This window comes from Oncorhynchus kisutch, linkage group LG22 (genome assembly GCF_002021735.2).
Source record: "Oncorhynchus kisutch isolate 150728-3 linkage group LG22, Okis_V2, whole genome shotgun sequence".
NCBI classification, from domain to species: domain Eukaryota; kingdom Metazoa; phylum Chordata; class Actinopteri; order Salmoniformes; family Salmonidae; genus Oncorhynchus; species Oncorhynchus kisutch.
The window spans coordinates 43,029,705-43,101,793 of NC_034195.2; the positions used below are offsets into that span (position 1 = coordinate 43,029,705).

Consider the following 72,089-nt stretch of genomic DNA (forward strand, 5'->3'; position numbering starts at 1 on the left):
TAATTTGTGTGAAAATACACACGTTTTTGTGCAACTTCATTCCTAGGAAAATACATTTTTGGAGGGCAAACTTCAGAACAATATTTTGAAAGTCATTGGAGCAATGCATTTTGGGCCTTCTTTGCATGTCCCACATTTATTTATATATATAAAATATATATATTGTTATCAACCAGGTTGTTACTGAAATACGTATGATAGTAGCCTTGTGTTTTGTATTGTTATTAATGCCAATGCTGTTTTCTATGCTTGTTTTCACTTAATACTTTGGGATATTAATTTGTCAGATTTGGAGAAACAGAAGTCTGTTTGGTTTAAATTCCCTAGGTGCAACTGCATGGTATTTGCAACTATAACGAGTCTGGGCTATGATCAATTAAGCCATATCAATGCAGTTAAACAGGTTAATGTAAAATAATGAATTGTGTTGGCTTACACTTATGGCACTTCCAAGGCTGTTTCATGATGATTATTACAGTCCTGTCAATCATGTTATTTGTAGTATTTAGGCACAAGGCATATGCCAGCAGTGTAGACATACTGCCTCTGCCCAGAGGCCTACTAGGCTTTCATGACATCAGCCGTTAGAGTTCACTTTGCAACGTGTGAACCCTGGTTAGAGTCCCTGTTGCAGCTTTCACTTTCTTCCGCTACATTGGTGGCAGCGGTGGGATCACATCCAGTCTAGTTATGTGATCTCGTGGTTTTTCCACACTGTGCTGTGTGTTTCTACATTGATATATCTACTGAACAATGGATAAGCAGCAATGGGCATGACTGATAGAAGTAGTCACTACAGGTGCGATCAAGCCTTACATCAAAGTTGCCTAAAGCTGAAAGGAAAGTGCTATGCCCTGACCAGTTATTCAGAAGAAAATACTGTGTGTCTGTCTAATTTACATCAGTTCATTTACCAATGTGGACTGATAACAAACACATTCTACCCATTTACAAACTACCTGTTTAAATTGTTATGACAACCATGGTATTCTGTTGTTACTAAAACTTATATATCTAATAACCTGACAATGATCCACATCATATGGGTAGAGAAATAATGTGTGCTATGCAGCAAAACACAACTATCATTTTTTTAGGATGCAAACCAGTAATATGAATCAGTGTTGATTCATCCTGTTCTGATCTAATGAGATGGATGGAGGATTTTTTACAGCCTTGAATCAAGGCCTTTCCCAGTCATGAAGGACGAAGCTAGTCCCCTCTTGGTTCTCATTGGCGACGACTGAACTCAAGTTAGGGGATACATATACCATAGACTCTCCTATACCATTTTGCCCAACATGTTATATCTCAGAGGTTGTAAATAAACCTTTTTTAAGGTGATATAACTTGTATCATTATTATAGGGCTGTGAAACCCTGAACATTTCTCACTGGAAATTGCTGCTGACATTGAACATAGCTTAGGGTTAGGGTATTTCATTCATTTCAGACAGTATGTATTATAATTTCCCATCGTAAAAATTTATCCCCAATCAAATTCCATCAATACCATAAAAAGAAAAGAAGAATCAATGTTTTTTCTTCAATCTGGCAACCCTCATAGAATTTGACATAGCCTTGTATAAAATGCACGATGAAAGAAATGGTGTAATGTAATGAAAAAGTGGAGTCTTGTATTAAATGCATTATGAAGAAAATGGTGTCATGTATGCTCCACAAAATATGAAATTCATTATGATGAAAATTGTTTAGGCCTACTGTTTGCCTACATGAAAAAACTGCACCAGTATCCCAATGTATTATGTGAAAACAAGCATAGAAACAGTATAGGCATTAATACAAAAATAATTTCATTAACAATATTGGGTTGTTAACACGTTTGTTTTTTTGTATAAATAAATGTGGGACACAAAAAAAGGCAGTGTAGAACACCATTGCCCACCATGCATTGCTCTAATAACTTACAAAAAAATGTTTACAAAGTTTGCCCCCAAAACACTGTCTTGTCCTACGAATTAAGTCGCACAAAAATGTGTAAACATTAAAGCCACACAAAAATGAACAAAATCGTCTGAAATACTTTTTGTCGATATTTGCACGAATTGAGTGTGAGACTGTGTTGCTGTAAAAATCAATTACCTGATGATGCATGAGTGGAGAAGGAGAGTCTCAATTCATACAAGTGCATTTTTGTCCACTTTCCCTCTCCTCGCCGCCTCTCCTCGATTTTCAAAAGGAAAGGAGAGGACGGAGGAGAGAGGACGCAGGAGTTGAACAGTTCCAATTAAGAAAAGGCCCGTTTGGAGGTTTAGGGCTGGTAATTGGAGGATTAGAGTGTTGAGAGAGAACAGAAGTGGACTGTTTACCCCAGCTTTACTCTGGGCTTAGATGATATTAGATGATATTTATCAAACAATCTCAGATAATTGGGAGTGTTCTTCAAAGTAATTCCTCACATTCTGATTCAGATGCTGTCTCTCTATTTAATTACTTGTAAATCTCAAAGATTAAATGTTCTTTTCATGGTTTGGATTTATTAAATACTGGTTAAATGAGAGTTTAGATTGAGATCATAACGTGCTGATATTGCAGACACATGCTATTTATTTTCAGCTGTTGTACAGTATGATGTAATAGAAGGCGTTTTAGTTGGACGTTACGATGACCATTGAGTCCAGTTGTGTACACTTTGCACCTCTATGTCACCTACCACCAGTACTGACTGTTCCAACCCTACAGTTGATATTGTTACTCCTGATTTCCTGAGGTGAACATTTCACTTGGATTTGTGCTGTAATCACTTGGAGACCATTAGTTTAGGTAGGCCTGGCCACCCCTCAGAGCCTGCTTCCTCTCTAGGTTTCTGATTAAGTTTCTGCCTTCTATGGAGTTGTTTCTAGCCAAAATGTCCTGCATCTGGAATGCTTGTTCTTTGGGGTTTTAGGCTGGGGATCTGTAACTGCTGATCTAAAAAGGGCTTTCTAAAAAACATTTGATTTCGTAGAGCAGGTGCAGGCACGATGACCTTGGTGCCATTGGCCAGGTTTGGATTAATGCTAGCTCTACTTAATCACAGTCAGGACAACAGTTGCATAATCTGGAAGAATTTGTATTTATTTATTTAACCCTTATTTTACCAGGTAAATTGACAGAGAACACGTTCTCATTTACAGCAACGACCTGGAGAATAGTTACAGGGAAGAGGAAAAAGCCAATTGTAAACGGGATGATTAGGTGACCATGATGGTATGAGAGACAGATTTGGGGTTAACACCTCTACTCTTACAATAAGTGTTAACTGTGTTAACAAACCTCCAGATGAGCTTCAATGCCATACAACACTCCTTCCGTGGCCTCCAACTGCTCTTAAATGCAAGTAAAAGTAAATGCATGCTCTTCAACTGATCGCTGCCCGCACCCGCCAGCTCATTTAGCATCACTACTCTGGACGGTTCTGACCTAGAATATGTGGACAACTACAAATACCTAGGTGTCTGGTTAGACTGTAAACTCTCCTTCCAGACTCACATTAAGCATCTCCAATCCAAAATTGAATCTAGAATCGGCTTCCTATTCCGCAACAAAGCATCCTTCACTCATGCTGCCAAACACACCCTCGTAAAACTGATTATCCTACCGATCCTTGACTTCGGCGATGTCATTTACAAAATAGCCTTCAACACTCTACTCAGCAAATTTGATGTAGTCACAGTGCCATACGTTTTGTAACCAAAGCCCCATATACTACCCACCACTGCAACCTGTATGCTCTCGTTGGCTGGCCCTCAATACATATTCATCGCCAAACCCACTGGCTCCAGGTCATCTATAAGTCTTTGCTAGGTAAAGCCCTGACTTATTTCACTGGTCATCCCCAAAGCCAACACTTCCTTTGGCTTCCTTTCCTTCCAGTTCTCTGCTGCCAATGACTGGAACGAATTGCAAAAATTACTGAAGCTAGAGTCTTATATCTCCCTCACTAACTTTAAGCATTAGCTGTCAGAGCAGCTTACCGATCATTGCATCTGTAAATAGCCCATCCAACTACCTCATCCCCATATTGTTATTTATTTTTTGCTCCTTTGCACCCAGGTATCTCTACTTGCACATTCATCTCCTGCACATCTATTACTCCAGTGTTAAATTGCTAAATTGTCATTATTTCGCCACTATTGCCTACTTATTGCCTTGCCTCCCTCATCTTACTAGATCTGCACACACTGTATATAGATTTTTCTATTGTGTTATTGACTGTACATTTGTTTATCCCATGTGTAACTCTGTGTTGTTGTTTTTGTCACACTGCTTTGCTTTATCTTGGCCAGGTGGCAGTTGTAAATGAGAACTTGTTCTCAACTGGCCTACCAGGTTAAATAAAGGTGACATTTAAAAATTAATTTAAAAAGTGTAATGGGATCTTTAGTGACCACAGAGAGTCAGACAACGTCCCCCTACACAGGGCAATCATTGCCCTGGAGGCATTGAGATATTTTTTTAGACCAGAGGAAAAGGTGCCTCCTACTGGCCATCTAACACCACTTCCAGTAACATCTGGTCTCCCATCCAGGGACTGACCAGGACCAACCCTGCTTAGCTTCAAAAGCAAGCCAGTAGTGGGATACAGGGGTGGTGTGCTGCTGTCCAAACCTTTAATCCCACCAACCAATGAACGCACAGAGGGTACTGTACATACACTGTCAAGTCAGTTGATCCCCTCCAAACTGGCATACTTCAGACTTGCAAGCAGGTGAATGGTAGCCTGGTCTCAGATCTGTTGGTGCTGGCTTGCCAACTCACTACAATCAAGAATAAGATCACTTTATTGGTCAATTGCACACAAGGTCCAACCGAAATTTGAATTGTGCTTTTAACCCAACCACTCCAAAAGGCATATATATAGATTTTGGGGGGCTGCCACTCTGGGAGCCATAAGGCTTACCAAAACAGTACAAAAATATCTGGGACCTGGCTAGGTGAAAACACAGAGAAGACTTTCCTCCTTGTCCTGGTTCTTCCCTGGGGAAATGCTTTACATCTACAATACACCTGTGTGACGTTAAGGAAAGGATCCCCACCTAATTAGCCCCTATGTTAATGTGATCAATTCTAATGAAGCTGAATGTAGATGGAGAAGTTCAGCCAGGAGAGGCCTAAGGAGAGCTGGCTGCTCCATAGTGAGATAGCCTGGTTATGCTGCATAACTACCTGCCTTGCTGCACCTTAGACTGACTCTACACAGCCTAATTAATATAGACAGGACATTAGGCCTTTACCACTCTGGTGGCCTGCCTTCCATGACTTTTAAGGACTATATTGGCTTGTTTTCACCACTTTCCTTTCTATTGCCTCTGGGCTCTGTTGTGGGCTATCGGCTTTGAGGTCCTGGCCATGGACATTGACTGGCTTACCACGTGTCCATGTGACAATTTATCACAGTGTTGGGACAGAAACTGCCTGTGGTGGAAAAAGTACCCAATTGTCATACTTGAGTAAAAGTAAAGATACCTTAATAGAAAATGACTCAAGTAAAAGTGAAAGTCACCCAGTAAAATATGAGTAAAGGATACTTTAAGTATGAAAAGTAAATGTAATTGCTAAAATATACTTAAGTATCAATAGTATAAATAATTTAAAACTCCTTATTAAGCAAACCAGAGAGCGAATGTTTGTGCCTTTTTTTTTTTTACGGTGAGCCAGGGGCACAATCCAACACTCAAGACATAATTTACAAACTAAGCATATGTGTTTAGTGAGTCTGCCACATCAGAGGCAAAAGGGATGACCAGAGATGTTCTTGTAATGGTTGTCGTTGGTTGAATAAGGAGAGGACCAGGGTGCAGCGTGGTACGTGTTCATGATCTTTTAATTACACTAGAACAAAACGGAACAGTCCTGTCTAAGACAGAGACAAAAAAAAAAAAAAAAAAACTACCCACAACTCAAGGGCGAAAACAGGCTGCCTAAGTATGGTTCTCAATCAGAGACAACGATCGACAGCTGCCTCTGACTGGGAACCATATCAGGCCAAACACAGAAATACAAAACATAGAAATACAAAACATAGAATGCCCACCCCAACTCACACCCTGACCAAACTAAAACAGAGACATAAACAAGGAACTAAGGTCAGGACGTGACAGTTCTCTTGATAAGTGTGTGAATTGGACCATTTTCCTGTCCTTTTAAGCATTCTAAATGTAACGAGTACTTTTGGGTGTCAGGGAAAATGTACGGAGTAAAAAGTACATAATTTTCTTTAAGAATGTAGTGAAGTAAAAGTTGTCAAAAATATAAATAGTAAGGTACATATACCCCAAAAAACTTCTTAAGTAGTACTTTTTACTTAAGTAATTTACACCACTGGAAACTTCATGATCAATAGAAATGTTGGAATCAATTGGAGATCAATAAAATGTAGGATGTCTCTAGAATCTAGTTTCTCTCTTTTTCCTTGTGTCACTATTTCTATATTTCATCTTAAACTCTATTGTTGGAAAATAACCCGTAAGTAAGCATTTCACTGTTAGTATACACCTGTTGTCTATGAAGCATGTGACAAAATGTGATTTTATTTTATTTTAATTGCTTAGTTGGAGAGAAATGACCATGGTGTTAATGCAAAAGTATTTCAAATGCATACCAGCAAAAGAGCTTCATGTGTCTGCACTTTCTTACAATAGCCTTGACGGGTAAAAATTAGAGGTCGACCGATCAATCGGCATGGCCGATGAATTAGGGCCGATTTCAAGTTTTCATAACAATCGGTAATCAGCCTTTTTGGACGCTGATTATGGACGATTACATTGAATCCATGAGGAAACAGGTTGACCACCTGTTATGCGAGTGCAGCGTCAGAAGGACCTTGTGGCTGCAATGAGCCAAGTAAGTTGCTAGCTAGCATTAAACTTATCTTACAAAAAAAATATCAATCTTCACATAATCACTAGTTAACTACACATGGTTGACGATATTACTAGGTTAACTAGCTTGTTCTGCGTTGCATATAATCAATGTGGTGCCTGTTAATTTATCATCCAATCACAGCCTACTTCAACTTTTCTAAACGGGTGATGATTTAACAAAAGGCATTCGCAAAAAAAGCACATTCGATGCACAAATGTACCTAACCATGAACATCAATGCCTTTCTTAAAATCAATACACAGAAGTATATTTTGCCTATTTAGTTCAAATAAATGCATGTTAGCAGGCAATATTAACTAGGGAAATTGTGTCACTTCTCTTGCGTTCAGTGCAAGCAGAGTCAGGGTATATGCAACAGTTTGGGCCGTCTGGCTCGTTGCGACCTGTGTTTCTTCCTAACAAAGACCTTAAATAATTTGCTAGAATTTTATATAATTATGACATAACATTGAAGGTTGTGCAATTATTAGACTTAGGGTTGCAACCCGTTCTAAAAAATACGGAATGGTTCCGTATTTCACTGAAAGAATAAACGTTTTGTTTTTGAAATGATAGTTTCCGGATTTCACCATATTAATGAACAAAGGCTCGTATTTCTGTGTGTTTATTATAATTAAGTCTATGATTTGATGTTTGATAAAGCAGTCTGACAGAGGTGGTAGGCAGCAGCAGGCTCATAAACATTCATTCAAACAGCACTTTACTGTGTTTGCGAGCAGCTCTTAGCAATGCTTTAAGCACAGCGCTGTTTATGACTTCAAACCTATCAACTCCCGAGATTAGGCTGGCAATACTAAAGTGCTTATAAGAACATTCAATAGTCAAAGGTCTATGAAATACAAATGGTATAGAGAGAAATTCCACGCAATAACTACAACCTAAAATATCTTAACTGGGAATATTAAATATTAAACCACCAGCTTTCATATGTTCTCATGTTCTGAGCAAGGAACTTAAATGTTAGCTTTTTTACATGACACATATTGCACTTTTACTTTCTTCTCAAACACTGTGTTTTTGCATTATTTAAACCAAATTGAACATGTTTCATTACTTATTTGAGACTAAATAGATTTTATTTAGGTACTATATTAAGTTAAAATAAAATAGTTCATTGTTCATTCAGTATTGTTGTAATTGTCATTATTACAAATATATATATATTTTAAATCAGCCGATTAATCGGTATTGGCTTTTTTGGTCCACCAATAATTGGTATCTTACCAAAACCGTGCCAATATATCCTCCAAACATCCGTTTCGAGGACATTATCCCTTTTATACAACGGCTTACCAATATATTCAAATAGTGATTAACATATTTTCATTAAAAACCTTATTTTGATGAATTTATTCATACCATTTCATCCTTCCGCAAGATATAGTCCCGACCAAAATCTAGGGTTGCTAACCAACCCGGCTGGTTGTTCATTCTATCGGTTTGGTTGCTAGAGATGCAGCCCAAGTCGTTCAGTCTTTTTGCTCTGTATCTATGCTTGCTAGCTAGCCAACTACAGCCAATTTACAGTCACGTCAAGAAGTGCATGCAGAATAACAGCAAAGTAGCTACATTTGCTGTTTTCTAGAGACATTTATTTGGACACATCCATAACAATGAGCTAATGAGGCGCGATTTCGCCTGGCATAGAAAATGTGCTCACTAATCAGGACACTGTTGTTCAGAGCTGCTAGCCAACACTGCAAACTAGCTGCACTTAATTTCGTTTGACCTTTTTTCAATTGACATTTCTTTGAAAATATCCATAAAAAAATATGCTTGCTGATTCATGATTTCGACTGGTTGAGAAAAGCTGCCTGCCTGCCTGTCTCTCGTCCCGACTCCCGACACGTTCGTTACTGTAGGACAGCTGGAGTTTGAATTGTAATATTGAAACAATGTTGCAAATGTCAGAGACAAACAGTAAGGTTTATACAAATCTCTGCTGTTGAAAACAAAATGTTAGGCTAAAAGAAATGTGAGATCATGTCTAGATACTTTTATAGTTGAGATAAAGTTTATAAAATCCTTTTGGGGAGTTGTGTGTCAATAAGCATTCCTCTCAGTTAATGTAGTTTATTTATTTATTTTGGCCCACCAGACCTAATGTACAACAAACAACACCCCCCTCTTCACTACAGGACTCATTCTACGCTCTGCCAATGCAATATTGTAATAGTTGTAACAGTTGTCAGCCCTGCATGATAATTTACAGTCTCAGGCCTCCGTCTTTGTTACAAAAGATGGATATCCCTGCAGTAAGTGCCCCCAGCTATATGGGATGCATCTTGGAAGTACATTAGAAAACAAAAATCCTTGAGTGAGAGCTGGGATTAATTCATGCATTGTGTCCTGGAGTGGTATATTTACATGCTTCAGTGTTTATAAAGCATCCGGGTGTGAGTTGAGACACAGAGAGGTAACACATAATGAGGATTTAACTAGGAGACCTGCCCACTGGGCACAGATGTCAATTCAACATCTATTCCATGTTGGTTCAATGCAATGTCATTTAAATTAGTAGGAAACTAGTGTGTGACCAGTGTGTGCTGTGCTACTTTCACTAGACCCAACAGACTATATCCTCAGAAGCACTCAGATCCCACTGCAAGCTACACTGTGTGCTCTCTAGAGAGCTTTTGTGTATACTGTACCAGTCAAAAGTTTGGATACACCTACTCATTCAAGGGTTTTTCTTTATTTTTACTATTTTCTACATTGTAGAATAGTAGTGAAAACATCAAAACTATGACATAGCACATATGGAATCATACATTTGAGACAATCAGTTATATTGTGACAAGGTAGGGTAGGGGTGGTATACAGAAGATAGCCCTATTTGGTAAAAGCCCAAGTCCATATTATGGCAAGAACAGCTCAAATAAGCAAAGATAAATGACAGTCCATCATTACTTTACGACATGAAGGTCAGTCAAGATTTCAATAACTTTGAAAGTTTCTTCAAGTGCAGTCGCAAAAACCATCAAGCACTATGATGAAACTGGCTCTCATGAGGACTGCCACAGGAAAGGAAGACCCAGAGTTACCTATGCTGCAGAGGATAAGTTCATTAGAGTTACCAGCCTTAGAAATTGGCAATTACCTGCACCTCAGATTGTAGCCCAAATAAATGCTTCACAGAGTTCAAGTAACAGACACATCTCAACATCAACTGTTCAGAGGAGACTGTGTGAATCAGACCTTCATGGTCGAAATACTGCAAAGAAACCACTACTAAAGGACACCTGGGGCACCAGGTAGCCTAGTGTTTAGAGCATTGGACTAGTAACCAGAAGGTTGCAACTCGGGGATCCCGAGCTGACAAGGTCAAAATCCCACTGTTCCTAGGCCATCATTGAAAATAAGAATTTGTTCTTAAATGATCTCCGCATGTGTGGTTCCCACCGCAAAGCATGGAGGAGGAGGTGTGATGGTGTGGGGGTGCTTTTCTACTGTCTGTGATTTATTTAGGACTCAAGGCACACAACCAGCATGGCTACCACAGCATTCTGCAGCGCAACGCCATTCCATCTGGTTTGTGCTTAGTGGGACTATCATTTGTTTTTCAACAGGACAATCACCCAACACACCTCCAGGCTATGTAAGGGCTATTTGACTAAGAAGGAGAGTGAAGAAATGCTGCATCAGATGACCTGGCCTCCACAGTCACCAGACCTCAACCCAATTAAGATGGTTTGGGATGAGTTGGACTGCAGAGTGAAGGAAAAGCAGCCAACAAGTGCTCAGCATATGGGGGAACTCCTTCAAGACTGTTTGAAAAGCATTCCAGGTGACTACCTCATGAAGCTGGTTGAGAGAATGCCAAGAGTGTAGAAAGCTGTCATCAAGGCAAAGGGTGGCTACTTTGAAAAATCTAAAATATATATATTGTTTCACACTATTTGGCTTACTACATGATTCCATATGTGTTATTTAATAGTTTGATGTCTTCACTATTATTCTACAATGTAGAAAACATTATTTCTTTAAAAACTTGAATGAGTAGGTGTCCAAACTTTTAACCAGTACTGTATGTAAATACTTTCAGCTTAATCCGTTAAAAAACATCCCTTTCTCAGTTCCCATCATCTGGCCATTTAGTCGTATACATATTCCATGGATTTAATAATTTCCTTAAAAAATACATTTGACTTATTTTAGCTTGCTTTGGATGTGTAGCACACTCTAATTAGAATATAATTACATCAGATTAAAATGATTAACGTCCAGTCAGCATCTGTTCTTTGATACAGGTATGTACAACGTAAATCATGCTGGGACCAAGTTAATTGTTTATTATTCCCAAAGTAAATATTTAATTAATGCTCTTTCCAGAGAGGAGCATGTGTATTTACACTACGCCAGTGAGTGGGCTATCTGGAAATAATGTGCATTCACTCACAGTGACACATACTGCATCCACAAAACTTTGTTCAACCATCGACCATCCTTTGTGACCTTCACCACAATTGGTACATGTAGGCTCACACTGTACAACAAACTGCCAATTCCACTGTCTATGACAGAACCTTCCGCTTTAACCTACCTAAACTGACAGCAATATACATCATAAAGACAAATCATTACCAAATCTCTCATGATATACCTTTTTCTCCTTTCCTTCCATGGGTAAATTGAGACCATGCGTAGCCCTTCTAACCTTCTACCTTTGATAAACATCCCCTGACAACACTAATGGTAAATGGAAGGAGAAATAATTGAACCAGGATTGAGAGAGACATGGGGAAAATGAGGACAGGCGTTGGACGTTGAATCCTACATGACATCTTCAAGAAGATATATTACCTGGCCTCCTTTTATCTTCACAAAGATATATTACCTGGCTTCCTTTTATCTTCACGAAGATATATTACCTGGCATAATTTTATCTTCACAGAGATATATTACCTGGCCTCCTTTTATCTTCACAGAGATATATTACCTGGCCTCCTTTTATCTTCACAGAGATATATTACCTGGCCTCCTTTTATCTTCACAGAGATATATTACCTGGCCTCCTTTTATTTTCACAGGGATATATTACCTGGCCTCCTTTTATCTTCACAGAGATATATTACCTGGCCTCCTTCTATCTTCACAGAGATATATTACCTGGCCTCCTTTTATCTTCACAGAGATATATTACCTGGCCTCCTTTTATCTTCACAGAGATATATTACCTGGCCTCCTTTTATCTTCACAGAGATATATTACCTGGCCTCCTTTTATTTTCACAGAGATATATTACATGGCCTCCTTTTATCTTCACAGAGATATATTACCTGGCCTCCTTTTATCTTCACAGAGATATATTACCTGGCCTCCTTACCTGGCCTCCGGATACAGATAGCTCAAGAGGTATGCTTAGATACGCATTTTAAAAAAAGTTAACCTTTAATTAAGCATAATGAGTATGTTTCTTGATTGAAGGAAAAAGCTGTTTCGGGTGTTTGAAAAATTCTTCAACTTTGCGATGGGGGGAGCACAGACCCCCTCCAGACCACCCGCCCAGCAATCCTAATGTACTTTGTGACCCCTCCGATTTTTGGGGTTCATGACGTCCCTGTTCGTAACAATTACCACTAGTACTAACATGCAACAATTGTGAGAGTCCCTAGCAAGAGTAAATGTGTAGCATTGCAGTGAAAAGTAATAGGAATACTGTTTTATGGACTATGATTTGGTGTGGGGAATGTGTCAGCATCCCTTGATGTCTATTTCGAATCAAAAGCCCTATTTACCCAGACTGGATAGAAACAAAGCTGACATGGGAAACAAGGCTGGTGCCACTAAATATCAAGTGACACCCCCTTAGAAAGGCTATGTCTTTGAACAAATATAAAATGACAGAGTGTGCCACAGGGTGATTACTAATTCCACCTGCGCTAAATTGGTAACAGCATATATAATGTATATACTGTTTATATTGGTGAGGTTCCTTGATCAGATAAGAAAATATATAGTCTGGGTTTGAAATGACAAACTCTGCTCAGGCAAAGTCTCTAGAGACCCACGACATTGGACTCAATTGTTTAATTTGGTGTATTGTTTTGACTTTTCAAAACAATGCAATTTTTTCAAAGTGATGCTAGCTAGTCTTTTCCTGCATCCTCCTCTGAAGGTGGGGTTGTACAGTATATGATGCCACTGTATTGGACTGTCCTCTTTAATTATTGAACAAGTCAAAATTGACAAAAATGTTTTCTACTTAGGGGTCAAAAGGTGATGATGAGGTCACAAAGGCCAAGGAAAAAGCACTGCTGCCTCACTCCTAAGATGTGACATCATTCCCAAAGTAGAAGTAATTTCCGCAAAGAAACTAGAATGTCTGACCATTTGCCAATAGTAAACCAATATCCACAGGCTGTTTTTAGCCAAGAAACCAGAGTACATATACTGCCATCTATTTGAACCTTGGGATTTTCACAACTGAGGTGGGGTAGACAATGAAGGAGAGCATATGGGGCTGGCAGAGAAATGGGGAGTTGGTTGGTGTGTGCTTGTATGTGTGGTAGGAGTAGGTGGGGAGATATTTGTATCTCCTTCCACTGATTACCTCAGTTGCTGAATCAGTCAATATGGCTCCAGAGGGTGGGCTCAACCCAAGCTGCTGCATTCACTGGGATCCACCAGGGCTTTCCTTTACCCATAGACCACTGCTGCTTGAAAGAGCCACACTGCATTGTGTGAGCAGCCAGCAACCCTATTGATTTCTCTACCTAGCACTATGGATAAGTCCACTTAATTATTATTTTTGAGGTCAACTGAGGGTCATCTTTTCCCATACAGGAGACTGTACTGTCACTGATGTAGATAGCTTTGAATAAATATAATGTGGAGTAGAATGGTAAGCAGCATGGTCTCAAGGCTAAGATTGGCTTTTCTGCTAAACTGTTTTATCGCAGGTTTTGTTCCTAATTTTCTAGATTTATTTTTATTTTACCAGGCAAGTCAGTTAAGAACAAATTCTTATTTTCTATGGCAGCCTAGGAACAGTGGGTTAACTGCCTGGTTCAGGGGCAGAACGACAGATTTTTACCTTGTCGGCTCGGGGATTCGATCTTGCAACCTTTCGGTTACTAGTCCAACACTCTAACCACTAGGATACCTGCCACCCAAATTACTGTACTGTCCATTTTCAGGAGCATTTTTGCCATCAACAGATTCAACTGAACCATGCAACCCGTCGGTGAAACCACAAATGACTCAAAAGAGCATTGACGGTGGCATACCATCACTTGACATGGACAGACGTCATGAAATACTCACCAGTCTGGTTGCCATAGAACTGAAGCCCTTCAGCCTATCCTCACACATTAAGACAACAGTTAAAGAGGGAGAAAAGAAAGAGAGGATATGAAGGCTTAGAGAAATACCCATCCTTGTACATACTGCATGACTCCCACAAACGCACACTGTCACACACAAACCGTCACATACACACACCTACATCGAAAAGCACCAGATATTGTTATCTAGGAAGTGCTGAAGTGTGAATCAACACTAAGGAAAGGTCATTTTTTCCTCTATAATACGTTACAACTAAATGAAAATATCCTAAGTATGAGGTAATTGCATGGAGTCAGGTTATGCACCCGTGTCAGTAGAAAAGCAAAATAATGCATATTTTGTTTGCTGAAGGGGCCTTACATTAAGGAACAGGGCCACATAACAGCACTTAGACCTAATCACTTCCTCTGGGAGATTAGACCACCTCAACTGTTACTGCATAGGATCGCAAGACTCTGCATACAGCACACCAACATACTGTATGTTATGCACTGTTGTTCATGTATACATATAAACTAGTTGAAGAATAGTGTTACTTTTTCTTTTCTCCTTTGCTGCTATTGAGATTGAGGATACTGCATGCATTAAGAAGGCAACATGCAGTACAACGGGTCATAACAGTTGATTCACAAATGTATAGTCTGTTTTCTTATCATTTCCAAGTGCACATCATTATTTTAATTTACCCTGATATGTAGGACCTTACATTTAACAGTTCAAATGTGTATTTTATTCTGTATAATGTTAATTATTGTCGTATTTTGTATAATACGTGTTAACAATTAAAATATAGTGCAATACAACACCGACTATTTCTTTAAACAGACGTGGAAGAATACCCTAAAACTTCTTAGGCAACAAAGTCGTCTATGGCTAAATGAGCCCATTTGTAGGCTATCCAAAAATATAAATGGTTCAAAAATAGCTTGCTTTTAATCCTATTTACAATTCTACTAACAGTTGTCCCAGTGCAGTCGCCTCCTTGGCTCTGAGCTTCTGTAGCCTACTGTGTGCTCTCTGACCCCGGTGGCAGTCCTCTCGCAGACTCGCGCTGCTCCGCTCTCTCGGGCTCCCCCCTTCTCTTCTCACATCGAGGCTCCTATCTCGCCCGTTGCCTTTCTGTCGCATTTCCTCAAGAGCCAGCCGAGGGTCTCCCAGGGTCGAAGGTTCTGCCCTGCTAGCCACGACCTCCACCTCTCAAGACCTCCAAGTTGTCTGCGTTATCTATGGGACGGCGTTTTTGACAACATAGAGAGAGAGCTAACCCTGAGAACATATCTACCGGATGAACGGAACTCGCCACCCGTTTGGCAAGAACATCGCTGGGAAAAAATAACGAGGCACAAAGCGGTGGGTTAGGGGTGATTTGTCATTTACGAGCCATTCGGATACAGAGGTTTCCGTCGAGGCTGTAAATGTTGCTATTCGTAATATTGTAGATGAGAGAGCTTGGTTTATGTTTGTATTTTGTTCTGTAATGCAGAATAGGCCTACATTAAAAGAGGAAGAACCCGATCTTGTAATATCGGGTGAGAGGTTCAATTTAGTCTCTTCTGTGTCTTTAGGCTGATTGGTAGAAATGGTGCATATATTTAAAAATCCCCTTTTCCAAATGTTGCAGCGTGAAACCAAAATTAGAGGGAACATATGTTTTTAGGTAAAACATCCTCTTTACAGTTCAGCTTGTAGATAATCAGCTTGTTACAGTTGACTGATAGTAAATGTCTGTCTGCACTCTGCACCGCTGCTAACCTGCTAATGTTAAATTCGTCTGGGTAGTTTTTATGTTTTAATTTTCAGTTTCCAATGTCTTGAACGAAAGTGGTGTAGTTTAAGTTCACTGTTTTGTCATCTGGCCAATACAGCAACTACAATTCGTTTGGTTACAGTGTATCAATTCACTCTGTCACTTTTACATTTGTAAAAGAAAATGTAGGCCTGGGTTATTTCAAGCCTTTTGATTGGAACACAATGCGTACAGTAGTTTGATATTATATATTTCCTACGTTACAGTATTGACGTTACAGTATTGTTAAAGGTTTAATGTTCAAGCTTGTTTTGTATCCTATCTACTGTAGGTAAAATCTATCAGCACTTCAGAAGACATTAGCGAGAAATATGAAAGTGTATCACGTCTTCTGATATTAGTGGTTGAATAATTCTTATAATTCTGGGTGTCTTCTTGATGTTGCTTTTGTACAACACAAGTGGTTCACTTAAAGCTGTCATTTACAGCAACACATTATTTTTAATCATGTCTGCTGCACAATTACTGTATTTTGAGGTGTGCTCCTCTCTTCTTGTTTGCGCTGGTACAGATTGTGGCCAGTTGTCCAGAGGGCCGGTGGGTCTGAGTTAGTGAACGGGGCTGTTCTGAATGATGCCCACTCCCTAAAATGGTTCTGGATCCTGGTAAACTAACTGCCCATGTCCCAAGCAGCAGAGCCATGGCTCACAGAAACCCCCCCTCTCAGGGCAAGGTGACCATCACTGTGGACGAGTACAGCTCCAACCCGACACAGGCCTTCACCCACTACAACATTAACCAGAGCCGCTTCCAACCACCCCATGTCCACATGTGAGTATCTATCTAGCTGCAGACCTGCACTGTATCTATCTCTTTTTCATCTGATGGGCCATTACAGTGCACAGAGGATTGATTGATTGATTGATGAATGTGTTCAAACAAAAGACTAAATATATGGACATCTGGCCTCATAACATCCACCACCATACCTTCTGTGTGCTCTATTCTCAGCACACATTAGCTTGTCTTGAATAGATGGAGTATGACTTAAACATGTTTGGTTATCCTCAGTGCCCTGTCAAATAACCTACAGTGTGTGAGGTTAAAGTGTGTGAGGCGGAAGCCACCTTTCATGTTATTAATGTAACTGAGGTCAGAGGTGAGGTGGGTTTATAAGCTATTTAACAATGCTCCTTTGACCTCTGGGTCACAGCTCAATTCTAAGTAACTTCCCTATTGACTTCTAATCATTAGGATGTAATGAGTGTTGCTGTGGATGGGATGGGTGGGCCCGGGTTGGTCAGAGTGGGAGGCAGGTGCTCCTGACTGGCTGGCTGGCTGACACACAAAACTAGCTTTTCTAGCAGAGACAAAACAAAGGTGTAAGACAGATGTTGTCTTTATTGAAGTCAGGACTTCTGTTAACCAGTGTTTTTCATTTAGTCCACGATTAACCTTTTTTTAAATTGCAGTTTTTAAATCACATCTGCGCTCTCTTTGTCTATTTGTCTTAGACCATGGACAGATGTCTCAGTACAACAGCGAGATGGACCTTGTATCAGTTAAATTGTTTATTGAAGCTATAGTAATCAAATCGGATGGAGCATTTTAGAACAGGACAGTGTAGAGTGTAATTAACAGAAGAAGCCAAAGTCAACAGTGATAGAGATATAGGTACGGTAATTCATTCATATCTGATGGACACATGGCAAGAGTAGGGAGTAATGAAAAACCTCCTGGACTTTGATGATTTTCATTAAAACACCTTGGTCGACGCATTCAAACTAGCAGCTTAATCTATAATTTGCCAGCATGATTCCATGCATCGCAGTTGGCCAGCCCTGGCAGCCCAAAATTCCACATGAGTTCACAATCACAGCCTGGCTCCCACAGTCTGGCTCCCAATGTCGAGGCAACTGTGAGACTTTATGGGGGACCTGCACTAGCTTAAAGGTTGGACGGCCAATTCCAGTTTGGGATTCCTTAGACATCTTTAGAGAAGGCTTATTATTTGTAATATTATTTTATATTGGAGGTTGCTGCATGTGTCACATTGACAACCTAGGTTACATTTTAAAATTGAGGGCTGCTTTAATAATTTGACACAAACTCCTACACTGATTCTGCTGTCCCTCTTCGATGACAGGGTGGAGCCCATTCCCTATGACGCCCCTAAACCCTCCGGTCATACACGTTTCGTCTGCGTGTCGGACACACACTCCAGGACGGATGGGATCCAGATGCCATACGGAGATGTCCTGCTTCATACTGGGGACTTCACTGAACTGGGCCTACCCTCTGAGGTCAAGAAATTCAATGACTGGCTAGGTAAAGAGAGTCACACACACTTGCTCTTTTTTTGCTCTCAACCCTCAGCATCAGGGACGTTCCTTGCCGTTCTGCCGCCCTAGGCCAGACCAAAAATTATGTTGAAAAGACGTGTAAAATATGTATTTTCCAGATGTTGAAATTAGGTTAAATTTGGGTTCTGAATGAAAGGTGAAAATATGTATTTTATGGACCAAAAATCAATGAATGTCCCTGGACGTTCAAATTAAGACCGGTCTAGACTGCACCAAATCTGAACCAAAAAGAGGCTTCCAAAAGGCATCGGCCCGTGCTTACTGAGGTGTAGCCTACAGTTTTGCCTGAAATTGCATTTTATGAATGCAAATCTATGTGGTCAGCCTACCATTTGTAAAACATTTTTTAAAAGATGTCCGAACAGGACCAAAAAAAGTAGTCCAAAAGGCATAGTGGTTAGAGCGTTGAACTAGTAATCAAAAGGTTGCAAGTTTGAATCCCAGAGCTGACAAGGTATAAATCTGTCATTCTGCACCTGAACAAGGCAGTTAACCCACTGTTCCTAGGCTGTCATTGAAAATAAGAATTTGTTCTTAACTGACCTGCCTAGTTAAATAAAGGGAAAATGCAACTGATCATGATAATGGGGTGAAACTCCTGGACAACACTTGATCGTCTATTCCATTTTACTTTGACCTGGCCTGTTTTAAGGATATGTTTGTTAACGGGACAGCAAATTTTTTATTTAGGTTAGGCTATTTGATCAGAGAAACCTGCATGATGTAAAAAGTGTCCGTCTCATTATATTGTCATAGATTTGATCTCCATCCTGTAGACTACAGAAAAGGCCCCATACTCTTTCTACTATATCCTGTATTTACTACATGATTGATGTTTGATAATTTTTTTGGCGTAACGTGGAGGAGCACCGCAACCATGCGTCTCTACAACAGCACCCTGCCTTTGACAAAGTGGGCACTGTTTATCACAGGGCGGCATCAGTGCTCACCTTAAAAGGCCATTTTGCCACTGGTTGAGATATATTGGTTTTGGGCAGAATTATGTGAGGTTTTATGTGTTGTTGTTGGAGGTCTTGGTCAGTTTAGCTCAGAAAATGTCTCCCTCGTCAATCTGCCGTCATAGCCGGTGGCCTAATCCTGCCTTATGAGCGTGCCGGCCGTGCTCAGCATACTGTACAGTAACCTCTATCTTGACATAAAAGGTTATTAGCTGTAAGTTACTATACCAACGGTATTTGGTATCATTTGGACTTCCTTATTTAAGCAAAAACTATTCTCCTCATAAAAAATGTCTGCTTTGACGTTATTTGATATTTACTACTGTAAACTAAACATTTGAAATTAAGAACCGGCAGAAAGGAAGAAGTGGCCGGCCACACATTAAAACACTGCCATCCTCCTCAGTTTCAAATACATTTTAGCATACAGCCGAGAGAAAATTGAGTTGAGCTTTGAATTTGAGCCCTATACAGAGCTGCTGCGGTAATATAAGAGGGAACTGGGACAAAGGACCTCTCTCCAAGAAAGTAAAAAGGTCAAATGAAAAATGGTGAAATTCCCCTTTGTTGACTGAGATGTGCGTTGGCTGGGTAACTAAGGTCTTTATCTGCAGTTATTGCTCTTTTGTAAGAGGGGAGAAAAGTTCACCCTGGTCTGAGGAGGTCAAGAAGCCTTAACCTTTTAATTTGTGGCGTTTTACTTCCATAGACCATTCCCTTAACCTCTCAAATACAACTTTCTATTCTAGTGAATGAATATTGATTCACCAACTGGGGTATTCCCAGAAACCATGCTACTGGCCAAAGCTATGTAGTGTTTATATTCTGTACATGTCACTTGCCTTATGTTGAACAGTAACAGAAAGCTATCTATCCCATCCATATTCAACATGTCTTCCCTGCTGTCTCTCCTGCAGGGAGTCTACCTTATGAATTCAAGGTGGTGATTGCAGGGAACCATGAACTGACGTTTGACAAGGACTTCATGGCTGAGCTGGTCAAGCAGGATTACTATCGCTTTCCCTCCGTCTCTAAGCTGAGACCAGAGGACTTTGACGATGTTCAGGCCCTTCTCTCTAACTGTACTTACCTGCAGGACTCTGAGGTCACAGTCAAGGGATTCCGCATATACGGGGCACCATGGTAAGTTGCTCTCTTGTCTTTAGATAAGTATCATGACTTATTTACTTGTAGTCGATAGTGTTACGATACAGTGACTATAGAGGCTAGTCACTGAGTGACAGACTACTGCATAATATGACCTCATTGACACTGATCACTGTACCTGAGTTTGCCGTGTTGCTCAAATATTTTTCACATACAGTGGAGGTCATGCCACTTTGTGTGGCCACTCTCGGTGCTTGCTTATTAAGTCCCTGAATGAGTCTAGTTGAGTTTTTCTTAGTAGTGTGTGTCCATGGTGGATATGAAACACTGCAGACCTAGCCCATGCTATATACTGCTTCTACATTCCTTTTTGCTTTCTTCCATTTCCATACCCCATTGAGGGGATTGCCTTGTGTTGTCCTGAGTCCTGACAGGGACTCCATGTCTTTTATTAGACACAGAGTGCGTGAGAGAGAGAGACGTCTGTGGTTAGTTGGGTGTGGGTCAGTGCCAGCCGTGTCCTCTCCTCCTGTCCTAGACTTGGGGCATGTCCTGACACGCTACAGGCTGCCGTGGAGACAGACATGTACTTACAGTGTACTCGGCTCCAAACTGTTATGTCATCACACACCCATATCCTCAGCCAGCCACACCGCTGAGTCTGAGGCCCAGTTAACCCTTCACCCACTGCTTTTCTAGTTTCCCCCCATACTACGGTGTCACTGCTGAATGATTGATCTCTGTTTGGATTAGGAAGCGACACGGAGGGGTTTCTAGGAGTTCGTCAAGTGAAGAGTTTTGATGTAGGCATGATGCATGTGATAGACATGATGCTTTGATAAGTTTTAGAATGCTGTGTCTGCTACATATTTTCTATATTTATTCCTGTGAGACACTTTTTCAAAAGGGGATATTGAGGCTATAGTTACAAAACGTAACGTAATGTATAGAGCTAACCAAGCTTTATCTCCATTCCTGGTATTTCTTTTGTATTCTCCCTAGTAGGGTGGACAGGGACAGGCAGGCTGGCTAGCTGTACCGAGGCCCTGGGTGGCTGGAGAGGGTCGAGGCCAGAGCAGTGGAATCAGGCGATTGTGTGTCAGTCTGACTGACCCCAGTCTGGCCTCCACAACTCCCTGCTGGCTGACACACACACACCAACCTCCTTTTACTGGCTCTCTCTCCCCCAATCCCAGATCTAATAATGTTCTGTGAACCACACGCCCCCCTCTGCCCGTGTTGTTCTTCATCAGTCGCTGGACGTGTGTTCTGAGAGAAAGAGAGAGGGGTTTAGGGGGCTTTTGTCTCCTCAAGTCCCAGCTGAATAGGTATGACTACCCTGACAATGACAGTCTGACCAGGTATAGCGTAAAGTTGGTGACAGTGAGAGAATTGGTCTTTTAGGTCTTTATACCTTAACCTGGCTAAGTCACTATTATATTATATTAGCGTCCTGAGCCCAACTCTCATTCTCAGGGGTTAACCCTCCCGTCTTGAGGTGGGAGCTCTTCAAGCATGATTTAATCATATATTTGCCACTTCAAAGATGCTGGATATCCTGGTGATAAATAAATGTTTCTCACATTGCAGGCAGAGACATAGCGTTTCAGTCACAGAGTAGTGCTGAATCAAATTATTATCTTGGAAGGGGAGCAAACCAGCCACCCAGATGCATGATGGGAGGTCTGTGGTATAGCTCTGGGGTCGTCATTACAGGGGCTATTTTCCAGATCTCCGAGCCTCTCCAGCAGGAAGTGGCTTTTGTTCCGACACATCCTGGTTCTTTTGTTGGAGCGTACGGATCAAACCCTGGGCCTGACCCCCTTACCCCCTTTAGGGAATGCACTCCCAGCAGGCCACGGTAACCCTTGTCACCTCAGAGCCTAGTGATCAGAGGTCATTTCCACCACCTGCAAAGAGATCAGCTAGGCTTGACAGACACTGCAGGCCTGCTCTAGGTCTGAGTCAAGACTGACTGACACAGTCTGGATGAATGTTGTAGGGGGGGGGATTGTCAAAGCCAGAAATTCAAGACCTTGACTTCTAGATACTTCTGAATAGCACTGCAACAGACTTTATCCAGATAGCATGTCTGTCTGCAGACTTAAGCCTCACATTTACATTAAATGTTCCTTATCTCCTAGTAGAATTGAATAGCTAATATCTCATCCTATCATGGAAGATATACATTATAGAGGTCGACCGATTAATCGGAATGGACGATTAATTAGGGCAGATTTAACGTTTTCATAACAATCGGAAATCGGTATATATATATATATATATATATTTTTTTTTTACACCTTTATTTTATCTTTATTTAACTAGGCAAGTCAGTTAAGAACACATTCTTATTTTCAATGACGGCCTAGGAACGGTGGGTTAACTGCCTCCAGGGGCAGAAGACAGATTTTCACCTTGTCAGCTCGGGGGATCCAATCTTGCAAACTAGTCCAACGCAATAATGACCTGCCTCTTGTTGCACTTCACAAGGAGACTGCCTGTTACGCAAATGCAGTAAGCCAAGGTAAGTTGCTAGCTAGCATTAAACTTATCTTATAAAAAACAATCAATCAATCATAATCACTAGTTAACTACACATGGTTGATGATATTACTAGATATTATCTAGCGTGTCCTGCATTGCATATAATCTGACTGACCATACAAGCATACAAGTATCTAAGTATCTGACTGAGCGGTGGTAGGCAGAAGCAGGCACGTAAACATTCATTCAAACAGCACTTTCGTGCGTTTTGCCAGCAGCTCTGCGTTGTGCATCAAGCAGAGCTGCTGGCTGTTTATGACTTCAAGCCTATCAACTCCCAAGATGAGGCTGGTGTAACCGAAGTGAAATGGCTGGCTAGTTAGCGCGCAAATAGCGTTTCAAACGTCACTCGTTCTGAGACTTGCAGTGGTTTTTTCCCCTTGTTCTACATGGGTAACGCTGCTCCGAGGGTGGCTGTTGTCATTGTGTTCCTGGTTCGACGGAAGCTATACCATTACACTGGCAATACTAAAGTTCCTATAAGAACTTCCAATAGTCAAAGGTTAATAAATACAAATGGTATAGAGGGAAATAGTCCTATAATTCCTATAATAACTACAACCTAAAACTTCTTACCTGGGAATATTGAAGATGTTAAAAGGAACCACCAGCTTTCATATGTTCTCATGTTCTGAGCAAGGAACTTAAACGTTAGCTTTCTTACATGGCACATATTGCACTTTTACTTTCTTCTCCAACACTTAGTTTTTGCATTATTTAAACCAAATTGAACATGTTTCATTATTTATTTGAGGCTAAATTGATTTTATTGATGTATTATATTAAGTTAAAATAAGTGTTCATTCAGTATTGTTGTAATTGTCTGTATCGGTATCGGTATCGGCGTTGAAAAATCATAATCGGTCGACCTCTAATACAGTACCACAGTAGCCATCTCAAATCAAATGTTATGTCACATGCTTTGTAAACAACAGGTGTAGACTAACAGTGAAATGCTTACTTACAGGCCCTTCCCAACGATGCAGGGAGACATAAAAAATAAATAACATAAGGAATAAATACACAAGGAGTAACGATAAGTTGGCTATATACATAGGGTACCAGTTCCGAGTTGATATGCAGGGGTAAGTATTTGTATATAGATAGTGGTAAAGTAACTAGGCAACAAGATTCAGTAGATAATTAACAGTAGCAGCAGCATATGTGATGATTCAAAATAGTTATTGAAAAAGCGGTCAATGCAGATAGTCCGGGTAGCTATTTGGTTAACTATTTAGCAGTTTTATGGCTTAGGGGTGGAAGCTGTTCTGGGTCCTGTTGGTTCCAGACTTGGTCCATCGGTACCGCATGCTGTGTGGTAGGAGAGAGAACAGTCTTTGACTTGGGTGGCTGGAGTCTTTGACAATTTTTGGGCCTTCCTCTGACAACACCTGGTATAGAGGTCCTGGATGGCAAGGATCTGGATGTACGGCATGGTTAGCTCAGAGCAGGGAGGGGGTGTTATACTATAGACAGCATGGTTAGCTCAGAGCAGGGGGAGGTGTTATACTATAGACAGCATGGTTAGCTCAGAGCAGGGGGAGGTGTTATACTATAGACAGCATGGTTAGCTCAGAGCAGGGGGAGGTGTTATACTATAGACAGCATGGTTAGCTCAGAGCAGGGGGAGGTGTTATACTATAGACAGCATGGTTAGCTCAGAGCAGGGGGAGGTGTTATACTATAGACAGCATGGTTAGCTCAGAGCAGGGGGAGGTGTTATACTATAGACCGCATGGTTAGCTCAGAGCAGGGGGAGGTGTTATACTATAGACAGCATGAATAGCTCAGAGCAGGGGGAGGTGTTATACTATAGACAGCATGGTTAGCTCAGAGCAGGGGGAGGTGTTATACTATAGACAGCATGGCTAGCTCAGAGCAGGGGGGGGTGTTATACTATAGACAGCATGGCTAGTTAAGAGCAGGGGGAGGTGTTATACTATAGACAGCATGGCTAGTTAAGAGCAGGGGGAGGTATTATACTATAGACAGCATGGTTAGCACAGAGCAGGGGGGGGGGTTACTATAGACAGCATGGTTAGCTCAGAGCAGGGGGAGGTATTATACTATAGACAGCATGGTTAGCACAGAGCAGGGGGGGGGGTTACTATAGACAGCATGGTTAGCTCAGAGCAGGGGGAGGTGTTATACTATAGACAGCATGGCTAGCTCAGAGCAGGGGGGGTGTTATACTATAGACAGCATGGCTAGTTAAGAGCAGGGGGAGGTGTTATACTATAGACAGCATGGCTAGTTAAGAGCAGGGGGAGGTATTATACTATAGACAGCATGGTTAGCTCAGAGCAGGGGTAGGTGTTATACTATAGACAGCATGGTTAGCTCAGAGCAGGGGGAGGTGTTATACTATAGACAGCATGGTTAGCTCAGAGCAGGGGGGGGTGTTATACCACAGACAGCATGGTTAGCTCAGAGCAGGGGGAGGTGCTATACTATAGACAGCATGGTTAGCTCAGAGCAGGGGGAGGTGTTATACTATAGACAGCATGGTTAGCTCAGAGCAGGGGGTGGGGGTGTTATACTATAGACAGTATGGTTAGCTCAGAGCAGGGGGAGGTGTTATACTATAGACAGCATGGTTAGCTCAGAGCAGGGGGAGGTGTTATACTATAGACAGCATGGTTAGCTCAGAGCACGGGGGGGGTGTTATACTATAGACAGCATGGTTAGCTCAGAGCAGGGGGGGTGTTATACTATAGACAGCATGGATAGCTCAGAGCACGGGGGGGGGGTGTTATACTATAGACAGCATGGTTAGCTCAGAGCACGGGGGGGGGGGGGTGTTATACTATAGACAGCATGGTTAGCTCAGAGCAGGGTGGCAGTCTGAGTCTGGGTTTAGAAAATCAAAGACTTCCTCTAATCCTCTTATGGCGCAGACACACTGGTCATGTGACCTTTTGGGTGTACATTGGATGAGAGCCCGTCAGGCAGAGCCACAAAGAAAGTGTGGATATATGTTGCCATGGAAACCGTAGCAGAGTTGTGTGTGTCACTTCAGTGTGTGTTTGCCATTAAAGCACTTCCACTGTGTGTGTGTGGGTCAGTGAGGACAGCATAGCTCTGAGCCTGCATTTCCCCCAATCTCTCACATGGACACCCATGCTGGGCTGGTAATGTACTTTATTGACTGGGAGACTGGTCTCACTGTCATGTGTAGCTTTGATTTCCTGTCTGTTTGTGTAGCAGATAGACGGGAATGGAAAGCTGCCTGACTAATTGCCAACCGTGTGAGCGCTTAGCCTCAAATAAACCATCTGTTTATGGAAATAAATAAGGCCATATCTGACTCTGAAATGAGGTTGTAACTCCCAAGGTAAGGGCTCCAGTTTCAGCATTACTTGGTGGAAATTCCTACTATTGCTTCATGTGTGAAAACCCTCTTTCTAGTCACAACAACTTGGGACTGATCTCAAGTCATAGGCTGAATCACAAATCACTCACTCGGAGGGCCCTCCGAGTGAGAGTGGATGGTTTGGGATTCACCGATACTGTGGCAACCAGTGTCTTGCAACAGTCAGCGCAATATATGTGCATGTTCCTTTGTCTAGTCTGTGTGTATTACCTTTGTTTTTTGGTTAGCGGCGGTTTTCTACTCTTCCCTGCTCTGCTCTACCCTGCTCTGCTCTACCCTCTGCTCTACTCTACTGTGCTCTGCTCTACTCTACTGTGCTCTACCCTGCTCTACTCTACTGTGCTCTACCCTGCTCTACTCTACTGTGCTCTACCCTGCTCTACTCTACTGTGCTCTACCCTGCTCTACTCTACCATGCTCTACCCTGCTCTACTCTACCTTGCCCTACAGGCCCCTGCGAGGCCTTACCTGCTGAGTGCTGACATCCCTGATTGTAAAGTGACCTTTGGCCCGGAGATGCAAACTGCACGTCAGTGTTAATTAGCTGCTGATGTCGACAGCGCTACACTTCTCAGATCTCTCTGCACTGCCCTGCTCTGGCCCCAACTTTGACTGACTGCAGTGCAGCGCTAGAGGCTTTCACGCTCACCCAGCATTAGGCAGTCAGGCAGGCCAAACTGGGGCACAGGGAGAGCGGCCAGGCTGCCTGAGGGGGGCAGGCAAGGGGGGGGGCAGACAGAAGACTGGGTCAGACAGACAATAAGCATAGCCCAGGGAGAGGTAGAGGAGGGGAGAGGTTGAGATTAGGAGTGGGATGAACACCCTCAGAGGAGGAGATGCCTGCCCTCTATTCAGAGGATTACCATTTTGTATGAGCTCCAGCCTACCACAAGGCCACAGTGGATTCAGAAGGCTAGGCCTTTTGACCTATCTTTGGCAGGTTGAATAATGGTCAGGGTTTTATCTGGTTTCAATGCCCCCCCCAAAAAATCTGCAAAACCTCTTTCATATTAAAAAATAATAATTAACAATCGAGATGATTCAATTGTCAAATGTAATGGCCAAGCCTATCAAATTGCTTATGACACAGTAGCAACTAGCTATAACAACCACTACACCAGTGGTTCTGTCTGTATCAATTCAAGGGGCTTTATTGGTATGGGAAGCATATGTTAACATTGGCAAAGCAAGTGAAGTAAATAATATACAAAAGTGAACTAAACATTAAAAATGAACAGTTAACATTACACTCACAGAAGTTCCAAAAGAATAAAGACATTACAAATGTCATATAATGTATATATACAGTGTTGTAACGATGTGCAAATGGTTAAAGTACAAAAGGAAAAATAAATAAACATAAATATGGATTGTATTTACACTGGTGTTTGTTCTTCACTGGTTGCCCTTTTCTTGTGGCAACAGGTCACAAATCTTGCTGCTGTGATGGCACACTGGTATTTCACCCAGTAGATATGGGAGTTTATCAAAATCGGATTTGTTTTCGAATTCTTTGTGGATCTTTGTAATCTGAGGGAAATATGTGTCTCTAATATGGTCATACATTTGGCAGGAGGTTAGAAAGTGCAGCTCAGTTCCCGCCTCATTTTGTGGGCAGTGTGCACATAGCCTGTCTACTCTTGAGAGCCAGGTCTGTCTTTGGTGGCCTTTCTCAATAGCAAGGCTGAGTCTGTACATAGTCAAAGCTTTCCTTAAGTTTGGGTCAGTCATTCTGCCACTCTGTACTCTATTTTTAGGGCCAAATAGCATTCTAGTTTGCTCGGTTCTTTTGTTAATTCTTTCCAATGTGTCAAGTAATGTTTTTTTATCACTTCCTTTTAGGTGGTTGTAGAATTTAATGTCTCTTTTCTGGATTTTGATCATTATCGGGTGTCGGACTAATTCTGCTCTGTACACAGAGCATATTTTTGCAGAATTCTGCATGCAGTCTCAATGTGGTGTTTGTCCCATTTTGTGAAGTATTGGTTGGTGAGCAGACTCCAAACCTCACAACCATAAAAAGGGCAACGTGTTCTATAACTGATTCAAGTATTTTTATCCAGATCCTAATTAGTATGTTGTATGTTCCTTTTGATGGCATAGAATTCCCTTCTTGCTTTGTCTCTCAGATCATTCACAGCTTTTTTTTACCTTTATTTAACTAGGCAAGTCAGTTAAGAACAAATTCTTATTTTCAATGACGGCCTAGGAACAGTGGGTTAACTGCCTTGTTCAGGGGCAGAACGACAGATTTGTACCTTGTCAGCTGGGGGATTCAAAATTACAACCTTTCGGTTACTAGCCCAATGCTCTAACAACTAGGCTACTCTGCCGCCCCTTTTTGGAAGTTACCTGTGGTGCTGATGTTTAGGCCAAGGTATGTATAGTTTTTTGTGTGCTCTAGGGCAACGGTGTCTAGATGGAATTTGTATTTGTGGTCCTGGCGACTGGACCTTTTTTGGAACACCATTATTTTGGTCTTACTGAGATTTACTGTCAGGGCCCAGGTCTGGCAGAATCTGTGCAGAAGATCTAGGTGCTGCTGTAGGCCCTCCTTGGTTGGTGACAGAAACACCAGATCATCAGCAAACAGTAGACATTTGACTTCAGATTCTAGTAGGGTGAGGCCGAGTGCTGCAGACTGTTCTAGTGCCCTCACCAATTCGTTGATATATATGTTGAAGAGGGTGCATCTCTGTCTTACCCCACGGCCATGTGGGAAGGAATGTGTTTTTTGCCTATTTTAACCGCACACTTGTTGCCTGTGTACATCGATTTTATAATGTCATATGTTTTACCCCCTCCATCAATTTGTATAGCAGACCCTCATGCCAAATTGAGTCGAAGGCTTTTTTGAAATCAACAAAGCATGAGAAGACTTTGCCTTTGTTTTGGTTTGTTTGTTTGTCAATTAGGGTGTGCAGGGTGAATACGTGGTCTGTCGTACAATAATTTGGTAAAAAGCCAATTTCACATTTGCTCAGTACATTGTTTTCACTGAGGAAATGTACAAGTCTACTGTTAATGATAATGCAGAGGATTTTCCCAAGGTTGCTGTTGATGCATATCCCACGGTAGTTATTAGGGTCAAATTGGTCTCCACTTTTGTGGATTGGGGTGATCAGTCAGTCCTTGGTTCCAAATATTGGGGAAGATGCCAGAGCTAAGGATGATGTTATATTTTGTGTATATTTTATCATTTCATTGAGGATACCATCAACACCACAGGCCTTTTTGGGTTGGAGGGTTTTTATTTTGTCCTGTAGTTCATTCAAGGTAATTGAAGAATCCAGTGGGTTCTGATAGTCTTTAATAGTTGATTCTAAAATGTGTATTTGATCATGTGTATGTTTTGCCGTTTGTTCTTTATGAGCCAAACATATTGGAGAAGTGATTTACATACATCTCCATTTTGGATTGATCATTCTTTGTGTTGTTGTTTGTTAATGTTTTACAATTTTCCCAGAAGTGATTGGAGTCTATGGATTCTTCAGTTTCATTGAGCTGATTTCTGACGTGCTGTTCCTTCTTTGCCCGTAATGCATTTTTGTATTGTTTTAGTGATTCACCATAGTGAGGCGTAGACTCATGTTTTCTGGGTCTCTATGTTTTTGGTTGGATAGGTTTCTCACTTTCTTTTAGGTTTTTGCATTCTTCTTCAAACCATTTGTCATTATTTATCATTTTTTTATTTGACATTTTTAGATTTGATAGGGAAGCTGAGAGGTCAAATATACTGTTAAGATTTTCTACTGCCACGTTTAAACCTTCACTATCACAGTGGAACGTTTTGTCCAGGAAGTTGTCTAAAATGGATTGAATTTGTTGTTGCTTAATTGTTTTTTGGTAGGTTTCCACACTACAGTCCTTCCATCTATAGCATTTCTTAATATTACTCAGTTCCTTTTGGATTTTTGTCTATATCACTTTTGTCAGGTAAAAATCCCACTGCTTACACCAGTTTCCTTGAGCCTGCCCTCCTCAGTCCATGTATGTGTCAGTTGGGGTAAGAGGCCTCGCTATTACCCAACCACATCCAACACCCAGGAGCCAGCCAGAGCTTGTTACCCCAACATCATCATCATCCATACAGCTTATTACAGGACATCACAAGTGCTTTAATGAGCCTCCGTCTAGCACCACAATGTAATGACCTGTGAAATAACCAACCAGAGTGATGCCCTTTACCAATATTAAGTGACTCATTTGACTAACCAGACTCATCCAGAGCTATCTCTGGAGAAAAGACCCTGGATGAGATGAGTGTGAACTGTGTATAGCAGAGATCATCAACTAGATTCAGACGCGGGCCAAGTTTTTTTGTTGAGTGCATGGTCAAGAGGACAGAACATAATTACAAACAATTTGTAGACTGCAAATTGATGGCAAGAAGCCAAATATATATGATGTTTGACTAAAGCAAAATCATTGCAAATCTTGCCTACATTTGTGGGAATACTTGGGAACATATTTCTTTTAAATTAAAATCACTTGGAGCTAATTTACAGGTGTCCAACAATGAAATAGAAAAACTCTGGGGCCAAATGAAACCACTGCCCCGCGGGCCACCAGTTGGGGAACCCTGGTGTATAGCCTACTGATGATCACTGCCAGGCTGGAAGGAAGGAACCCTGGTGTATAGCCTACTGATGATCACTCCCAGGCTGGAATGAAGGAAGGAACCCTGGTGTATAGCCTACTGATGATCACTCCCAGGCTGGAATGAAGGAAGGAAAACTGATCATGACACTGAGGAGGGTGCTTTTGAATAGCAGCTTCTCGGTAGTGTTGAATGGGTGATTGGACCAGTGCAGTGTCACAACAAGCCTGGCTGAGTACATGGCACGGTGACGTGTAAGGTGACTCGTGTCTGCCAGAAGCTAGGACATCTGTCCAGGCCAGGGCACAGCAGAATGCAGCATTTGCAACATTTGTGACTGAGTACACATGTTCCCTAGGTAGTGTAGCAGCCCATGGCATTACAGATAGACTAGACAGACGGTAATTCCCCAGGCCCTTCTTTTCCCTCTCAGTACTACCTCTGCTGCAGCTGAGTTGTTCAACATTACAGCCAGACATAGCCATATGCCCTTCTCTTGTAGTCTAGTGCTAGTACAACCCCCACATAGTCCTGACTGAGGTGATTCATATTTGAAGATTCCAGTAGCCCTTTTAGATTGGAGAAAGTTGAGGTACATGCAGGGCAGTGCATTAGAGTAGCTGACCTGGCCGCTTTCATAAATAACCTGAAGCTAGGGGTGCTGTCGGTGCACTGTTTTAGAGTTAAAAAGGTCTGGGCACTGTCTGGGCCATGTCTGCATTCTGTATCAGGTTCAGCTGACAGGTCACCAAGCTCAAGTGCTGATACAGCTCAAATCAAACAGATGACTTGCTGGCTTGTTGTGTACATTGGACAGGGTTTCCATATTGAATAAGAGGACCTTGTCAGAGCTTAGCTTGTGTGTGTTGTGTGCACACGTACAGGTGTGTGTGTTTGTGTAATGACAGAGAGAGAGGTGATGATCATATAGCAGCAGGTCCAGACAGTGGCTGTTATTTCAGGGCTTTAATGTCTGCTGCCTGCCTGCTACGGGGGTCAGGGTGGGAGTCAGCCAGCAGAAACGTTAGCCTAGCAATGGTGAAAGATTGCACCCCTGTGTATAACCCAACATGCAGCGTGCTAAAGCAGGCACTGGGCTTTATTTACTCTGCTATCAATCACAATCAAGCTGCCACAGGCCTCTTAAATAAGAGGTCCAGGCACGCAGATTAGGACCCAGAAATATTTCAGGGTTCGATACTGTGACCAAGACTGTTTGACTTGGCAGTGCGACACATTTTTTGTTTATCATTGTTTATTCAAACAGTAATGTTTAATTGACCAAAAATGAACCAACTTTCTGAAGAGGAAAAACGGCAGAAGAATACCCCTGTGTGTGTGCAGTGCCCGTGCAATTTGCGTAGCCGTTAGCGATGTTACTGATAGCCTAATCCTATTCGGGTATATGGAAATGCAAGTAGCCTGTGCCTACCTGGGAAAACCATCATTATTTGCATCAATCCAGTGGCCATTTGTAGAGCTCAACTAATATAGGATTTTTAGTTCCGATACTGATTTTAGGGATGCAAACTCCACTGATCACCAATATATCTGACGATATGTGACCGGCCTCTTTGATTCTGACTTATGTAGCAAATTTTGAGAAACAGACACCTCAAGTCCTCAACTGGCAGCTACATGAAATAGTACCCGTAAAATATCAGTCTCAACATCAACAGTGAAAAGGCGACTCCAGGATGCTGGTCTTCGAAAGCAGAGTTGCAAAGAAAAAGCCATATCTCAGACTGGCCAATAAAAAGAAAAGATTAAGATGGTCAAAATAACACACACTGGACAGAGGAACTCTGCCTAGAAGGCCAGCATCTCGGTGTCGCCGCTTCACTGTTGACGTTGAGACTGGTGTTTTTGCGGGTACTATTAATTAAGCTGCCAGTTGAGGACTTGTGAGGCGTCTGTTTCTTAAACTAGACACTCTAGTGTACTTGTCCTCTTGCTCAGTTGTGCACCGGGGCCTCCCACTCTTTCTATTCTGGTTAGAGCCAGTTTGAAGGAAGTAGCACACAGATGAGATATTCAGTTTCTTGGCAATTTCTCGCATGGAATAGACTTCATTTCTCAGAACAAGAATAGTGTTTCACTGTACGTGTTTCAGAAGAAGGTTCTTTGTTTCTGGACATTTTGAGCCTGTAATCGAACCCACAAATGCTGATGCTTCAGTTACTCAACTAGTCTAAGAAAGCTAGTTTTATTGCTTGTTTAATCAGCACAGCAGATTTCAGCATAACATAATTGCAAAAGGGTTTTCTAATGATCAATTAGCCTTTTAAAATGATAAACTTGGATTAGCTAACACAACGTGCCATTGGAACACAGGAGTGATGGTTGCTGATAATGGGCCTCTGTACGCCTATGTAGATATTCCATTAAAAATCTGCCGTTTCCTGCTTCAATAGTCATTAACAACATTAACAATGTCTACACTGTATTTCTGATCAATTTGATGTTATTTCAATGGACAAAAAATTTGCTTTTCTTTCAAAAACAAGGACATATCTAAGTGACCTCAAATGTTTGAACGGTAGTGTAAGTTGCTAGCACAGATTGCTTGCTTGCTAACTACCTTGCTGGCCAGATAGAGCCTTACTTCATTTATGGTTAGCTAGCCAGCTAACGTTAACCAAGTGAGCATGTGATGACGACAGGGTTGCTTGCTTGGTGAAGTGTACTTTTGACTATTTACTTATTCAAATATGCTGTCGCTGGCTGTGGCAAGCTACTCACGTTAAACCACCATGACCACTCTTACTCTCACGTCGTGACTTACTGAATGGTGAATGATGTTCAATGAGCAGCTCTTAGAGCTCCCTCTTCAGGCAACCATTGAAAAATTCACACATTTGTTCATTCTGTCTATATAATATCAGCACTTTATTGTTGGAATAAAGACTGATACAAATACTGCTGTGAAGGTTCATTTTTAATATCGGTCAACCGATTTATCGGTCGGGCTCTTGCCATTTGTTTTGAAAACACCACCACAATTGCTCTACAAACATAGGTAGCACTCCATAAACTAAGCTTTCCCTAAAGTAGCCTAAATTGAATTAAATTTCCAAAATGGTATACCCTAATTAGCCTACTCCTGTCTATACAGAAGTGAATAAAATAATTCATAATAGGCTACTACACCAGAAAGCATGATTTGGTCACAGAGGATCATTAGCTTTAAAAAAGAACAATGTTTTAAATCACAATGCCTACAGTCAGAAGGGCCCACAATTTGGGCGGCGCACGCGGCGAATACCACATGATTGTTGAGTTGTGACTGTCAGTGAAAAGTAGAGGTCCTTCCGGGCATATCACAATAGTTCATCATAGTTTGGAAAGCAAATGGCTATATCTGTTAAGAGAAGACGAGGATATGAGGGAAAAAATTATTTCATCAATTTTAGAACAAGGCTGTAACCTACCAAAATGTGGAAAAAGTTAAGGGGTCTGAATACTTTCTGATGGCTCTGTATATGGATCAGACAAAGTTGTTTTTATGGATCTGTTTGTCAGTGTCAGCACAGAAGAGTAGGCTACCCTGTAATTGTTGTCATAAAAGTTAGTGTAGAACCCTGGGTTAGATTTTTTTATCTGCCCCAGTCAGGGCAGACAGTGGAGACTTCCACATTCTGATGGATCATTCCCCTGCAGGAGATCACAGCAGTGACCAGAGGTAGTCAATCAGTTAGCCTAGTGATGACAGCCAGGGTGGGAGAAGACACAGCTTGTGTCTACGTGGTCAAGCTAACCACAATCTCCTACCCACAATATTCTCCCTCCTGCTCCCTGTTATCCTCCACCCTGCTCCCCCCCTACTCCATCTTCTCCTCCCCCCTCCCACTCCCTCTTCTCCTGCTCCTTCTCCGCCTGCTCCCTCTTCTCCCCCCCTCCGCTCCCTCTTCTCCTGCTCCCTCTACTCCCCTCCTCCTCCTAATCTCTCTTTTTTATGCTCCCTCTTCCCCCCCCCTCCTGCTCCCACTCCCCCCCCCCCCCCCCCCTCTCTTGCTCCCTCTTCCCCCCCCTCCTGCTCCCACTTTTCCTCCTCCCTCTTCTCCCCCCTCCTGCTCCTTCTGCTCCTACTCCCCCTACTCCCCCCCTCCCCTGCTCCCTCTTCTCCTACTCCCCCTCCCTCGCAGCATGGGAAGATAATAGTGCCCTCGGGTCCTGGGGAGCATGCCCCTCCCCCTTTCCTCCCTCCACCTCATCCTGGCTATTACTGGCTTCCATATTGAGCAGCACAGCTCATTGTTCATATCTCGTCTATGTCTGCTCTGCTGGTTTGGAGAGCGACAAGAGAGACGCCAGGGAAACGTAGGATTTATCTACCCGCTGGTGTCAGCAGTGGGATCCAGGTCTAACACAGAACAGATCTGCTTTGAATCACAGGGTTGGAGAAGGCAGTGTAGCCCAGCCTGGAGGAAAATACACTACATCACCAAAAGCATGTGGACACCACCTGCTAGTCGAACATCTCATTCCAAAATCATGGGCATTGATATGGAATTGGTTTCCCTCCTTTGCTGCTATAACAGCCTCCACTCTTGGACGATTAGGCCTGGCTCACTGTAGTGTTAAGATTTCCCTTCACTGGAACTAAGGGGTCTTGCCCAAACCATGAAAAACAGCCACAGACCATTATTCGTCATGATTCATCACTCCAGAGAACGTGTTTCCACTGCTCCAGAGTCCAATGGCGGTGAGCTTTACACCACTCCAGCCGATACTGGGCATTGCACATGGTGTTCTTAGGATTCTGTGTGGCTGCTCGGCTATGGAAACCCATTTCATGAAGCTCACAACAAACAGTTATTGTGATGACGTTGCTTCCAGAGGCAGTTTGGAACTCCGTAGTGAGTGTTGCAACCAAGGACAGACGGTTTATTTCTGCGCACTTCAGCACTTGGGGATCTCATTCTATGAGTTCGTGTGGCCTACCACTTCGCGGCTCAGCCGTTGTTGCTCCTAGACGTTTCCACTTCACAATAACAGCACTTCTAGTTGTTCGGGGCAGCTCCAACAGGGCAGACATTTGATGAGCTGGCTTGGTGAAAGGTGGCATCCTATGGCGGTGCCACTTTGAAAGTCACTGAGCTCTTCTGTAAAGCCATTCTACTGCCAATGTTTGTCTATGGAGATTGCATGGCTGTGCTCGATTTTATACACCTGTCAGCAACGGGTGTGGCTGTAATAGCCGAATCCACATATTTGAAAGGGTATCCACATACTTTTGTGTATATATAGTGTTTAAAGGTGCAGTCAATATGAATGGGCTGTTTGTGAGCTACTCTGTGCATGGCTGTGTCAGACCCTTGCTACCGCACAGTGGGGGCTGTATCAGAAATGCTGATACCGTATGTAGCACAAGACCATAAATCTTTATGTATATTAGAAATGAACGTGGCAATAGTGGCATGGTACGAGTTCTGTTTTCATCTTGATTAAAGCTATACAATAGGAAATGTGCAAGATGCTAAATCAGACGGTGTGTGAGTCTCAAACTTGGCCCAGAGCCTCACCTGCACTGGAATGGCTCTTGGAGTGAAATACATAGTTGATCTGAAGGGAAGTATCAATCGGCAGTGTTTGTATGTGGTTAATAATGTCCCCCTAGGCTGCAGCAGCCCTGTGTTGAACCCTCCAGAGAGATCTCCCCCATGCATCACGGTGTAGCCTAGACTGTTCAGACAGGTTGATGAATGCACTGCAGGCCATATCAGTCATATAACCGCAACTATCAGCGTTCATTTAGTCCAGACCAAATAGCTTCCACTTCAACCCCCCCCCCCCCCCCCATCTCCCCAACCTCTTCCAGTTAGCTCTGGCCAGAATTAGCCGTGACCTTGGCCTGACATGTGCCTTTCTGTCTGCCCATTATGGCCGGGGCAATCTCTTTACCTCCATGTGCCCCGGCTGTCGGTAAATAAAGGCAGTAGTCAGACAGGGCAGTGCTGCCCATACTGCTGTGTGTCAGGAGGCCATGGTCCCAGGGGAGACATTAAACTCTTATTAACATGCTTCTTCTCATTGGTGCTGACAGCTTAATCCATTTCCAGTGTTTGGATGACCTCTGTTATGCTGTGGCACGGGCCAGAATGAATGTCCTAGTCGTATGATAACCCTCTATCTGCCTCAATGGCTGGCTGTCTCCTGCCCCCCCCCCCCCCCCACTCCCCGGGCGCTCTGCCTCCCCGATCGCGCTCTCCCTCTCTCTCCCCCTCGCGCTCCTTGTCTCCCCCCCTGGGCACTCTGCCTCCCTGCTCGTGCACTCTCCCTCGCTTCCCCTATCGCTCTGCCCCCCCCCCCTCTCCCGCCTAGATCTCTCTCTTGTGTGCAGGTGTGTGTGATGTATATTTCTTTATATAACTGTTTCTACTGTGTGTTTCTACAGGACACCGTGGTTTAATGGCTGGGGTTTTAACCTTCCCCGCGGCCAGTCTCTATTGGATAAGTGGAATCAGGTTCCAGAGGGCATAGATGTTCTCATGACCCACGGACCTCCCCTCGGTGAGTTGACTTCATAGAACCCCAAAACACCCCATTCTACAGCCTTTCCCAAAGACTGCTAAAACAGCTTGCACTTATGAATTTTCCGGTATAGTTACTGTCACTCATTCATTGAACTGCTGGAAGAAATGGAAGCAGAGATAGGGTGACATTTTTCTTATGTTAAAATGAGCAACAAGCTACAAAGACTGTGCAATGACGAGTTTGGTATTTTTAGTCTGTTTAAAATGGTGTGTAGGTGTAGCTACAGGTCCAACTGAACAGGTTTTCTTTGACCATCAACAAATTGTAATTCATTTACAGCACTGAGATCGCCTATATGATCCATTCAAACATTCACAGCACATATAACGGTAATACCGCATCATTGTTTTATAGTGTAATTCGGATTCTCCAGCATGCCTTCATTACATTAAATCATTGAGATTAGTTATTCAAAGAGAGTTTCACTTCCTGATAAAGTGCTTGAGGATAATGGCAAACTTCACAGATTGTGTCTAAAACTTTGCGTTTATCTGTGCATTTCTACAAAAACGTTAAAATATGGAAAATGTCGCCCTTAGTTTCTGACCTGTCTCACTATGTTATGAATGAAGACGCTAATGTTCAATTTATTTCCGTTATGTTCATTTGTCTTTTGCAAAGGTTAATCCAGTGTGTTAATCATTCTATTGTTGTGCTTTGGGACAGGTTTCCGGGACTGGGTTCCCAAGGAGCTGCAGAGAGTGGGCTGTGTGGAGCTGCTGAACACAGTACAGCAGAGGGTCCGACCCAAGCTCCACGCCTTTGGGGGCATCCATGAGGGTGAGTGTTCTGTGCTCTGACCTCCATGGTCCTGGTTCTATAAAGGACTGAACATGCATGTTAGGAAGTCGTCAGATTTCAGGCAAAACGCTTCTTAACATGGATACTGTTCTAAAGAATGGCAGTTAATCCTGAATCAGTTGGGGATATCCTGTGCCTGTTATTGTCTCTGTTTTGACTCTGGTGTCTAATGTCTTTGTCCTCTGTCTGCAGGGTACGGCATTATGACGGATGGATGCACAACTTTCATCAACTCCTCCACCTGTACAGCCAGTTTCCAGCCCACAAACCCCCCCATCGTATTTGACCTGCCCAACGCATAGAGCATCGTAAAATAAACCAGCATTTTTTAAATTCAGTTGTACGAAATGCTAATCTTCAAGATATTTGTCTTTTGTAAACTGCTTGTAAAAATGCATGAAAATCGGATTCTGGTATTGAAATGATCTTTGTAAAATATTCCATATTTTCCATTTGTTTGCATTTGCTGAAGTGGCTGGTTTTCTGTATTGTGGTTTTCTTTGTTTCCTCCATGAAGATGGATAAGCGCCTTGCCTCACAGGCAAGTACACTGCCTGACCGTAACAGGACTCTTTACATAAGCAATACTTGACCTCATGATGATGATTGAACATGCATTTGGCATTGTAACTTAAGTTATTTGGTCTCTGTTAAAGGCCTGTGTATTGTTAAAAATGAAGCCTTTGAAATGAAATTGTATGTTGACATTTGTATGAAATTGGTCCAATTATTCTATACCCAGTATAGATGAATCTCTTGTGCTCTCACACTTGTGTAAGAGCTTTATGTGTACTGGTGCATCATCTCCCTTGATCTGTGGCGCAACGTTTTGGAACGTTCAGAGAGAAATATGCTATGTGGACCTATCTGCAACGTTCGATCACATTTGGCTCCTGAACTTGGCCGTGTTTTTCTCTAGTCAAGGTCATTGATTGACTGGCCAGTCTTGTGGTACCGTTTGACATCAAACCGTTCATTTCCATCTTATGAATAATCAGCTGTAAAGAACACTTTCACTTGATGTTAATTGAAAACAGATGCTGCATATTCTCAAATGACCCCATCTTCCATGGAGTACATGTGAGCCGGTGCTTGTGTGAGTTTTCAACATGCGCAAATCAGGCATTTTCATCTCACTTTAAGATTTGTATCGATATTCAACAGCTGTAAAATATTTGGGATGCCCTCTAAAGTACAATTCTGCTAATTGTTTTGTTTTTTTCTCTGATTTTTGCACTGTGTGAAAATGCTATCTTGCTAGCACAAAACAAGTTGCCAACGGTAGTCTTCTGTCATTGTAAATGCCTGTTTAGTTTCCTGGTTTATGAACCTTTTTTAACTTGATGAATTTAGTTGCCTTTATATGCAAATAAAATTGCAAGATTTTTACCTGTTGAATAGCTGTAAATTGTTTTGTATTTTACCTGAGTGAATTCTTCATATCATCAATATGTCTTATTTGCCAAATGATTTCTAAAGCCTATTGCTCTTTACCACGTGTCTGGGAAATGTCTGATTATCATTATGGCAAATAGTCCCTAATACTGTACACCAGGGGTGTCAAACTCATTCCACAGAGGTCCTAGTGTCTGCAGGCTGGTTTTCAGTTCAGCCCCAGACAACGAGGTGTTGGGAGTTTCTTACTAATTAGTGATCATAATTCAGCAATCAAGTACAAGGGAGGAGCAAAACACCTGCAGACACTCTGCTCTCCGTGGAATGAGTTTCACACTTGTCCTGTACATTGTCCTCATGTTGTATACTGTAGAAGTGGTCAAGCACACTAAGGAAAGTACAGTACATAATAATAATATAATCCCTTGGATAGAGGTGAAGGTATATGTCACCCCCACCGGTCTTCCCTGGGCCAGACTGGTTAACTCATTAATTATCCCCTGACTGACAACACCATGGATTAATAGGTGCTCTTGATACGGGTGACTGTGGCCCTATGCTGTCCTGGCAGCCTATTGATAGGAGAGATTTGTCAGGCTGGCCTTGGTCCTGGCCCTGATGGATGTCATATCGATTCTCCCCCGTTCGTAGACACCCAGTAGTTGGTCGCTAACACACCGGCCACCGGCTACTTTCAGAAGTTAGTCTTCCTGGTGTTTCCTCTCTCACTATTACAGATATACTGTACCACTCATATACCACTCATCACTGTGGATATGTTTTCTTGTTGTTGAAACCAGCTGGACATCTCAAGTCCATTTATTTTCATTAGTGGTGACTCCAGGCCACCCATCTCTAGTAAGCCTAGACCTAAGTGCTCTTGGCATTGTCAAATAGATTATATCACAGTTACTATAGGAGTAATATAGAGTACTTTGACTACACAAGGGGTTCTCAAACGTTTTGGGGCCGGGACCCTTTTTTGTGTTAGCAAATTCATCAGGGACTCCCCTCATAATCAGAACACAACTCGAGTGTGATAAAAATAGCCTACAGGGATTTTTATTGTTATGTTTTACTATGAGAAAATGTTGCAGTTTTCAAGCTAATTTCCTGCAATTCTACACATTTTGTCCTGCCCCAATTTGCTTGAAAACAGCAACATTTTCTATCCAATTCCCAAGAGGCAGGCCTTTTAAATGTTCCTTCCCGGACCTGAGACTTGGTTCATCCAGCCCTGTGCTGCAGATGTCAAAATCCATGTAGCCAATTGTTTGGAACTCGAGTTGTGTTCGGATTATGAGAGGGTCCCTGAATATTTTTTTCATATTTTGTTGTTGTTGTGGCTTTAAAGCTAATATCCTGTAATTCTAAACATTATGACATTAGGTAGAGAGAAAACCTTGCCGTTTTAAAGAGTAAATTACAGTGCATTTATGTAAAAATAAAGTAACATTTGTAGGGGAATAGTATTTAGTTGAAAAATGTATAATTGGTGGAGTTCTTTAATACCAATATCCATTTGAGCGTCCCAGGCCCATGTTGCCCAGGGTTAAGAACATAAATTGTAGATTAATAATATTGTATTGTATTGCACACTGTAAACTTACTCCACAGATCCCTTGCCCAAAGTCATTTAATCTGTTAGTATTATTCATTAAAATAAAGATGATTATTTTAAATTATTTTATATCTGGTGGTGGACCCCCCCGCAGTACCTCTGCTGACCCCACTTTAAGAACCCCTGGACTACACAACACGTCTCGTATTCATCCATTCACTACTTGTCCCCATGTCACCCTGATTAAAGTTTAAATCCGTAAAAGGGGAATAGGCGCCACTGTTTGCCCAAGCACCTTCGTGATTGTTTTTGTTATGTTGATGAAGTGGAGGAGAGGAGCATCTAGCATCGTGGTTTGTAAAAGTCTCAGTACATATACTGCTATTTATGGCACGTGCAATGATGTCCGCTGGGGACAAAACATTGTTTGAAGTAACTTCTTTGTTTTTGTAATATCCCAAACACGTGGCAGTTTCACCAACTAGGAATCATTTTACATCATCATGACGATGTGGCTGGTGACATTTTGCTTCTTGAAAACTTGTCTCCTGACATGTAAAACATTTTGGGACTGTATCAACAGTGAACTAATGAAAACAATAGGGGATTTTAAGGATGCATGTTAAACATTGCTCCACAAACAGATGGACCATATGAGGAGAGAGACAGCCATCAGAAATCCTGAGCTTGCTGATTTAATACTGAGTCAGGAAGAGTAGAAGAGACCAGGGGGAGAGGGTTACTGAACCTTCCCTACCCACCCTGTCTGTCTTCAAGCCACTTTGCTGCCACCTACACAATCCTGCTCAGGAAGTGGGATCCTGCCCCCTTCTGGACATACATCTAACACGCTACTTCATGTGTAAGAAGGACAACAATGATTTGATGACCCTCCTTTATGTATTGAAGATGGGGCAAAACAGTTTCCAATAACTCTCTTTATTCATCACAAGCAGTCTGTATATTTGATTTGCGATACAGACATCACTATTGATGATACAACACAAATATATACAAATCACATGTATGAGCTTGATGGGTCATGTTGAGTGTTTAGACATTGTTGCTGTACACATGACAACATCAGTTACCCTCAGTGTAAACTAATGTATGAGCTTGATTCATTCTTTGTCCTGGAGCTCCGTGGCTCAGAGGCTCAGCTCGCTGTTGGTTTGTCCTAGAAGCCACGCCCTCTCCGGCCGCCCCTGAACCTCTGTCTCCCTCAGGGGCTGGGTGAGAACACCTCCTCCTCTATCCCACACATGCCCTGGGAAACACACACACACGAACACACATACTGTACAGAAAATACATCATCACAATACACACAATGTAAAAAAATTTAAAAGATTAACGCTGTAATATTTTTCTGTATGCTCTTTGCAGATCTACCCACCTTGACGAGGGTGGACACAGGGTGAATGGTGCTGAGGTTCTTCAGTTTGACCTGTGCTAGGCTGGACAAACTCAGACCAATGACCCAGGGGGTGTGCCCCTTCAGCTGAATCACCTCGTAAGCACTGAAGCATTTCGTATACATTGTTTGTCTTCAGGAAGGCAGTGAGTTGCTGCGTTATTTTTTTTTGAGAGGAATGGGAGATTCTATATACGCCAATAGTTTTTATTTTCTGGGTCAAGGTTTGGCTTTTTCAAGATAGGCTTTATTAGTGCCACTTTTAGTGAGTTTGGTACACATCCGCTAGATATCATTTGTTATGATCAACATAGGACAAGGACAAGCACAGGAAGCAGCTCTTTCAGTAGTTTAATTGGAATAGGGTCCAGTATGCAGCTTGAAGGTTTAGAGGCCATGATTATTTTCATCAATATGCCAAGAGATATGGTACTAAAAAACTTGAGTGTCTCCCTTGATCCTAGGTCCTGGCAGACTCAGAAAAAAAGCTCAGTTGTCCTGCAGACTCAGGACAACTGAGCTTTGGAGGAATACACATATTTAAAGAGGAGTCTGTAATTTACTTTCTAATGATCATGATGTTTTCCTCAAAGAAGTTCATGAATTTATCACTGCTGAAGTGAAAGCCATCCTCTCTTGGGGAATGCTTCTTTTTAGTTAGCTTTGCGACAGTATCAAAAATTAATTTTGGATTGTTCTTGTTTTCCTCAAAAAAGTTGGAAAAATAGGATGACCGAGCAGCAGTGAGGGCTCTTCGATACTGCACGGTACTGTCTTTCCAAGCTAGTCGGAAGACTTCCAGTTTGGTGTAGCGCCAATTCCGTTCCAATTTTCTGGAAGCTTGCTTCAGAGCTAGGGTATTTTCTGTATACCAGGGAGCTAGTTTCTGTTGACAAATGTTTTTAGTTTTTAGGGCTACGACTGCATCTAGGGTATTGCGCAAGGTTAAATTGAGTTCCTCAGTTAGGCGGTTAACTGATTTTTGTACTCTGACGTCCTTCGGTAGGCAGAGGGAGTCTGGAAGGGCATCTAGGAATCTTTGGGTTGTCTGAGAATTTATAGCATGACTTTTGATGATCCTTGGTTGGGGTCTGAGCAGATTATTTGTTGCGATTGCAAACGTAATGGTGGTCCGATAGTCCACGATTATGAGGAAAAACATTAAGATCCACAACATTTATTCCACGGGACAAAACTAGGTCCAGAGTATGATTGTGTCAGTAAGTAGGTCCGGAGACATGTTGGACAAAACCCACTGTGTCGATGATGGCGCCGAACGCCTTTAGGAGTGGGTCTGTGGACTTTTCCATGTGAATATTAAAGTCACCAAAAATGTGAATATTATCTGCCGTGACTACAAGGTCCGATAGGAATTCAGGGAACTCAATGAGGAACGCTGTATATGGCCCAGGAGGCCTGTAAACAGTAGCTATATAAAGTGATTGAGTAGGCTGCATAGATTTCATGACTGGAAGCTCAAAAGACGAAAATGTCGGGGGATTTTTTTGTCAATTTAAATTTGCTATCATAAATGTTAGCAACACCTTTGCGGGATGCGCAGGGGATATGGTCACTAGTGTAACCAGCGGGTGAGGCCTCATTTAACACAGTACATTCATCAGGTTTAAGCCATGTTTCAGTCAAGCCAATCACATCAAGATTATGGTCAGTGATTAGTTCATTGACTATAACTGCCTTGAAAGTGAGGGATCTAACATTAAGTAGCCCTATTTTGAGATGTGAGGTATCACAATCTCTTTCAATAATGTCAGGAATGGATGAGGTCTTTATTCCAGTGAGATTGCTAAGGCGAACACCTTCTGCCCAACCTAGGTCGTGGCACAGACACGGTCTCAATGGGGATAGCTGAGCTGACTACACTGACTGTGCTAGTGGCAGACTCCACTAAGCTGGCAGGCTGGCTAACAGCCTGCTTCCTGGCCTGCACCCTATCTCATTGTGAAGCTAGGGGAGTTAGAGCCCTGTCTATGTTCGTAGATAAGATGAGAGCCCCCCTCCAGCTAGGATGGAGTCTGTCACTCCTCAACAGGCCAGGCTTGGTCCTGTTTGTGGGCGAGTCCCAGAAAGAGAGCCAATTATCTACAAATTCTATATTTTGGGAGGGTCAGAAAACAGTTTTCAACCAGTGATTGAGGTGTGTGACTGCTGTAGAGCTCATCACTCCCCCTAACTGGGAGGGGGCCAGAGACAATTACTCGATGCCGACACATCTTTCTAGCTGATTTACACGCTGAAGCTATGTTGCGCTTGGTGACCTCTGACTGTTTCATCCTAACATCGTTGGTGCCGACGTGGATAACAATATCTCTATACTCTCTACACTCGCCAGTTTTAGCTTTAGCCAGCATCATCTTCAGATTATCCTTAACGTCGGTAGCTCTGCCCCCTGGTAAACAGTGTATGATCGCTGGATGATTAATTTTAAGTCTAATACTGCGGGTAATGGAGTTGCCAAACATCTGCCCAGCCCTCTGAATCCTGCCCAGCCTCTAGCTCTCGGGTGATGTATATTTTTTGTATGGATTGATTGTGATGCTGTTTTTGACCTAATACAGGGGAGTGTCTCACCACTGGAGTCCCCGTGCTCTCCTATGATGTGTCCCTGGACACTGCTAGAGTGGATCTGCGGTCTCTCCCCCGTCAAGTAGGGGAGAGTCCAGATTGGTTCTGCTGACCCTGTTCTGAGGGAACCCACTCAGCCTCCATGCCACATAGTTCAGCACATCCACCAGAGTGCCACAGAGTTCAGTACCATCGGGTTAGCCACCAGCCAGAGTTAGAAACAAATATATGTATGCTCAATTACTATTGGACAGGGTTTATCCACGCTAGGAAGAAACATTTACTTAGCGAAAATAAGTCATGTAACTAAGTTTGACTTGACTCTTCTCATCAGTCTGATAATATCCTACTCACTTCTCCCTATACGAATATAAGAAGTGGACATGGTGTAGTGAGTTACTAGGGGTTTATATGACCAGGGGGATGGCGTCAGGACTGTGCTGGGCCAGTGGAGGGATGATCTGCTTCAACACCTAAATGTTCCTCTGGACCAGATCCAGACGACTCTCCCCCTTCCTCTGACGCACGCCTGCAGTGATGACGCACAGCTTGGAGTTGGCTGTGTCTGAGTAGAATAAGAGGAACAGAGCGTGATATATTACAATATGTTACAACGAAGTGGGAAAATATCCCAAACTCCACATTTTTACACCTAGGGATTTCATAGTTTGTCACTCTGGACACATTTTCCCACAAGAATTTGAAATACAAAAAGCATTCATCGTTCTGCTGTATCACTGTATTATTTTAAAGGAGTCAGCACACGTACATGCAAGCACACACGCACACACACACACATGCACGCACACACACACACACACACACACACACACACACACACACACACACATACACACACACACACACACACACACACACACACACACACACACACACACACACACACACACACACACACACACACACACACACACAACACACACACACACACACACGGGGACTGAGCCAGGCTATAGCTGACCTCTGGCGGCTGAGGTCTTCAGGAAGAGGCTGGCTTGCTGCATGTCCAGCTCCTCTCCATGCGGTCCTCTATAGCATCCTCCACGGTGACTTCATCAGCCACACCCTTCACAGCAAGTGACGGGGTAAGTGATAAGCTATACTAGACTGTTTATCATCAGTATTCATAGGAATTGTTGTTTGTTTGTTGGAATGGCGTGGCACTGTATACAAGCTGTATAAAAATCTAAAGTCTTTGGTGCTCGCTTTGCACAGTGGAATATGCACAGTGGAACTCACTGTAAGATACTGAGGGAACATGCCATACTGACATTACCCACACCCAAGATGGTCACTTTGGTGTATCCACCTCCTGGTATAGGACTGATGTGGTTTCTCTCTGACAGTAAACATGGCATCTGCTTTTGATATAGTGGATAGAATAGGGACAACACAACATGTAATGCTTTTTCTATACAGCGTTTGGCATAGTGGCAACATCATGCAATAACCAGGTGAATACAATGTAACTATACTGTATATCACTAAATGGACTGACTGTCACCTGTTTATTGCATGATATTATAACCTACCTCTAATTATAATATATGAAAGTTCAATGATGTATAATTCAGAAAAGTGGAGCCTTTTCATGTAATTGAAGTTCGATGCTCTTGCGATCATGGGTGGAATGACTAATAAGAGATGTTCCATTTTTTCACACTAGATGGCAGAAAATTCATTCCTAAAAGTTTCAATGGGAATGAGCTTTAACACTGGGACAAGAAAGCAGTGTCCAAAAAAAACTATTGAAAAGAGGCGCTCTCTGTGGGGATGGGAATGGAAAGTGTGGTCTGTGCTGGTGTACGGTGTGCACACGGAGTAACCAATTTGGAGCCTCTGTGCATGGATATTCTGCACACAAAAAAAAACATTTTATTTGGGTGAGTATTTTATATTTGACAATTTTTTCCCCCATACAGTTATATGATATCATGTTAGATGGAATAAGCTAATTTTGATTGCATGATTTTCATTTTGTATTTTTTACATCGCGGTTTCAGTCAGTCACATTCTATATTCATATTGTAGGCTAAGTCTAATGGTTAAACTTGAAATACGTTTATAACTACTGTAGTATGTAGCCTATTTGGGTTTCTTTAGTTAAGTGAGAGGGATAGTTTTACAGTGGAGTTTTAAAAATCATTGGTGTTCCCAAACGATCATAATGAGAATGATGATGACAATGATGTATCAATTTAATGCAACCTTGCATATATATATATATATCCCGACACACATACTCATTAAAGGGTTTTTCTTCATTTGACTATTTTACTAGAAGTGTATGTCTAAACTATTAAATAACACATATGGAAGCATGTAGTAACCAAAAAAGTGTTAAACAAATCAAAATATAGTTTATATTTGAGATTCTTCAAGTAGCCAAACTTTGCCTTGATGAAGCTTTGCACACTCTTGGCATTATCTCAACTAGCTTCATGAGGTAGTCACCTGGAATGCATTTCAATTAACAGGTGTGCCTTGTTAAAAGATAATTTGTGGAATTTCTTTCCTTTTTAATGCGTTTGAGCCAATCAGTTGTGTTGTGACAAGGTAGGGGTGGTATACAGAAGATAGCCCTATTTGGTAAAAGACTCAGTCCATATTATGGCAAGAACAGCTCAAATAAGCAAAAAGAAACGACAGTCCATCATTACTAAATGACATGAAGGTCAGTCAATCAGGAAAATGTCAATAACTTTGAAAGTTTCTTCAAGTGTAGTCGCCAAAACCATCAAGCGTTATGATGAAACTGGCTCTCATGACGACTGCCACGGGAAAGGAAGACCCAGAGTTACCTCTGCTGCAGAGGACAAGTTCATTCGAGTTACCAGCCTGAGAAATTGCCCAAATAATTGCTTCACAGAGTTCAAGTACAGACACATCTCAACATCAACTGTTCAGAGGAGACTGCAAAAATCAGTCCTTCGAATTGCTGCAAAGAAACCACTACTAAAGGACACCAATGAGAAGAAGAGACTTGCTTGGACCAAGAAACATGAGCAAATCTGAGCTTTGGTCTAATGAATCAAAATGTTAGATTTCTGGTTCCAACCGCCGTTTCTTTGAGAGACGCAGTGTCACGACTGCCGCCGAGGTCGGTCCCTCTCCTTGTTCGGACGGCGTTCGGCGGTCGACGTCACCGGTCTTCTAGCCATCGCCGATCCAACTTTCATTTCCATTTCTTTTGTCTTGTTTTCCCGCACACCTGGTTTGCATTCACTCATTACTTGTCTTGCATATAACCCTCTGTTTCCCCCCATGTCTGTGTGTGGAATTGTTATATGTAAATGTATATGTACTCCAGGCTGGTTTGCGCCGGGTTATTGTAACCCAGGTGTGTTTCGTTTTCTGAGTGGCGTGTTTTTGTTCGCCTCAATAAAGGGCTCCGTTTGCTACCCATTTCTGCTCTCCTGCGCCTGACTTCCCTGCAGCGAGTTACGCACTCCATTACACGCAGAGTAGGTGAACGGATGATCTCCGCATGTGTAATTCCCACTGTGAAGCATGGAGGAGGAGGTGTGATGGTTTGGGGGTGCTTTGCTGGTGACACTGTTGGTGATTTATTTCAAATTCAAGGCACACATAACCAGCATGGCTACCACAGCATTATGCAGCAATACGCCACACCTCCAGGCTGTGTAAGGGCTATTTTACCAAGAAGGAGAGTGATGGAGTGCTGCATCAGATGACCTGGCCTCCACAATCACCCAACTTCAACCCAATTGAGATGGTTTGGGATGAGTTGGACCGCAGAGTGAAGGAAAAGCAGCCAACAAGTGCTCAGCATATTTGGGAACTCCTTCAAGACTGTTGGAAAAGCTTTCCAGGTCACTTATTTTGGTTACTACATGGTTCTATATGTGTTATTTCATAGTTTGATGTCTTCGCTATTATTCTACAATGAAAATAGTGAAAATAAAGAAAAACCCTTGAGTTTGTGTGTCCAAACTTGATATAGTGGGTAACTGGGTACATGGTGGGTAACTCAAGCTCTTCGCTCAGATCAAGCATGATGGGACATTTGGACCCCCTTGGACTGAACCATGCTTATCAGATTTCATTATCACTGTGTTAAATCCTATCACTTCCAATGAAGGCAGTGCATCGTTGCTGCAGGCTGCATCCCTAACTAACCACCATGATTCAGAGACCAGAGGCCCCTGGGACCCAGTCTCTCCGGTCAGTCCTGTGGCCCATTCCCTCTGGGTTGAGACTGAAGAAGCAGAACTATTGTTGACCTTTTTCTGCCAGAGCCCCAGAATCCTTTGGGAGGTATTGGATGTGACCATTCTTTTGGAGAAGTGGTGTATCCGTATTGACAACCTGGGAAGGAAGTAGGATATCACATGTGAAATATCTGGGATTTCCCTTCCCCTCAGGGATTATTGGGTTGTGGATATTGTGGAGTTGGGACTGAGCAGGGAAGAGAGAGGGTATCTGGCATTCAGCCTGCTATGGAACTGGGAGCTGAGGGGAGCAAGCATCAGCACCAGCACCAGAGGAGGAAACCTGTGAGACATGCACTGGAGGAGCAGAAAAAGGTAAATGGAGCCCATCGCTGTCTGTCTCTCTGTTTGTCCGCTAATGACCTCTTTACAATTATGACCACTGCTTCACAGTGGTAATAATGTCACAAACAGGAGCTTGAGGGGAACATCTTTTTGATTCACCCCATGTTTTTACGTTACTGTTATATGATTGTTATCCTGCTGGTGTGGTTGATCCAATCAGAGGCTACAGTTTCTTTCTGTGTACAAGTCACAGCAGTTTTGGAATGCTTTGAACTTTGAAACAGAACAAAATGTACTGCATAGTGGTAAAAGTACGTTTTATTGTAATCTGTTGGACAACTTTAAAAATGGTATGTACGAATATAAATGATGCATGATGCCGGTGGTGAAAATGACAGTAACAAAAGTATGTTTTTTCTTGGCTAGATTCAATATGCATGCAGAGTTAGGTAGTTTATGTATCTATTATGAGAGAGTTTTTGGGGATCCCGTCCCCCAACTGTTCAGGCTTCATACCAGGATGTTATAAGAGGGTTCTCTACGGTAGCTAGGTTGTCCCCCCACCCCCCATGGCTGGCAGCTGGGGCGGCATATATTGGTCATGCTTTGGCTTTGGTGAAGCTTCTACACTGAACTGTGGGGCTGTCGTAGAGATTAGGTAATTTGCCTTGATAAGTACGTGCGATCGCTTTCAATGACTCCCCAAGTGAAAGTCTCCTTTTGAACAATGTAAAGCTCAGTGTTGGGTCTTATCATGTCAGCCCCCTCTCTCACGCCTTATGGCAGCCTGATTGCCTTGTACTCTTGCCTCATTGTTGGCCTTCATTTAGCCCACCCTCGTTTGTCATCAGATGTGTATTTAATCTCAGGATCATGAAATGTTCTATTTGTTCAGACCTGTGATTTCTATGATTCAGTGTTCCTGGGTTCTTGAGACGTACAGGTAAAAGAAGGCTGCTTGTGAACTCATCATTGTCCTTCAATAGTCAAAAGAGGCGTTTTTTGTGACCTGATGCTTTGGTTTATCCCCTTACTGAATTATTGATAGGTTCGGGAGCAGTGATTTTAATCATTTCTGATTGTGATGGTAGTATCATTAATTAATGGCATCCTAACCTGCACTAACATCTTTTAGACCAATAATTCCTACAATGCACCATGTTGATTTCCATAATAGTAATCCATCTGGTATGACATTGGCTACCTACAAAGCTACAGTGAGTACTACTGGATAGGGGGATACCTAGTCAGTTGTACAACCGAATGTCTTCAACTGAAATGTGTCTTCCGCATGTAACCCAACCCCTCTGAATCAGAGAGGTGCGGGGGGCTGCCTTAATCCACATCCACATCATCTGCATCAAGGGAACAGTGGGTTAACTGCCTTGCTTAGGGGCAGAACGATAGCTTAATGGCCCTACGCTCCTACGCACCAGGCTATCTGCTGCCCCTACTGAAGCTTGATTATTGTTCTAACTAGATTATTTGTAATTTTGTTCCAAAGTTAGTCAAATTAGGCAATTGTTTTCACAGCCCACCTATGCTCCAACTGTGTTTCCACAGGCATCCCAGTCTGAGATATTTTTCCACTAATTGTCCTTTTGACAAATCAGATCATCTCTTTTACTAATAACTGGGCAAAAGATCAGAATGTGTCTGCCTGTCACGCCCTGTGTGACAGTGGGGTGGGCATTCTATCGTTGTCTCTGATTGGGAATCATACTTAGGTAGCCCTTTTTCCCTCCTTCAGTGTGGGTAGTTAACGTTGTTTGTGGCACTAAAGCCCTGTAAGCGTCATGGTTGTTCATTTTGTTTCTTGTTTTGTTGGTGTCATTCCAAAATAAAAAGGAAAATGTACGCTCACCACCCTGCACCTTGGTCCACTTCTTACGACGGCCGTGACACTGCCTGTGTAAACGCACAGGCACTTTTCCAACAAAGCAAACATTTCATAGCAATGTGGTTGAAAGTTGTGGTAAAGTCTCCCATTTAGCATTTGTTTGTCTTTGTGTGTTCTAACTTTGGTACATGTCTATTCATGATGATTTTGTTTCATTCAGCAAGCTCTGGAAAGGAAGGGTAGTCCTCTCATGCAGTCAAATGACCTAGTGGCCTTATGGGTGGAATGCTACTAAAATAGTTAATAATTTCATAATTAATAAATGTGGGGGTTTTTTACGCTGAAAATCCGTTATTTCTATATCAAAGATTTTGTTATATTTCAGTCTTCTGTGATGTATATAAAGTGTAGTATTTGGGTGCAAGCTCAAAATGAAATACATTTCTACTCAATATCTGACATGGTACACGTGTCTTCTTTTTTAAAGCCCATAACCATGAGTGTGAGCTGTATACTTTTGTTTCAAAGTAGATTTGTTTAAGACTACCAAGAAGCACTCTATGTGACCCTGATTTAGCCCACTGCAGTAAAAGTTTTTAAGATGGTGTGATGGAGTTGATGTGAAGTCTCGTGCTGATCCTACGTAGTGTTGGAGAGAGCTCTCCCTCTTCTGCCTACTCTCACTATGGCTGAATGGAGTGGGAGGAGAGGACTTCTGTCGGAACTAGGTTCCTGTCAAGCGCATTAGCCGTAGCCATTGACATTGACCCTAATGAGTGTGTAGGGCCAGGAAAGAATGGTGTATTGTCTATAGTTACGGAGGACCATCAAGGGATCCTGTCATAAGATGTTAGATTCTACACACAGCCAGGTTTAGCTTTGACTTTGACTTCATGATCGTTTGAAAAAGTTCAGCCTAAAGTAGGAGGTTAAGAGTGCTGTTAGATGATGTGATTGAGGATGAGGAGTACTATTCAAGAAGGTTACTCCGATTAGTTTAACCTTTTCCTTCATATTAATCCGTAATCTATCTGTGCATCATATTTCAGTCCCTAGTCATATTTTTCAGTGGTTAGCCTCTTATCTAGTGGTTTTGGGTTACCCTGTCACCACAGGTTCAGTCTCCCATCGAACCAGTACATCACTGGGGCCAAGCTTCCTGCCATCCAGGACCTCTATACCAGCCGGTGTCAGAGGAAGGCCCTAAAAATTCAAAGACTCCAGCCACCCTAGTCATAGACTGTTCTCTCTGCTACTGCACGGCAAGCAGTAGCAGATTGCCAAGTCTAGTTCCAAGAGACTTCTAAACACATTCTACCCCCAAGCCATAAGTCTCCTGAACATCTAGTCAAATGGCTACCCAGACCATTTGCATTGCCCCCCTCCCCCTCTCCCCTCTCCCCTTCTTTACACCACTGCTACGCTCTGTTGTCATCTATGCATAGTCACTTTAATAACTCTACCTACATGTACATTCTACCCCCGCATATTGACTCTGTATTGGTACCCCCACCTCTATATAGTTTCACTATTGTTAATTTACTGCTGCTCTTTAATTACTTGTTACTTTTATCTCTTATTCTTATCCATATATTTCTTTTAACTGCATTGTTGGTTAGGGGATCGTAAGTAAGCATTTCACTGTAAGGTGAACCTGTTGTATTCGGCACGTGACCCCAAAAAATATTTGGGGAGAGTTATGCCGTTGCATTTTGAGTATGAATATCATTCTCCACTCTTTAATGGATAACAATTTGATTTACTATTTAAGGGAGAAAATTGCTCTCCTGCAGAAATGAGAGAGTGTGCATACATCCTCTGTCTGCTGCATAAACATTTTATTTAACCAGGCAAGTCAGTTAAGAACAAATTATTATTTACAATAACGGCCTACCCCAGCAGAACACTGACGACGCTAGGCCAATTGTGCGCCACCCAATCACAGCCGGTTGTGATACAGCCTGGATTCAAACCAGGGGGTCTGTAGCGACACCTCTAGTACTGAAATGCAGAGCCTTAGACCGCTGCACCACTCGGGAGATATTCTGCCCAAAGAAAAAAAAGAAAAAATAGATTACAGATACGAAAGCCTGTAAGATGATCAATGGTATGACTATGAAATTGTGTGTATGAAGACTGTAAGCCATCCTGATGATTGCCTATGAACTGTGGATCACTCAGATTCTGTGGTTGTAAATGTGATTAGATGTGTTCTCCTTGATGCTGTCAATTTCATCTTTACCTACCATGCTGCAGGGGTAACACACACACACAAACACACACACACTCAAACATTTTGGACAGAGCTTAAATCATGCTCTTCTCATAATAGGAACCCCCGGTAATGCCTTAGCAGGGCCACCCCATTAACAAGCCACTGAAGGGAGGGACCCACTGGTACTGTCTGTGGGTTGGAGAGGAGGATAGGTGGGAGAATGGAGGCCACTTGTTTCAATTCGGTCCTCCTCTAGGCCCCAGCACCATCTGTCCCTCTCCTGCTCTCCTCTCTCGTTCACTCCATCTCTCTGTGGACGTGGGCTGAAGAACAGGTGGTGGTGAAGAGCTGTGAAACCTGGGGGAGGGCAGGAGTAATCCTTACACCCCACTACTACAGTACATGTCCTAGTTCTGCTATGGCTTACTTTGGATTCTGAAGAACAAAAAAGCGACATGTAGTGGTGAATGCTAAAGGGCAGAATGCGAAAGTGTGTGTGTGCGTGTGTATGATAATGTTTCAACCATAAAGGTAGACTCAGAAATCTGATGTAGATGTAGAAAGTAAACGGCATAGTGGATACATTTCCTCAACAACTAAGAGCGTTGAAGCGTGAGGCTCAACTTCTCCACTGTTTTGGTCCCCTGCACATGCGCAGGTAATGTGTGTGTGAAACTGAGGTCTTGCCAGGGTTTTTTCTGCATTGAAATGTATTGTACGGTCCGCCGAAGTGTTTTGCGGGCCTCCTATGTACAAAAAGTAAAAACAATGATAATGGACCTATATGGGTGTGTGTCTCTTCAATCAATCAATCAATCAAATGTATTTATAAAGCCCTTCTTACATCCGCTGATGTCACAAAGTGCTGTACAGAAACCCAGCCTAAAACCTCAAACAGCAAGCAATGCAGGTGTAGAAGCACGGTGGCTAGGAAAAACTCACTAGAAAGGCCAGAACCTAGGAAGAAACCTAGAGAGGAACCAGACTATGAGGGAGCGGGGTCCTCTTCTGGCTGTACCGGGTAGAGATTATAACAGAACATGGCCAAGATGTTCAAATGTTCATAGATGACCAGCAGGATTAAATAATAATAACCACAGTGGTTGTAGAGGGTGCAACAGGTCAGCACCTCAGGAGTAAATGTCAGTTGGCTTTTCATAGCCGATCATTAAGAGTATCTCTACCGCTCCTGCTGTCTCTAGAGTGTTGAAAACAGCATGTCTGGGACAGGTAGCACGTCCGGTGAACAGGTCAGGGTTCCATAGCCGCAGGCAGAACAGTTGAAACTGGAGCAGCAGCACGACTAGGGGGACTGGGGACAGCAAGAAGTCATCAGGCCAGGTAGTCCTGAGGCATGGTCCCAGGGCTCAGGTCCTCAATAATTAAATTCAGACAGGACACCAGATAAGACAGGAGAAATACTCCAGATATAACAGACTGACCCTAGCCCCCCGACACAAACTATTTCAGCATAAATACTGGAGTCTGAGACAGGAGGGGTCAGGAGACACTGTGGCCCCGATCAATGATACCCCCGGACAGGGCCAAACAGGCAGGATATAACCCCACCCACTTTGCCAAAGCACAGCCCCCACACCACTAGAGGGATATCTTCAACCACCAACTTACTATCCAAGGCCGAGTATTGCCCGCAAAGATCTCCCCCATGGCACGAATCCAAGGGGGGCGTCAACCTGGACAGGAAGATCACGTCAGTGACTCAACCCACTTCACAGTCCACACTGTTCCATAAGGTGTAGTTTTATCTTTTTTTTCTGATTCTACTTGCATTAATTACTTTATGTGGAATAGAGTTCCATGTAGGCATGGCTCTATGTAGTACTGTGCTCCACCCATAGTCTGTTCTGGATTGGGGACTGTGAAGAGACCTCTGGTGGCATGTCTTGTGGGGTATGCATGGTGTCCGAGCTGTGTGCTAGTTGTTTAAACAGACAGCTTGGTGCTTTCAACATGTCAATACCTCTCACAAAGACAAGTAGTGATGCAGTCAATCACTCCTCTACTTTGAGCCAGGATAGATTGACATGCCTGTTATTGATTTGAGCTCTCTGTATACATTTAAGGGCTCTGTTCTGTGCCAACTGTGATTTGCCTATGTTACTCTTTGTGGGACTTGATCATGTGAATGGGCAGTAGTCCAGGTGCGACAAAACTCGGGCCTGTAGGACTTGTCAGGAAAGCATAGCAGTGCTTTATTACAGACAGATCTCTCCCCATCTTAGTTACCATTGCACCAATATGTTTTGACCATGATAGTTTACAATCCAGGGTTACACCAAGCAGTTTAGTCTCCTCAACTTGCTCAATTTTGACATTATTCATTACAAGATTCAGTTGAGGTTTAGGGTTTAGTGAATGATTTGTCCCAAATACAATGCTCTTCATTTTGTATGTTTATTTCTTGCCACCATTTCTAAAACTGACTGCAGCTCTTTGTTAAGTGTTGCAGTGATTTCACTTGCTGTGATAGCTCATGTGTATCCTATTGAGTGATCAAAGATAGGCAGGTTTTACTCAGTGCCAGTGGCAGGTCATTAGTAAAGGTTGAAAAAAGTAAAGGGCCTAGAAAGCTGCCGTGGGGAATGCCTGACGCTACCTGGATTATGTTGGAGGGGGTTGCATTAAAGAACACCCTCTGTTTTCTTTTAGACCAGTAACTTTCGATCCACGATAATTGTAAAGCCATAACACAAGTTTTTTCCATCAGTCGATTATGATTATGACTGAAGTCTAACAAAACAGCTCCCACAATATTCTTACAAATGTATTTTGCCCAATAATCAGTCATTTGTGTGCCGTATAAGTTGAGTACCCTTCCCTGTAAGCGTGCTGAAAGTCTGTTGTTAATTTGTTTACTGTGAAATAGTATGGTCAAACACAATTTTTTCCTATAGTTTACTAAGGGTTAGTAACAGGCTGATTGGTCGGCTGTTTGAGCCAGTTGCTATTCTTGGGTAGCAAAATTACTTTTGCTTTCCTCCAGGCCTGAGGGCACACACTTTCCTGTAGGTTTAGTAGGAATTAAGGCTGACCCCAATTAGTCAACTGGTCGATTGTTTGGTCAATAGGCTGTTGGTCAACCAAGATTCTTTTTGTCAAGCAATTTGTGCACATTCATTGTTTCATACATTTATTGTGTGAATTGTTTCTATTTGATTGTTAGTCTATCAATTCCCCATGACATGTATCACCAGTAGTACATTTGTTGTTAATTCCTATAATTATAATTTCTCTAATTCAATATATTATTATTGCATTATTTTACCGTTCTCATTGTCAGAGTGGACACGTGTTTTGCAGAGTGCACAACCTACTGCATGCTACACCTGTGAGAAATATGTTTTGGTTTATTTGTCAATTTAGTCATTTTATTTTGTTTGGAAGGCTTCTGTCAATGTTGAGTAAGGACACACACCTGATTATGCATAGAAGTAGCCCTATAGGCTACCTGGCCTGTGCACAAATATAAGCGTATAAATGTGCACATTTGGGGATCTGATAGTATTTCTGATTGGCTTAACGCACCACCGCTAATGAGCTGTGTAGCTTCTCAAAGTAATGTTTTCTTCACCTCAAACAGCAAGCTAACAAAGTCTGTTTTTACATCCATTGAGAATGACAATAGTTCCTCAGTGTATTTGAAAAATCTTTCCAGCTCTCTCCCTTTCAATAACCACTCAGCGAGAAAGACAACAATGTAATGCTCTGATCCAGTGAAAACATCATAAAATAGGCCTACCTAATTACTTCTTATCCCTTTCGCAAATAGTCTACGGCTGTGTCTGTCCCAAGCTAACTGGCACGGGAAACTCTGAGGGCCCTGAATATTTTATACAATACTGCAAGTTTGCTAGCGTGAGCTTTGGGCTGGACCCAAGTTAATAGTTGATACAATGTTTCAAGTTTGTTGCAGACAGGCCATGCATATGTACGGCACAGGGTGAGACCCAGATGCAGACACGGGAGGCAGATGGTTCGAGTCTCTGATATTTATTAGTATCCAAGGGGCAGGCAGGAGAATGGTCATGGACAGGCAAAAGATCATAACAAGGTCAGAGTCCAGGAGGTACAGAGTGGCAGGCAGGTTCAAGGCCAGGGAAAGCGGGTTCAGAGTCAGGGCAAGCGGGTTCAGAGTCAGGGCAAGTGGGTTCAGAGTCAGGGCAAGTGGGTTCAGAGTCAGGGCAAGCGGGTTCAGAGTCAGGGCAAGCAGGTTCAGAGTCAGGGCAAGCGGGTTCAGAGTCAGGGCAAGCGGGTTCAGAGTCAGGGCAAGCGGGTTCAGAGTCAAGGCAATTAAGGGTCAAAACCGGGAGAACTAGCAAAACAGAAAATAGAAAAAAGCAGGACCATGGGAAAAAAACAATGGTTGACTTGACAAGACGAGACAAACTGGCACAGAGAGACAGGAAACACAGGGATATATTCACTGGGGAAAATAAGCGACACCTGGAGGGGGTGGAGACAATCACAAGGACAGGTGAAACAGATAAGGGTGTGACAGCGTAGCCAATGGGATTTTGAGATTCAAAGATATTATTATACATTAAATCAAACTGTTCCACGAAAATGGGCATATGAAAACCATAACTGCCGCGCAGATTGGTAGAAATAGTCAGATAAAGTGGCATTCAATGTGAGAAAGGTTTGCGACTCCACGTGTGGTCCTATTACCAGCAATTTCAGGAGAGTAACAGCAAAATCTGCAAAAGCCAGCAATAGCGGGAGGAGGATGGTTGGGTCAGGTTAAGTTTTTTCTTCTGGTTATCTTGATCTCTGGCTCCCTCTTGAGTAATTTGTGTCTTATTTCATCAAACAGAGGCTTAACGCATCAGACAAGCTATATGCATGAAGTTGATTTCATTAAAACACATAGGTTGTGGCTATATATGTAAAAATACACATTTTCAAATGTCGATCAATCGATTAGTCAAAGTACAATTGGCTGTTTTTTGTAGTCTTTCAGAGCTAGAATCAAATCCAGTTTCAGCCGTTCCGAGCCAGCCCTCCTAATGTCGTTTGACCCCACATGGACTATGACAACGTAAGCCAATGGCATCTGTCGTAGAACGGTAGGAAGCAGCCTTGTAATGTCCTGTACTCATGCTCCAGGATATCACAGGGTTCTTTCCCTGGGAACCGAGATGTTTCTCACCATAGAGCTGTCATTGATGACAGCTGGTAAAATTGCAGAGGAGGTGGTTTAGGAGACCCCTGAGGACCGATGGGAGATGGGGCCCAATGGACCATCGGGGCTGATGAAGGGGCCGGAGTCTCAAACACCCTCACGATCCCATGAGAGAGGAGCTCAGAAGGTTGGTAGAATCCCCATGGGTTGGAAACAGGGTAAAGGATGATGCCGCTGCAACCTCCAAGGCCAGGGGGTTGAAGCTGTCTGGATTGGACTTCTCAAAGTGACATGCATCCATTGATTGATAGCGGGATCCGCTAGGTCCTCTAGAAGCGTTGGTCCATTTTCCACAGGCGGGGGAGACTTCCCCGGTGAAAGGGCCCTGTGAAGCACTGGCCAGTCAGTCAAAGAATGGAACGACGTCCAGCCTGAGGTTTAGAGAGAAGGAGAAGTTAGGTGGCTGTGGTTTCCCCAGAAAATTATGCAACACTGTGACAGCTTGGTCCTATAGTTCTCCGCTAGCAGGCAGTTGTTGCATTGAAAATCCAGTCTGTCCACAGTGTCCCCGAAAAGAGCATAGTAAACACAACTCCAATAATGCAGGAAACGTTCTCCTCTTCCTCTGAAAGGGGAGGCCTCCATGAAAAGAGGCAGTTGCAAATCGGGAAAATCCAAGCAGCTATCTTAACTTGATGGCTAGTAATTTAGCTAGCAGTATTAGTATCAGTGGTGTAAAGTACTTTAGTAGAAATCATTTAAAGTACCACTTATATATCAATGATGTCGCTCTTGCTGCAGGTGATTCCCTGATCCATCTCTACGCAGACGACACCATTCTGTATACATCTGGCCCTTCATTGGACACTGTGTTAACAAACCTCCAAACGAGCTTCAATGCCATACAACACTTCTTCCGTGGCCTCCAACTGCTTTTTAATGCTAGTAAAACTAAATGCATGCTCTTCAACTCTTCTTCGACTAGCATCACTACTCTGGACGGTTCTGACAACTACAAATGTGGACAACTACAAATACCTAGGTGTCTGGTTAGACTGTAAACTCTCCTTCCAGATTCACATTAATCATCTCCAATCCAAAATTGAATCTAGAATCAGTTTCCTATTTTGCAACAAAGCCTCCTTCACTCATGCTGCCAAACATACCCTGTAAAACTGACTATCCTACCGATCCTTGACTTTAGCGATGTCAAATACAAATTAGCCTCCAACACTCTACTCAGCAATTTGGATGTAGTCTATCACAGTGCCATATGTTTTGTCACCAAAGCCCCATATACCACCCACCACTGCGACCTGTATGCTCTCGTTAGCTGACCCTTGCTTCATATTCATCACCAAACCCACTGGCTCCAGGTCATCTATAAGTCTTTGCTAGGTGAAGCCCCGCCTTATACTAGCTCACTGGCCGCCATAGCAGCATCCACCCGTAGCACGCACTCCAGCAGGTATATTTCACTGGTCATCCCCAAAGCCAACACCTATTTGGCCGCCTTTCCTTCCAGTTCTCTGCTGCCAATGACTGGGATGAACTGCAAAAATCACTAAAGCTGGAGACTTATATCTCCCTCTCTAACTTTAAGCATCAGCTGTCAGAGCAGCTTACTGATCACTGTACCTGAACACAGCCCATCTGTAAATAGCCCACCCAACTACCTCATCCCCATATTGTTATTTTTGTTGTTGTTGCTCTTTTGCACCCCAGTATCTCTCCTTGCACGTCATCATCTGCACATCTATCACTCCAGTGTTAATGCTAAATTGTAATTATTTCACCTCTATGGCCAATGTATTGCCTTATCTCCCTAATCGTACTACATTTGCACACACTATGCATAGATTTTTATATTGTGTTATTGACAGTACGTTTGTCTATTCCATGTGTAACTCTGTGTTGTTGTTTTTGTCGCACTGCTTTGCTTTATCTTGGCCAGGTCGCAGTTGTAAATGAGAACTTGTTCTCAACTAGCCTACTTGGTTAAATTAAAGTGAAAAAAATATATATATATTTTTGGGGGGTATCTGTACTTTATATTTTTGCCAACTTTTACTTTTACTTCAATACATTCCTAATGAAAATAATGTACTTTCTACCCCATACATTTCCCCTGACACCCTAAAGTACTTGTTACATTTTGACAGGAAAATGGTCCAATTCACACACTTATCAAGACAACATCCCTGGTCATCCCTACTGCCTCAGATCTGGCGGACTCACTAAACACAAATGCTTTGTTTGTAAATTATGTTGGAGTGTGCCCCATCCGTAAATAAAATAAAAACAAGAAAATTGTGCCGTCTGGTTTGCATAATATAAAGAAGTTTATACTTTATACTTTGACTTTTGATACATAAGTACATTTTAGCAATTCCATTTCCTTTAAATACTTTAATAACCAAATACTTTTAGTTTTATTCAAGTAGTATTTTACTGGGTGACTTTCACTTTTAATTGAGTAATTTCGATTAAGGTTTTTTACTCTTACTGAAGTATGACAATGGAGTACTTTTTCCACCACTGATTAGGATGCCGTATTTATAATCTAATTTAGATTGGCTACTTTTAGTCAAAAACAACAAACCGATGCGTCTACCTTTAATACAGTGCCTTCGGAAAGTATTCAGACCCCTTGACTTTTTCCACATTTTGTTACGATACAACCTGATTCTAAAATGGATTAGATATTTTTTTACACACAATGTCCCATAATGACAAAGTGAAAAAAGGTTTTTAGAAATTTTGGGCAATTTATTTAAAAGAAAAGAAAAAAACAGAAATACATTTTTGAATAAGGCTGTAAACGTAACAAAATGTGGAAAAAGTAAAGGAGTCTCAATTCTTTCCGAAGGATCTGTATGTGGCTCCAGTGGCCTTATGCTCACCTTACATTGACCTGATGGAGTTCTATTGGCCAAAGTTGAATATGAACAAGGTTGTGTGGCAAAGGTGAGGGTATGGGTTGTGGTGGGCTGTGCGGAATAACACTGCTATGGGCAGATCAGTGAGACAGTGTGATGGATTCTTTCTCTTTGGCTATGTGTTTTAGTCCTACAGAAGCATCCCCCACTGGCCTCCTCTTGGACAGGCTGTCACTGCCAACACAGACTATTATTACACCATTATAGATGTGATTTTCAATGCTCAAATTCTGTAGGCTTGTTCTTTCAGATAAACCTCAATAATAATTCTGTTTACTAAAAAAGCATCCCAGTATTTTAGCTGAATTTGTTATCTTCACTGTAGATGAACCAGTTAATGAGGTTTGATTAGTATTTTGTATGTTCATGATATTAATGTACTGGTGAATATTTTGCATAGTTAGTGATGTATACAGGGACTGTCATTTGGATAAAATGGAGGTGCATTGCATCCTGGGATTGTTCAGCAGTTGGTTGTTTTGCTTAAGTGAACAGAGAGATCGGGGTGAGACAGGGTTGAGGTGGGGTTGAGACGAGGGAGAGGTGACTGGCTGCCTACCCAGGTAAACCTGCAAACGGAGAACTCCCTGAGCCTGCCTCTCACTGGGCCCCTGATTATTGGAAGGACCCTGCTGTACACAACAAAACCACACTACATCATCATCATCTTAAACGCCTCCTGCAGTAACACTGTGGACGGTGTGTCATTTGGTGCTTCCACTAGCTATCTTAGTGGTCATTCTAATACATTAGGTTGCATGACCAAGGTTTAATAAGTATCTATTAATTTTTACTGAATGCCTTATCATAACCTGTTCAACCACCTTAGTCACATCATAGAGAAATATGTAGTCCTCTGTAATGCGCTTATATTGACATGGTTAAGGAAGTGTGGTGTCAGACTGCAAGATGAATTCACTTGGGAGGAAAAATACAGTATCTAAGTGTTTCTCTTCTGGCTCAGGATGTATTGCAGCCACTTTCCAGTTATAATGACTGTAAAACCTATTTTCATCTGAGAACCAGTGGTGGCACAGAATTTAGGCTACCATTTAAGCATCACTATTGATTTAATTAAGAATGTATTTTCTATTCTAGTTAGTGAATGTTATACTATGTCCTCATTGGTCTGAAACTTGAGCTCTAAACCAAGGAGAATTTGTGTCAGTAATTACAATTGTGAGGAGGATTTCTGTCTCAAGAATTAGAATTTACCATCAATGATCAAGGAATGATGATGTTACAGCATCGATATTTGCAAATTGTAATCAATGTAAAAAATATGTAAAATACTGTGTAGCTTGAACTGAATTTCAGTATGGCATATTGGCATTCACTTAGCACCTCAAACAAACCATATGACAAAGAATACCTCATATGGAAATCTGTCACATCATTTGTGTGAAAGTGACAAGAAACTGAAAAAGCCATGCTGCAACCCTAGTTGTGGAGATGGCTGCTCCCCAGATGGTTGTTTAATTCAGTCATTAAAGAGTCGTTTGGCCCACAGCCAAAGCTAATCCACAAGCAGTCTGTGGAACATAAATATTAATGGCTGACCTCTCACTCCAAGGGGTAAACAGCATCATATAAATTAATTAACTTGTGAAAAGTACCATTCTCATCTCATGCCTAATTGATTTTCTTGTGTGAGCTAGACTGTCACTGGCTTACAGTAGATGTCAATGATAAATGTTTATCAAATATGATCAATCGTACCACTCTGTATAAGTACAAGTCAGTTTATCGCAGCCTCATTAGTCTCAAACCCATTGATAGTGTCTCATTGAAAGCCCTTACTGAATGAGTGGTCCCTGTTATTGTGGGATAGATGTTCAAACACACTGATATTTGGAGAGATTTGGGGAACGTTGTGTGGACTGTTTGACCCAGTGTTTGAAGCAGACAAGCCAGTCTGGATGATTTAAACGTAGCGGGGCACCATCTGAACCAGTTTTTATACACTCTTTACTATAAACTATACCTGGATCAGATCATTTCTCTGATGGACCAACTAAGTAATGGATTAAGCTGTGAAACTAAGCTCTCGTTGCCAGATGTTTTGGATCAGACTGTAGCAAAGCAGAAGCTGGCTGATGGAGTCTGACCGATTTTGGGTCCCAGACAGACTCCTTGACCCTCCATCTGTACAGACCTGTACACTTGCCTCACTGCCTGTAGGAATGCTTCCCTCACTCTCCCTTACTAAACTATAGTTCAATGTTCTGTGGAGGAAATCCTGCATCCATTTTTTATGGAAGCATAACTATATGAAATATTGAATAGCAGATTCCTGAGGCTGTTTAGCTGAATATGCCCTTCCCTTGTTTGATATACTGTACAATAGAGAGATCAACCCTGGTGTCTAAACCTCACTTTCTATTTGATCAACCACTAGCTGCTCCACAGAGTATGACCGAGTTCCAGACTGCTGGAACATTGTTATTTAATTATTTTATTTGTTTAACCTTTATTTAACTAGACAATTCAGTTAAGAACATATTGTTATTTTACAATGACGGCCTCCCCCGGCCAAACCCTACGACGCTGGGCCAATTGACCTACCCTATGGGACTCCCAATCACGGCCAGTTGTGATACAGCCTAGAATCGAACCAAGGTCTGAGATGCAGTGCTTTAGACCTCTGCGCCTAAAGATGTAGGATCTTAATTTGACCAGTTTCTCACAGCAAAATACTCCTGCAGCAACAGGAAATGTGAATTATCCTGTGGATTATAATGAATGGACATTTTTAGCTAGGGCAAATCAAATCAGAAATGTAAAAGTGGAAACTACAAACTTTAGAAGCCTTTTTAAACCTTGTCTTGCAACAACAGGGTGAAGAAATAAAGATCTGTAAGCTGACAGTCACATTTATGCAGGTCTTCCCCCTGCCTGTCCTCCTACTGTGTGATAATGGGAGATGTCACCTAGGTTGGGTTATTGATGACCAGCAGTCAAGCTGCAATTGGAGGTAGTAATTAACATGTAAAACAGAGTATTCATTTCCCAGTGAACGTGGAAGAGCCCCAGATACTGTGGAACGAATTGAGGAACGTCTGTAAGGCAGAGACCTTTGTTCCAACTACCCTATTTTGGTGACCCCAACGTGATACTTAAATGACCATTAGCCCTGTACATCCTTCATCCACGCATTCCTGTTACCTGTGCCTTGGGACTCTGTAACAGCATTATTGTAGTTACTCCAGACCACCATGTGTTGCTCAGCACAGCAGTAGCAGCTAGCTAGTAGCTACACATTTCTTCCCCCTGTAATTTTGAGGTGACCTGGATTACTGCTTTCAAGAGAGGGAAGCCTCACCCCAGAGCAGCAGGGATGTCTAGTTGACATCATCTCCTTATGAATATTGCAATAAGAATAGAAAACCCTGTCTTCACATCAGGTTGCTGTAATTCATTCTGGCTGGCTACTACTGCTCCACTGTGGAGGTCTGGAAGTCCCAGTGGAACGGCAGTGGCTTAGCTGGGTGGAGACTAGTGAGAGGAACCTCTTCAGGTGATTGACATTGTTCACACTTGCTACAGTGTAGGAGGTCCTATGTGTTGCCTGTTTACCCTTCAGTACTCAGGTGACTGAGTTGCCCTGAAATTCTTTGTGGGTCTGTGTAATCTGAGGGAAATATGTGTGTCTCTCTCTCTATCTCTCTCCCTCGATTCTCTCTCTCGCCCCTATTGTAATGCAAATGTCTCTTTTCCTTTCTTCACTGCAAGAGATTAGCACGGAGGGTTGTGATCCACTAACCAGCTGTGTGTGTGTGTGTGTGTGTGTGTGTGTGTGTGTGTGTGTGTGTGTGTGTGTGTGTGTGTGTGTGTGTGTGTGTGTGTGTGTGTGTGTGTGACTACAATGTATGTCCTTCCTTGTTGCCATACATTGTATGCTATTCTGAACGTGTGGATAATGCATTAAGAAAGGCTTGCACCTAGTTTGCTCATTAACATTAAAGAATTGTAATCGTACACCTGATTCTGTGTATGCAGAATTTCCATAATGTAACATCATAAAATCAATGCTAATGGTTGAAGTGCTCTACAGTTCTATTGAAGGCGCAGCCTAAGGCTGAACTATTTCCACAAGTGGAGGCTGCTGAGGGGAGGACGGCTCATAATAATGGCTGGAACGGAGCAAATTGAATGGCGTCCAACACATGAAAACCATGCTTGCTGACTCTGAGCAGGTGGAGAGTTAAGTTAACCCCTCGTGCTCACTGCGTAAAGCAGAGTGGATTTCACTAATGTTACAGCCTTGTACTAGGCTACTGGTTCCCCTCAGGAGATCGATGGAAATACATGTATCATATTTGAAATACTTACACTCAATTAATTATCTTCCACTCATTGGTAAAATATAAACTGCAGTGGCTAAATTCCTTTATGGTTTTATGGCTGCACACCATACGTTCCTGACCTATGGTGCTCATATGAGAGGAAAGGTAGGAGCCAGACAGACACCCACATTAGCATCTCAGACCCTGAGTGTCAGGAGACAGTGGATTACAGCTGTAATCTGCTAGATTGGCTCATGTATTGCCTGTAATCTGCCATGTTGCCTCTGACCTGGCATTGAGATAACTGCCTGTCAGGGAGCTTAGCACCCAGGCAACCCAACCAGCTGCAGTCAGGGGAGGACAGCTTCTGCTGTTGGGTTACCGTCCACAAAACCTAACCTAGGAGAATCCTGACCTGATCTCGGACCTGTTTGTCCTGCCATGCGTGATGTAATGACCATAGGAGTTGGCGAGACAGCACGAACAGATCTGGGTCCAGGCTAGGAGAATCCTGACCTGATCTCGGACCTGTTTGTTCTGCCATGCGTGATGTAATGACCATAGGAGTTGGCGAGACAGCACGAACAGATCTGGGTCCAGGCTAGGAGAATCCTGACCTGATCTCGGAATTGTTTGTCCTGCCATGCGTGATGTAATGACCATAGGAGTTGGCGAGACAGCACGAACAGATCTGGGTCCAGGCTAGGAGAATCCTGACCTGATCTCGGAACTGTTTGTTCTGCCATGCGTGATGTAATGACCATAGGAGTTGGCGAGACAGCACGGACAGATCTGGGTCCAGGCTAGGAGAATCCTGACCTGATCTCGGAACTGTTTGTCCTGCCATGCGTGATGTAATGACCATAGGAGTTGGCGAGACAGCATGAACAGATCTGGGTCCAGGCTAGGAGAATCCTGACCTGATCTCGGAACTGTTTGTCCTGCCATGCGTGATGTAATGACCATAGGAGTTGGCGAGACAGCATGAACAGATCTGGGTCCAGGCTAGGAGAATCCTGACCTGATCTCGGAACTGTTTGTCCTGCCATGCGTGATGTAATGACCATAGGAGTTGGCGAGACAGCATGAACAGATCTGGGTCCAGGCTAGGGGAATCCTGCCTCTGGTACACTGGATTAGGTCTGTGTTCTAATAGCAGATGAAGGGGATGTTGAAGTCTGGTCTTCGGTGTAGCATGACCTTTCTTGTGCCCTGAGGTAGATGTTTGCTGAGTGAAGCGACATGTTTTTATTACCGACCAGGTGTTACGTTTTGATGGACAGGGTCATGATCGCAATAATGGTTGTACATCGTTTTCATTCCCTCATTGGACACATGGTTCAACTTCATTCACTCCCTCTCTCTCTCTTGTTCTCTCTCTGTCAGTCAGTCTGTTTGTCTCTCTCTCTCTTTCACTCTCTCTGTCTCTCTATCTCTCTGTCAGTCTGTCCCTCTCTCTCGCTCTGTCCCTCAAGGTAAGGACATGTCTAGTGCAACAGCGCAGAGGGTTGTTCTGTTCTCCTCCTCATTGCTTTCTCTATCTTTTACTCCCTTTCCTTTCCTCTGTGTTCCTGCCGGGGCTGGGATCTCTGTGAGCTCTGTGGTCTCTGTGAGCTCTGTGGTCTCTGTGAGCTCTGGGATCTCTGTGAGCTCTGGGATCTCTGTGAGCTCTGGGATCTCTGTGAGCTCTGTGGTAGAAGGCTGTAGTGCTGATGTGATCAGAGCAGACTGCATGGTGTTGTGTGAGGCAGGCAGGCCATGCCAGAGCTTTGCCCCTTAACAGCTCAGCCTCTGTGCAGCCACTTGTTTCGGGTCACACCTTGCCCTGTCACTTCAGCTTTAAGGACATTTTTGACTAGTGAAGTGTAGTCTAATTCAGTGCATGAGTGGGTGTGGGTGTCAGCCCTGAGCGTGACTACCAAACCACACAACTGGCCTCTCATCATGTTAGAAACGGAGCACATTCAAGTATTGAGTAAACTGGGAGTGGTATGTAAGTAGGGAATGTTTGGTGATTGTTTGGTAAGAGCTGTTATTTGCTGTTATTTCCTCAACCGAGGGGATGTGTGGAGTGTGAGCTGCACATTTAGAACACAAATACAAATGAAGAAGACCTGCTAACAAGTTGATTAGATATTCCTATTTGCCAAATTAATGAGGAGTGATGCTTGGGCTGGCCACTTAATACTGAGTTGCTCTCTTGGCTGACTGCATGTCAAACACATCTTTGCATATCAGATTGGTAAAAGATAGCTAGCTATTTTTAATAGGTTCATTCATCCAAGTCAATCAATGATAGCTGTGGCACTGTGGCAGTTCTGGGTTACTAATTAGTTACCAATGACTTACCAATGACTTACCAAACCGCAATAACCAAATAAAGGGAAACTGTTCAATTCTCGGTTCATTAACCTCACAGGCTGAGGCAGTAATACAGGACCCGTCAAGATTTTTATTACAACTCTGTCCATGTAATCCTGTATCACAGGGCTGTGACAGAACCTTGGTAGGGAACGACTAGTCAGACAGGGAGAGAAGAAAGGAGGATGAAGGAGGAACAGAGTGGTGAATTTAATTCTACCCTGAGCGGGCATGGTCCTTCTCTATGAGGCTGTAGTCTGGGGTGTATGGAAACAGGGGATGTTATTTACCCCCCTCCTCTCCCTCTCTACCCTTCTCCCTCTCTATCCCTCTCTATCCCTCTCCCTCCTCTCGCTCTATTTCTCTGTCTCTATCAATTCAATTTCAATTCAAGGGCTTTATTGGCATGATAAACATATGTTAACATTGCCAAAGCAAGTAAAGTAGATAATAAACTAAGTTAAATAAACAATACAAATTAACAATAAACATTACAGACACAGAAGTTACAAAATAAAAAAGATATTTTAGATGTCATATTATGGCTGTATACAGTGTTGTAACGATGTGCAAATAGTTAATGTACAAAAGGGAAAATAAATAAACTTAAATATGGGTTGTATTTACAATGGTGTGTTTTCTTCACTGGTTGCCCTTTTCTTGTGGCAACAGGTCACAAATCTTGCTGCTGTGATGGCACACTGTGGTATTTCACCCAGTAGATATAGGAGTTTATCAGAATTGGGTTTGTTTTCAAATTCTTTGTGGATCTGTGTAATCTGAGGGAAATATGTGTCTCTAATATGGTCATACATTGGGCAGGAGGTTAGGAAATGCAGCTCAGTTTCCACCTCATTTTGTGGGCAATTTGCACATAGCCTGTCTTTTCTTGAGAGCCAGGTCTGCCTACGGCAGAATTGCTCTATAACAAGGCTATACTCACTGAGTCTGTACATAGTCAAAGCTTTCCTTAGGTTTGGGTCAGTCACGGTGCTCAGGTATTCTGCCACTGTGTATCCCTGTTAGTGCCAAATAGCATTCTAGTTTGCTCTGTTTTTTTGTTAATTCTTTCCAACGTGTCAAGATTTCTCATGATTTGGTTGGGTCTAATTGTGTTGCTGTCCTGGGGCTCTGTGGGGTGTGTTTGTGTTTGTGAACAGAGCCCCAGGACTAGCTTGCTTAGGGCAGTCTTCTCCAGGTTCATCTCTCTGTAGGTGATGGCTTTGTTATGGAAGGTTTGGGAATCACTTCCTTTTAGGTGGTTGTAGACTTGAATGGCTCTTTTCTGGATTTGGATCATTATCGGGTATTGGCCTAATTCTGCTCTGCATGCATTATTTGGTGTTTTACGTTGTACTCAGAGGATATTTTTTGCAGAATTCTGCATGCAGAGTTTCAATGTGGTGTTTGTCCCATTTAGTGAATTCTTGGTTGGTGAGTGGACCCCAAACCACACAACAATAAATGGCAATGGGTTCTATAACTGATTCAAGTGTTTTTGGCCAGATCCTAATTGGTATGTCAAATTGTATGTTCCTTTTGATGGCATAGAAGGCCCTTCTTGCCTTGTCTCTCAGCTCGTTCACAGCTTTGTGGAAGTTACCTGTGGCGCTAATGTTTAGGCCGAGGTATGTATCGTTTTTTGTGTGCTCTAGTGCAACGGTGTCTAGATGGAATTTTTATTTGTGTTCCTGGCAACTCGACCCATCACTCCCTCTCTTACTCTCTTTATCTCGGTCTTTCTCTCTCTTTCTATCCCCCTTCAATCATTCCCTCCCTCCTTTCCTCCCTCTCTCTCTCTCTAGTTTGGGAGGTGGAATGAGACTAGGCCCTTTTATAAATAAATAAGTGTGTGTCTGAGGAGATTGTATGAGAACCTCCTCATGGTGATGTGTTTTCAAAGGGCAGCCTCCCCCTGGCTTCCCCCTCCCTGGATCCCTCCAAGGCTCCCCCTCCATGTCTCCCTCTCTCCAAGGCTCCCCCTCCATGTTGACCGCCCTGCCCCCCACCTCCATGTCTCCCTCCCTCCATGGCTCCCCCCCTGCCCCCCCCCCCCCACACACACACATGTCTCCCTCCCTCCAAGGCTTTGCAGAGCTAAATAATAGATGAGGCCCCTGCAATGCTCCACAATCACACCAGGTGACTGGAGAGACTGCAGAAGGCCACAAGGTCTGACCAGGTTTACAGACACTAACTAAATTGACAAAAATCGAATACCAGCTGAATGTGCATTCTTCTGTTTGTGTGTCTGATTTGTGTGCTCTGGGAGAGGTTATTTGAGCGTCTGCACTGTACATTTCTGTGAATGTTTGAGTGTGTTTTATTGCATTATTCAAGTAGTTGTTTTAGAGGGTTGTTTTATTGCATTATTCAAGTAGTTGTTTTAGAGGGTTGTATTATTGCATTATTCAAGTATGTAAGGATTGTCGTTGGGAGAAGGAGACCAAAGTGCAGCGTGGTACGTATTCAAAATCATTTTAATAAAGATGAATACTGAACAAAAACAACAAACCGACAAACGAACAGTTCTGTAAGGTGCAACAAAAATAACTACCCACAAATCATAGTGGGAAAACAGGCTGCCTAAGTAGGGAACCATACCAGGCCAAAACCAGAAATACAAAACATAGAACAAAAACATAGATTGCCCACCCCAACTCACACCCCGACCAAACTAAAATAGAGACATAAAAAAGGAACTAAGGTCAGGATGTGACAAAGTAGTTGTTTTAGAGGGTTGTAATTATTGCATTATTCAAGTAGTTGTGAAAGGAATGAGGATACCTGGTTAAGCTAATTGTACTTAAACAGTGAAATGCCTGCTTACAAGCCCTTCCCAACGATGCAGTGTTAAAAAATTATTATAAAAAATAAAATTGTAACACAAGAGGAATAAAATACACAAGAATGAGTTTAGTAATTTTTTGGGCCTTCCTCTACCGCCGCCTGATATAGAGGTCCTGGATGGCAGTGAGCTTGTCCCCATTGATTTACTGCGTTGTCCGCACCGCCCGCTGTAGCGTTTTGCGGTCAAGGGTGGTACATTTGCCATACCAATGACGCAGCCAGTCAAGTTGCTCTTGATGGTAGTTGTAGAACTTTTTGAGGATCCAAGGGTCCATGTAGGGCTGGGCAGTATACCGTATTTGACTATATACCGGTATTTATGCACGGACCGGTTTGGGTTTTTACTTTACCTTCTATAACGGTATTTGAATGTTTGGTTTGTTAAATGTGATACACCTTGTGTAACGTCCATTTTTATAGTTTACTTGAGTCACCCCTCTCCGCTCTCTCTCTCTCCGTGCGGCTTTCCACACAGACCTAGTCCCACCCCCTGTTACTCAAGGAGCGCATTTGTTGTTGCTTGACCACGAGACACTTTCGTTCAGTCTGCATGGTCAATACAGCACATGCAACAATGTTGATGACAACGATGTTGTTTCCACTTTGATCTTAATATAAATCCACAAGCGTTCTATAATTACAATATTAGTTTGTGTTTCTGCAAAAGTTTGTATTTTCTTAGCAAGTTAAGCTAAATCGTGTTAGCCACTAATACTATTCTCTAGTTAGCTGGCTAGCTAATTAGCTAATAAAAGTA

General features: G+C 42.5%; 1 protein-coding gene across 1 annotated transcript; it reads left to right on the forward strand.

Moving 5' to 3' along the window:
* Positions 1-15,111: 15,111 nt before the first annotated feature.
* LOC109867474 (metallophosphoesterase MPPED2) lies at positions 15,112-39,605 on the forward strand. Its single transcript, XM_020456654.2, has 7 exons — positions 15,112-15,523; positions 16,492-16,751; positions 18,067-18,248; positions 20,160-20,385; positions 37,267-37,382; positions 38,073-38,186; positions 38,400-39,605. Exons 2-7 carry the CDS (start codon positions 16,570-16,572, stop codon positions 38,507-38,509), a joined length of 930 nt encoding a protein of 309 aa, XP_020312243.1. The 5' UTR covers positions 15,112-15,523; positions 16,492-16,569; the 3' UTR covers positions 38,510-39,605.
* The last annotated feature ends 32,484 nt before the right edge of the window (positions 39,606-72,089 follow it).

Coding starts and splice junctions, on each gene's coding strand:
- LOC109867474 (XM_020456654.2), top strand. CDS start 16,570: ATGGTTCTGGATCCTGGTAAACTAACTGCCCATGTCCCAAGCAGCAGA. Junction 18,249..20,159: donor GAAATTCAATGACTGGCTAG/GTAAAGAGAGTC, acceptor TCTCTCCTGCAG/GGAGTCTACCTTATGAATTC. Junction 20,386..37,266: donor CGCATATACGGGGCACCATG/GTAAGTTGCTCT, acceptor GTGTTTCTACAG/GACACCGTGGTTTAATGGCT.